Below are 72,089 nucleotides of genomic sequence, written 5' to 3'. Positions count from 1 at the left end.
GGATTTTCTGGCTTTATTAGACAGTAGAAAACCTACACCTTGTCGATATTTCTTATCATTACGTCCCGAAAGTAGAAGGGTAACATTTCCATGTTTCTCTTCACCAGTGACTGAAAGATGGGTTTTGGCGAAACCGATAACGTCCCAGCTGTACCGTTTTATCTCTCTTAGGAGTAGGTCTATTTTTCCTTGTTTAGCGAGGAATCTAGTGTTGAGAGTACCTATTGACATAGTTATTTTTTGATAAAAAATAGCCTCCAGGGTTGGAGTTGTCAACGTAGATATAGTCGCGTGATTCACGGTTGTCAAGTCGTTGGCTGCCCCGGACGCGATATCTTAACGCATTATCGTCGGTTACCCCGGACGCGGTAGCACTGGTTCTCATATTTGTTTTCCTATTCCTATTCATATTCATCATTAAAATTAAAGAAGGGGTTTCTTGGCTGGCTTCGGGACAGCGGTAAGCTACTCCTCTCTGTCCCTAGCAGGGGCCGACTATCTATTACCGATAGTGCGCCCTTTTGGTGTCCTGCAACACCAGCAATTTAACCCATTGCTGGGGAAATATTTGTGACTGACGGGACTTATCCATATGCCGATGGGCCCTGACCAGTGCACATTAGAGGGGTCATCCTCCTCCTCCGTCTGAATTTAAGGCCCCCAGACGAGGGTGCTCCAGCAATGTTTCAAGACCCCCAGAAACTGTTAAAGTGCTTCAAACAGCACAAAATCTCACTATCAGCCAAGAGCCTAGCCGACTATTCCTGCACACAGAGCACAGAAATTGATATCTATCATCTTATATTTGAGCTTCTTGAGTCGAAAGATCTACTGAAAGATATTTGAGAATATCTAATAAATAAGAGACAACCAAGCCAGTAGCTCTGTAGCCCACAGAGTGAAGCAAAAGGAAAAGGGCTAAATAGTATCAACTGAAAAGCCCGCCTGCTGTGAAATAGAAGAAGGAGAAGAAGAGGTAAGGACGAGGTGAGAACTATCAAAGTGCTGAGAGTGCTTAGCAACCCATTTTTACCCTGCTTTTAAACTTAGTGATGTGCCAACTTTTGATTTATATTGCTTGCTTATTTTATTATTGACTGAGGGCTCCCCCCTCCTCTGCGGGTAGCAGAGTTTTTTTATTTATTTTACATTTTACTTATTTTTGGATTTTAGTTTTTTGTTTTACCTGATTATTTTTAACCCATTGGGTTTTTTTGTTTTTTTTTTTGTGATGACTGACAGGAACAGTTAGGCTAGTAGTCCTGTCACCCCTGACCCAAATAATTCTATTGTTAGGATTTTGGCTTTAGGTGTTGAAGGTCCAAATGAAACCACTAGGTTGTTGACTTTAGGTAGTAGAACAGTCATTGCCAAAAAACTTTTTGAACATCTTCATAATCATGAGTGCAGGGGCCATTATGGTTCAATGTTAGAAAGACTTGGACCAGATAGCTCCATTATAATAATAGCTGCAAACCAATCAGTAGCTACAGTTATACTTTCAATGTCAGATTTTGCAGTAAATGGTTGTAAAGTAAATTTTGTGCTTGGTTCTAGTTCTAATCCTGCTTTACTAAGAAATAGAAAAGGAATTGTATTTATCTCATCGGAAGAGATCACTCATCTGGATGACTTTGTCAAGGAGGTCCAAGTTGACAATAGAATAGAACATGTGACATTAACCCTTAAAAACCCAAGCCCATCTGTGATCTCCCGGATATGCACCTTCAATTGGAATGTTCAGTTCCCTCTGAAAATCTCTATTTGGGACGCAGGGAATAAGTTCAGCAGTTTATACCCTAGCCAATACAGCGCTTCAATTGCCAAGGTTTTGGCCATATGGCTTCTAATTGCCACAGAGGCAGAAAATACCTACTATGTAGTGGACAACACACTCATAATGAATGCCCCCAATTTAAAACAATTAAGCAAGATCAGGTACTCAAGTGCCCTAACTGCAGTGGTAACCATGCTGCTAATGCTAGAGAAGAGAATGCCCAGTATTCATGGAGAAGAAAGCAATTGTAACCCATTCCTTCACTAATAATGCCCCCATGATGACTGCTGCCGAGGTCCTGAAGAAGGGACTTCCAACACAAACCAAACATGTCCCTATGGCCCATAAAGACTCCTTCCCTCCTTTGACACCTAACCACCATCCAGTTGAGGATCTGAGCAAGAAATATATCACCATGTTTGAAGGTGTTACAAAGCAGATCTCTTATCTGGCTGAGACAATAACATCACTTTGCAAACTAATATCTCAGATGATGCCAGCTAATCTTCAAAAGGCAGTCCTTAGCCTGTCCAACATTGCTGAAAACCTAAACAGAGTTGAATCAAGCCCTACAACCAGTAACAACCCACCCCAAACCAGCAGCCCAATGGCTCCTGAATGAAAACGTAAAGGAAAAGAGGCTATACCTAGCCCAGAAGGTAGTAGTAATAAGCTACAAAGACCCAGGTTAGCCCCCTCACACACAAATGACTAGCTCCCTTTCAGTGTTCCAACTAATTATCCAGGGATTCAACCAAGCCAAAAGAAAAGAACTCCAAAATATTTTAGTCAGGCATACTCCTGATATTTTCCTACTTTAAGGAACTTCCTTAGAATAGGAGAATACTGTCCATGATTTCATAGGGTACAGTATTGCCCGTTGGGACAGAGTCCACAAAACAGGTGGTGTCCTACTGTCTCTTGTGAAAAATTACCTAGCTTTTAGAATACATGACCCCAGTCCACAAGGGGAAATGGAGGTAGGTATAATTGACATAAAACTACTGGGAAGCAATAAGTGGATTAGTATTGCTAACTGTTATGCCCCAAAGACAAATAAATTCTCCCTGAGTCAATTCAAACTGATTGTGAATGTATGTGGCCCTGTGAAAATAATTAGTGGTGACTTTATCCTGCACCACAGAATGTGGGTTATTGTATCAACAGAAGATTCAATTGCCACCCCTCTAACCAATTACATGCTGAAACCCATAAATAAGTTGTCCCTTGTCACCCCCAAAGACCTAAATACACGGCTTAACCCTCAGACAGGCAAGTACTCATCCATTGACCTCACTTTCACACCATCAGATATTATAAATAGTGTAGAAATTCAGAAACCCTGTGACTTTGATTCTGACCACGAGGTTCTATCATTAACACTAGAGATCAACCCCGTAATGTCAAGGTTCCAACCAGTGAAATTCTGGAAATTCCAAGACAAACTCTGGAATTCCTGGAAACACAACTTAGACCAAAAGGCTTCAGAAATTAAGACAAGTGACGAGTCAGTGGAATCATTATCTAATAAGATTACTTCAGCTATAATAGCTTCTTCAGGAATAATATTTGGTTACATACAACCTCATCCCAAGAGACAAAATTCCACTCCTGGATGGAACAATAAATGCCAGAAAGCATACATAGAGAAGAAAAAAGCAAAAAATAACTTCTCTAGATACCCCTCAATTGAGAATAAAATAGTTTTCAAGCAAAAGACAGCAGAATTCAAAAAGACGCTGAAGACTGAGACACAAGATGGATGGAGAAGGCTCATTGAAAACAAATTTGGCCACAATACCCCCGTTCGAGAGCTATGGAGAAATTTTTAGGTTTTTTCAGGCAAAAAAAGAAGAACATCCATCCCTGCAGAAATACAGATGGGAAGGACTACAGAATTTTCAACCAATGGGAAGCTTAATCTCTTCTTAGAAAAGTTTCTGAAGGTAGATACACCATCACAGCTCACACACCATCAACTCAGTCTCAAAAACGGTACTGTTCCATTTTCTCACTGCAGCTTTCAGGAAGTTAAAGACACCATTTCAAAGCTCCAGCCTGGTGCAACTGGCCCTGATGGAATTCACAATTTAATGTTGAAAAATTTGCCAGATACATTTGTTGAGCTACTGACAGAGTTATTCAATAGATCTGTCATAGAGTCATCAATACCATCTGAATGGAATAAGGCAACAGTGATCCCACTTTTCAAGGCAGGAAAAGACCCTAAGCTGGTTGATTCATACTGCCCCATATCACTCACCTCTTGAGTTGCAAAACTAATTGAGAGGGTAATAAAACAAAAAATTTTAACCCCATTATCAGACCATATCCAGATTTAACAGCTCGGATGTCTCCCTGCAAGGAGCACCACAGATTCCTTGGTTAGACTAGAGCATCTGATCAAACAAAGCTTCAAAAAAGGAAAAGCAGTACATGTGATATTTTTAGACATGGAATCAGCATTTGATAGAGTAGATGTGAGGCAACTAATCAGAAAGCTATCTGTAATGGGCTTACCAGACCTACTGGTAAATTGGATCCACCAATTTTTGATGGGCAGGGAGGTCCAGACCTCCCTGGGGGGCTCCTCAGAGTTGAAGAAGAAAGCCTTTGACATTGGACACCCTCAAGGGGCTGTTCTAAGTCCACTTCTCTTCTCAGTTTATTGTCATGATACAAGCCTGGAAAATGTTCTTGGAGCAGAGATCTTTCTGTATGCTGATGATATTGATGTTCCAGTTGTGGGAAGAGACCCTGTATGCTTACAGTCAGCCTCTCAAAAAGCTGTAGATATGCTATCAATTTGGGCAAAAAGTAATAATATGGTCTTCTCAAGCCATAAGTCAGTTAGTGTGTCTTTCCACAAAATGCATAACCTGGACACTTTCAAACCACTGGTGAAACTGAATGGACATGGGATTGTGGTTGCAGAACATGCACACTTCCTGGGAATTGTATTTGACCAAAAACTGACATGGAAACCCCATCTGGATGAGCTGATTGGCAGTCTCAAACAAAGACAAAACTTCATTAATGCTCTCTGTCTTGGAAGAAGAGGAGCCCCCACAGTATTTGCTTCAACTATTGTCAAGTCAGTGGTGATATCCAAGATAGACTATGGATCATTTATATATGGATCTGCCAAGAAATGTCTCCTCAAGAAACTTGACACTACCCTCCATGCAATCTTACAAAGAGCCCTTGGTTGCCTAAAATCAACTTCTATTGCAGCTATGCACTGTGAAGTGGGGATCCAGTCCTTTCACTCCAGAAGAAAATATCCCCTTGCAAGATATTTTGCAAAGAAGATAAGACTCAAGAACCACATTATATACAAAGGAATCATTAGCCAACACAACCCTGATGTCCGCTACAAACCAACAGAGATGCCCACTTTTCAGAGATTCCTTTGCCTTCCTGGCATGGAAGAGTTCATAGAGAATGGCAGGCTGACTGTTAATTTGGATGATGATTCTCCCAGCGCCTCCAAAGGAATTGGGGAATTGATTATTCCTAAGATCAGCATTGAAAAAAAGGATGAGTTCCCCCAAGCAGTTATGCAAATTCTATTCCTGGGAAAGATGGTAGAATATCAGGACTACATCCAGGTTTACAAAGATGGCTCAAAAACAGAATCAAAATGCAACTGTGCAATTGTTAAACCCTTTCAGAGCGTGTTTCTTCGCTACCCCTTACCCCCCAATCTAACTGTCTTCTCTGTAGAGCTTATTGCAGTCAAGTTTTCTCTTCAAGCCATATAAAGCCAAACAGAGACCATACATCAGAAGTATATTGTCTGCACTGATTCACTGTCAGCTCTGGACTACCTTTCACACCACCAACACCAAGCAAGAAATGTTGCCATGGAGATTGAAAATCTGACTACACAACTTGCAAGAAAGGGTATATCAATCCTATTTATATGGGTCCCAGCACACTGTGGTATAAAAAGAAATGAATTAGCAGACCAGGCAGCAAAAGAAGCCTCCCATCTGGGTCTGATCACTCAAACCCCTATTACCAGTCCTGAATTCCTGTCTTCAATCAGTTCAAAAATTTTGGAAGAAGAAGAGGCTTGGCTCCGTTCTGTCGATACCCAGCTCCTGGGTCTTTATAATTACAAGCAGTCATCAAAAGAAATGTACCTCTCATCTCGCATCCTTTCAACTTGTCTCTCTCGTCTTAGATGTGGTCATGCAAGGACTAAATCAACACTTTTCCATTGGAAGATGACCCATTCCCCCAACTGCGACACATGTGGAGTGTACAGAAACATACGTCACATCATCTTCAACTGTAGAAAATATGAAAAGGAGAGGGAAATACTAAGGAATTGCTTTGAGAGGTCATTTAAGGCATTCACAATGCGTTCTGTTCTGGGACATTACACGTTACACGTCTCCTCCTTGGGCACAAACCTTTTAGGTAGATTTGTTAAGACTACTGGTTTGATTCATTCCCTTAAAGTGTTTTTTTTTTTTTTTTTTTTTTTTTTTTTACACCCTTATTTTTGAGTCATCATTATTTTTGAGGCTCATTTTAGAGTCATCACACTTAGTATATTTTTTCCTTTTTATCTATGTTTTATCAGTTTTTTTTATAGTTGGCGTATGTGACAGGAATGATGTATATTTGCATTATTTATTTAATTGTGTCATAATTGTATTTTAATTGTTTTATGACAAAGCAGTGCTGAATTACTTTGATTCTCGTTTTTCAATGCAGGCATTTGCTGCAGGTGAATGACCCCCTATCAATAACGCAAAAAGTAATACCTGACAGGGCTCAATGAATATCGACGGAAGTCGCACCCAAGTAAGCTAGTAATTATAAAAGGCACAGAATAATTAAATGATACGAACGCATATGACGGATTGGTTGAACGCGACAAACCCCAAACAACCACAACAGCAGAAGAAGAAGAGAACACTACTGGATTCTTTTTTTCTGGTAGGAGTCTATTTTTGTTTTGTTTCACTGATTGTTTAGATAGGCTAGGCCTAGCTAAGAAATAGGCTATGGATTTCTTAAGAATCAGAATTTCATCCTGAATCCAAACTTAATACTTGTTTCTGTCATATTCACTTAAACCCATCAGTAATATTCTGCTTTAGCTACTATTGGCTATCTTGGAAAGGGGCTAGTTAGGAAAATGAAACTTGCAGGGATGGGTCTACAGGCTAAAGTATGTCCTGGGAAGGTATTTTGAAATGGTAAATATTTACCAAATCATATTATTGAGTGAGGAATAAAGTGAATAGGCCTAGGCCTACACCATTCAATGCCTTTTTATGCTGATTACAAATATAATAATCATTTCTATCAGAAATGAATTTCAGCCCCTTCCCCCATCCCCCCTAACCTAACCCCCACCACCCTAGGTGCAAATATATATCCTAAATTGACATATAGGGGGGAGACTAAAATTCATTTTTGATAGAAATGATTGTTATATTTGTAATCAGCATAAAAAGGCATCAAATGGTATATTCACTTTAGTTACTCAATAATATGATTTGGTAAATATTTACCTTTGAAGTACCTTCAAAAGTAGCTAAAGTAGAATTTTACTGGTAAAATTCTAGTTTATCTACTTTTTGCTATATTGGAGAGGGGTTACATTAGGGAAATGAAACTTTCAGTAATGAATCCAAGGCTGAAAACATACTCTGGGAAGGTATTGCAAAGCTTGCATGTTAACCCTCTTCTGATTTCCAAGTCTTAGAAATTTGCCTGCTTGACAGGTAAATATTGTTTTGTCAAAATTGAAATTTTGACAAAACAATATTTCTGAGCCAATGGGGCCCCAAAAGGTGTCTTATCATCTTATTTATGGTTTTTATACTATGATGTAAAGTCTAAAACTAGTTAAAAAAAAGCCAATTAGACATAAAAAAATAGGATAAATTTATACATATTCATACATCTTAACTAGGAAGAAAATGAATACATCACTTGATGCATTTTTTAGTGCTCTTTCAAAACTCAATAATTGTTGCTGGAGCAAATTCCTTTTTGAGCCCTTAATGGGCCTCAAAACAGCCCATCATAGGCCTATCCAAGGATACCCGCTATATGGCTAATATGGGAGTAAAGTTAATTTGTGATGCAAATGAATGTTATATTTAGATTCAAGGTGCATTTCTGTGTATATATTTGCACATTAGGAAGGTGAGGGTATATACTCTCTAAATATATAGGTTCTAAGAAATTCATAAATTTCTTAGAAAAACAAAGAAAGAAGTGAAGATAAAGGTTCTTCCCCTGCAAAATATCTTAACTATGATATTCTGCCTATTATGGAGTAAACATTGTTTTGTTAACACATTTACTTATGTCCAGCTGGGCTCCTAGGCTTATAATACTGGTTAGCTGGTTGGCTAATTTTAAGATTTCTATATATATATATATATATATATATATATATATATATATATATATATATATATATATATATATATATATATATATATATATATATATATATATATATATATATATATATATATATATATATATATATATATATATATATTGTCAAATTAGCCATCTGGTGATATCTTGCCTAACCAAAAGTTTTGAAATGTTAAAAAGACTGTCTGTGAGAAAATATTGTATTTTGTTTGCAGCTGACTCAGGAATGGATTATTTCCATAAGTTTTAATAGATAAATGTTATTTAGTATTAATTAAAAAAAAAATTTCCAAAAAATAAGTTTTTCAAAGAAAAGCAAAGGTCATTTTAAACTTAAGCTCAGGAGATACAAATACCTGTTAAAATTCAAACTCAAAACAACCAGAAATTACTATTAAAGAATAAATGAAACCCAAAACAAACAGAAATTAAATACACATTAATAGCAAAAAACATACAACAATTAATGTATTAAATGACTAAATAAAACTTAAAATGAGTAATGATTAAATTGAACATCCAAATCAAGCTTAAAAAAAAAACAAATATTTTGCTATTAAAGTATAAATCAAACTTAAAACAAACAGAAATTAAATAACAATCAATGCAAACAAACATACAATATATATTAATGTAAATGAATAAATAAATCTTCAAACGAGTGAAACTTAAATTGAATATGCAAATCAGGTTTGAATCAAATAAAAATAACTACAAACAAGAGTTTGGTTATTGCCTCACTGCAGAAGCCTAAAACCTACTGCGTCATTGGCACTTTACTGAAAGCAAATTATATTACAAATGTTCAAAAAATTAATATCAACCTTAATAAAAATTAATAAAAACCTTATACGCCCCCATGGCATAACTTGAAACCCTTGCCCTGAGGTTTGTGGGGGAGTGTCCTCCTCAAAAATATATTTTCTATCTGGAAATCAACTATGCTGAGCAAAATGGCTCTCTCAAAATTTTGATTGGATGCATTTGGGGGAATAATGGGTGGGGGGGGGGCTAGTTGCCCTTCAATCACTTTTGACTATTAAAAAGGGCGCTAGCTTTTTGAATTTCCAATCAAATGAGCCTTTTTTGAAGTTTCTATGACAACGCCTTCTATAAAAACCTTATATGCCCCCAGGGTATAAATTAAAACCCTTCCCCTGAGGGTTATGGGGGAGTGTCCTTGTCAAGAACATATTCTATGTGTTTGGGGAAATGAATCCTTAAATTACAACTCTTGCCCTGAGGTCTCTGGGGGAGTTGTCATCCTCAAAGACCTAATTTCCAGAACTTAAAACTACATCTAATAAAGTGGCTGTCTCAAAATTTTGATTGGATGTGTTTGGGGAAAAGGTGGGCGTGAGAAGGGGATTAGTTGCCCTCAAATCACTTTTGACTATTAAAAAGGGCACTAGCCCTTTAATTTCCAATTGAATGAGCCTGTTTTGAAGTTTCTACAACAATGCCTTCTATAATAACCTTATATGCCCCCAGGGCATAACTTAAACCCTTGCCCTGAGGGTTTTGGGGGAGTGTCCTCCTCAAAAATATATTTTCTATCTGGAAATCAACTATGCTGAACAAAATGGCTATCTCAAAATTTTGATTTGATGTGTTTGGGGGAATAATGGGTGTGGGGGGGGGCTAGTTGCCCTCCAATCACTTTTGACTATTAAAAAGTATCAAATCAGCCTTTTTTGAAGTTTCTATGACAATGCCTTCTATAAAAACCTTATATGCCCCCAGGGTATAACTTAAAACCCTTGCCCTGAGGGTTGTGGGGGAATGTCCTCCTTAAAAACATATTTTCTATCTGGAAAACAACTACGCTGAACAAAATGGCGGGGGGGAGGGGGGCTAGTTACACTCCAATCACTTTCGACTATTAAAAAGGGCACTAGCCCTTTAATTTTCAATCGAATGAGCCTGTTTTGAAGTTTCTACAACAACGCCTTCTATAAAAACCTTATATGCCCCCAAGGCATAACTTAAAACCCTTGCCCTGAGGGTTGTTGGGGAGTGTCCTCCTCAAAAATATATTTTCTATCTGGAAACCAACTACGCTGAACAAAATGGCTATCTCAAAATTTTGATTGGATGTATTTGGGGGAATGAAGGGCGTGGGGAGGGGCTAGTTGCCTCCAATCATTTTCAACTATTAAAAAGGGCACTAGAACTCTCGATTTTCAATCGTTTGAGCCCCCTTTGAAGTTTCTACGACGACCCCTTCCACATGAAGTGCCTCTGGGGAAAAAAAAAATAATAATAATAATAAAACATTGGAGCCAGATGGCCTTTACTATAGGGAATGCTACAGCGTTGCCTCTGAAACAAATTTGCAGGAAAAGAAACTGAAAATCCTAAAAAAAAAACTTCACTGGAAAACAAAAAAAAAATACTTTACTAGAATCACTATTGATGAAAACCCTGGACAGGAAACTTACAGCCCCCACCTTGAACAACAAAGAAAATTATTTTTTTCCATGGGTAGCATTGATGTGTCTTGTTCTTCTTCTTTTTTTCTAATAACTGGGCACTGAAAGATCATAGAGAGTTGTTTAAGGGCTCATTTAAAAGCTTTCCCCTAGCATGAAAATATAGTGGCAGCACTGTAATGTAGCCACTGTCAATGTAGGCATGATGTATTATTTATTTATTATTATTTTTGTTTTGACTAGGGCACTTCTTATAGAAAGAAATGTTGTGGAAGCTTAAAAAAGGAGCTCATTTGATTGGAAATTGAGAGGGCTAGTGCCCTTTTTAACAGTCAAAAGTGACTGGAGGGCAACCAGCATCAATACCCCATGCCAATCATTCCCCCAAACCTATTCAAACAAAATTTTGAGCTAACCATTTTGTTCAGCATAGTTTAAAGGTCTGGAAATTATGACTTTGAGGATGACACCTCCCCCCCCCCCTACAACCCTCAGGGCAAGGATTGTAAGTTATGCCCTATGGGCATATAAGGTTTTTATAGAAAGGGTGGCTGTACAAACCTTGGAGGGGGCTAATTGGATTGGTAATCAGAAGTTGTAGTGGTCTTTTAACAGTCAAAAGTAATTGGAGGTCAACCAGCCCCCCCACCCCTATTCCAATCATTTCTGCAAACACATCCAATCAAAATTTTGAGATATTCATTTTGTTCAGCATAGTTGAAAGGTCCAGAAATTATGTCTTTGAGGATTTAATCCCCCCCCCCCATAGACATCAGTGCAAGGGTTGTAAGTTACACCCTGGGGGCATATAAGGTTTTTATAGAAAGGGTGGTCATATAAACTTTGGCTGGTAATCATGCGTTATAGTGCTCTTTTTAAGAGTCAAAGTGATCAGAGGGTAGATATATCTCCCCCCCCCCCCTCACACACACACACACATTTTGTTCTCCCGAAAAACATCTGATAGAAATTCTAAGATGGTCATTTGTTATTGTAGAAACTTCAAAAGGGTTCATTTGGTTGCAAATTGAAAGGGCTAGTGCCCTCTTTAATAGTCAAAAGTGATTGGAGGGCAACCATCACCCCCCCCCAAGCCCATCATTTCCCCAAACACTTACAAACAAAATTTTGAGATAGCTATTTTGTTTGAGATAGTTTAAAAGTCCAAAAATTATGTCCTTGAGGATGAGACCCCCACCCAGACCCCCCAGGGCAAGGCTTGGAAGTTGTTCTCCAGGGAAATATAATGTTTCTATGGAAAGTGTGGTTGTATAAACTTTGAAGGGGGCTGATTGGATTGGAAATTCGAAGTTTAAATGTCCTTTTAAGAGTCAAATTTATTAGAGGGCAGCTATACCCCCCCCACGTCATATTTTCTCCAAATACATCCAATAGAAGTTTTGAGACAGCCATTTGTTCAAAAATAGTCCAAAGATCACATAACAGGTGGAGTTAACACAACCCCCCAGAGTCTGGGCATAAGAGTTGTAAGTTATGCTTATGGAGGGGGTGGTCTGATTAACCTTAGAGGAGGCTCATTTGATTGGAAATGTTTAATTCTAGCTCTATTTTAAGAGTCAAACATGATGGAGGAAAATAACCCCCCTCCCTGACATCCTCTTTTCCCCAAACACATTCAATCAAAATTGCAAGACAGCCATTTTGTAACCAATAGTCCAAAGGGCATATAACAATGTCTTCAATAATCAAATATAAGGAATATTTAGGCAGACATTGAATGAATTTAAAGTAACAATGGGCATGTTGACTTTCAAAAAGGTGACAAAGCATTATCTCAAGAACAACTTATATTATTAAGTTAGGCCTTATAAGTAAGTTGTGGGGGATTTTGAACTAGCCTGAAGGCACTATGTGTATACTTTTAATACTATCATTACAGTTACTGTAGCTAATAATGCTAAGAGTACTAAGGTGAAACTTCTAGGAAGCATTTAGGGGGAGTTCCAATTAAATGAAAAAACTGTATGCATGCAGGTTTTCAAAAGGACATATAAGCAATATGATAGGCAGCACCACTCTATAATAGCTAGACAATTAGACATATCATTGAAACATTTAAAGGATCTAATTCAAAACAAAATGAAAAGTTCTAGTGTCCTTTTTAAGAGTAAAAAGAGATTGGAGGACATTCAGCCCATCTCTCGAGGCAATTCATTTTCTAAACACATCCAGTCGAATTTTTGAGACAACCATTTTGTTCATCATACTAGAATGGTCCAATAACTATGTCTTTAGCAACTATGTGTATGTCTTATTGGGCATGCCAACCCCCATCCCCAATTATGCAATTGGCCCGTTATGCTATAAAACTAAATCAAAGGACATTGAGTTTACAGTTGCCAATAAGACACTCCATCAATATATTGAGAACAACTGGGGGTATTAAGTTGCAGCTTTTGGGGCTACTGCTATTACTACATCCCTTACAACTTAAATAAATAAATAGAGTGTAAGTGTATTGAGGTTGTCAAAGAGCATAGATAGAATCTTTCAGGAATGATATTAAGTTTTATTTTTCAGGTCAACTTGAGAAGGTATAAAATTAAATAAAAAAAACTATCTGTGTCAGGATTAAAAAAAATTGAAAAAGTTTCTCCCAAGATACAAATAGCAAGCCCAACTATGGATTCTTATAGAAAAAAAAAACAAAAGATATAAAAGTTTTTTTTTCATTAAAAAAAACTATGTCAATAAAAAACAAACAGAAATTAATTTTAAAAAACTTTTGCCATAAAACAAGTTTTTAAAATAAAATTAAAGAGCTCTTTTAAGCCAAAAATGGGTAAAAATAAAATCAAGTAATCTTCCAAGTGTAAAACTACCACAAATCACTATCAGTACATGAATGAAACTCAAGTCATACAGAAATTAGAATAAATAGCCAATTCAAAATCAAAATGAGCACAAATTTACACTAGTAGGTCTGATAACAACTATTAGTAGGTCCATGCCTTCTGAAGACAAGAATATAATTTGTGCTTTAGTGAAAACAAAATATGTTTTAAATATTTTCACTTTTTTTTACTTAAATAAATAAAAAAATTTAAGACTGTAAGGAATAAATATATTCTTTTATATAATTTTTTTTCAGTAAAGCCTGAATTATGTTCTGAGAAGTCAAGGGGGTTGTCAGCCCTACTACTGTTAATTTTTCTTGTTTTGAGTTTGACTTTGTTAATTATTCTAATTTCTGTTTGTTTTGAGTTTAATTTATTTACTGATAGTGATAAGTGGTAGTTTTACACTTGGAAGATTGTTTGACTTTATTTTTGCCCATTTTTGGCTGAATGGAACTCTTTACTTTTCTTTGAAAACCTTTTTTTGTGGAAGAAGTTTTTTAAATTAATAAAAATATACGGCAGTGTGATCCAGCCAGGGGGGGGTGGACCCCCTCCCCCCCCCCCCCCATCAATGGTACCCAGGCATGGCTGCGCCACATATTACATTTGGCCTAGTCTTGCCATGCATTAAGCTGTGTACCAACAGTTAGCCTAAAAGTGCAGGGTTCATGTACTTTAAGTGTGGGTTAGGGCCTGATTCCCTCTGGAAGGCGCCAGGTTTTTTTTGGGAGGGGGGCGAGGCTGTCCCCCTTCCCCCCCCCAATAATGGGGAGAAAAATCATTATATATCTAATGCCCCTTGACTATCCAGATATGAACCCCTCTTTCCCCCCCCCCCTCAAATAAAAACGCTGGAGAATTGCCCCTGGAAGTGGCCTTGTGGTAAAAATGAAGGTTTGACCAATATGCCTATGTAGACCTCAACATAAACAATTAAGGTATGAGATTAATCAGTCAAGGTCAAGCATTCATGCAGTTAACACCTCTTATTTTCTGAGAGGATTATCTGTTGAAAAAAACGGTTTTTGGTTATATTGACTGTCAGGCTGTGTGATTGAACTATTTGGAGTATTTTATTTGGATTGAATTATTTCATTTGGATAATTAGAAGGCGTTTATTGGAAAGTGGGGGGACTTAAAAAAGCCCCCTTTGCGGGTAAGTCTTTGTTTTGCGACTCTACATTGAGATTTGATTACACTTGGACCTATGATGGCTGAAAGTGAAAAAATTATTTTGAATCCATTACTGAATTGTGTTACAAAAGCACTTACAGATGGAACAAAATTGGAACGTATTGTAAAAGCGTGTGTTGCTTTCTATACACATGAAGATGTTATAAAGGCAAAGCAAATCCTTCATACTGAGTTGAATATTACGAGTTGTCTTGTGACCTATTCTAAAGATGAAGACAATATCATTGAAATGTGCAAACTTCTAGTAGCAGTTGCAAAAAATAATGTCAGCATGCCAAAATTTGACATTTTTAAAACCCTGCTTGGTTCTGGTCATCAGAGATGCAGTGAATGCAACAGTTAATGCCAAAGTAAATGAAGTCTCATGGAAGCTTGATAGTTTTTTAGCTACCCAGTCCGCTCCAGCCATCAGTATATTCACATGCAGTCATAATGCACCTGAAACGTCCAAGCCCAAAGATCCTTCCTGTTCTGTTGTCTTCAAAAATCCCCCCAAGGAACTCAATGGCCCATATGACTGGAAAGCTTTCATAGACAGTTTCTGTGAAAATCCAAATGGCATTAGCGAACTTCGCAAATCTGCAAACAAATGGAAGCTTGTGGTCAGGTTGAAAGCTGCAGCAGCGAAAATTGTTGAGAAAGCAAAATCTTCCAAGCCCAATCTCAAAATTGCTGTTTGAAAACCCCTGCACATAGCTGTGCTTTGAAATGTCCCAGAGGATATAAACTGTGAAGGACTAAAAAATCTAATCCCAAATAGTACAAAGACTGAACAATGCAGAAAATCCCATTCTTTAAAAGTGTATTTTGACACTATCAGTGAGCTCCAACAATTTCTGAGTGTTTTGGTGATTATCAGCTAAGAGCGTCAACCTGCTGATCCGTTTAAGTCTTGCCAAGACAATGCTATAACTGTCACAAAATCGGTCACCTCGCTTCCCAGTGTACGGCTGAACCTTTATGCTCTAGATGTGCCTCAAATGAACATCATTCTATGCAAGAGGAACCATGCAGACAGCTGACATTCTGCGTTGAAGGCAAAATCGGCAGTCACGTATGTTACAGTATAAAATGTCCCTCTAACAGTAATCCACAAAAGAAATGACATCTGAAGCTTCTGCAGTTAAATGTTTATTGTGGAACATTAATCGCTTGTTTGCGAATAAAAATCTGATCTTAGATGTTGTATTTGAGCAAAATGAAGTTGTCTGCTTACGAGAACATTTTGTAAAAAGCTGCAGTAAAAGTATTCTTAGTTTTAATAGTTCAGTATTGGTTTATTCAGTTTCAGTGAAGCAGCTAAGTGGAAACGGGCAACCCTCTGGTGGTATTGCCACTTCTCTTTGTTCAACTCTAAGATCTAGTCAATGATATTTTTCTAGCGATTCATGTTGAGGGCTGTGTTTTTATTAATGTATATTTGCCTACAAATTACCATGATGAGCGTTTGGAACCTGCTTTTACTTATTTTAGTGATAAACTCGGCCAGTGTATTAACTGTATTAGATCCTTAAGCCTTCAATGCATATTAGTTGGTGACTTCAATTGCAATTTGAATGAACTGCTCTTATCTAGGTCTTTATGTTCTATGTTGTTGCTTAGTATGTTTGGAGACCAGTTTGATCTCAAGTGCAAAGATTTAAATTTTACACACGTACACACCTCAATGTCTACATCAGATCTTAATCACGTCGTTGCGTCCGCAAATCTCAGGATTTCGCTTGTCAAGGTTGTGTTTGATTTTCAGCTATCTGATCTCTTACCAATACAGTTCTCAGCCGAGATTCTTCGCCACTGCTCAGATACACAAACGCAAACAACTTCGAAAACACCTCCTAGGTCTCGCCATGATTGGCGTAAAATTAACCCTGTTTTATTTCAAGAAGAAGCCGCCAGAGTCCTTAGTAAGATCCGTGTCCCTTTCCATCTTCTCTCTAGATTAACTGCTCTTTCAAAGGAGGAAACACAACTATCAGTCGATATTTTTTGCGCAGAAATTGGCCATGCCCTTTGCTGTGCTGAAAAAGATGCCGTCGTTTCTCCAAGTAGACCCCGTCATCCTACCCTTCCTGGCTGGTCTGAAAATCCAGATTTAGTTGATACCCATTCTAAGTCTAAATTTTGGCTTCAACTTTGGATTTCTTGTGGATGGCCCTATTTGGGGTAGTCAATTCAATCCGCCTGCTCACAAAAAGAAAGTTCGCAAAGGAGCTAAAAGCTCACAGAAAAAAGATGATTGGTATTGAATCTACAAGGGCCAAAATTAATCCTTCTCTCCTTTGGCGTTTTCTGTCCTCTAAAAGCGATGAGTCTTTGTCCGCATCTGCTATCCCTGATTTTGAATGGTACACATACTATGGGTCAGAATTTTTGCCTCAAAATTCTCAAAAACAAAAGATATGAAGCTGAGTTGGATGACTTCTTAAATAGTTGTCCTCAGGGTGATTATGTTGTAAAAGAGGGAGCTGTGTGCAAGGCCATCTCTCGCCTAAAACCTAAACAATCTTTCGGGATTGACGAGATTACCGCACTCCCTCTAAAAAGTGATTGGCCCGCTCTCATTAGTCACGTAACTCTCCTGATGCAGATTATCCTCATTCAGGGTATTGTCCCAACCACTTTCTCAATTGGAGATCTTACGCCAGTTCCTAAAAAAGGAAAAATTACTATGCAGTGCTCTTCTTTCCATCCAATCACAATTGCTACTTCTCTTTGCAAGTTATTTGAACTTTAATTCGTAGATGAGTTTGAGAAACTGTGTTGCAGTCCACCAAGACAATTCGGTTTCCAACGCGGTATTGGTTGTGCTGATGCGCTCCATGTCGTTGCATATGCACTCCTGGATGCACACAAATTAGGAGAAAGTCTAGCGATTGGTGGCTTAGACCTGCAGAGAGCGTTTGATTCATTGATTCATGCGCTTATGTTGCTAAAATCAGCTAAAAGAGGAGTGAACTCAAATATCATTCAGGCTTTCCGTGATCTTTACTCTCGCCTTCGTGTGCGACTCAAGCTCCCTCCCGATAAAGGCCTTCCGCCAGCTCCACAGTCAGCTTTGATACCAGACCGTAAAGGTGCCCGTCAGAGGGCAGTTTTATCCCCCAATTTCTTCAACAACTACATTATTGAGCCTCAAGACAGCTGTCCTTCATCATACATTCTCAGTTCCATTGACATCTCCCTAATATGTTATGCTGATGACACGCTGGATCTCAGCCGGACACTAGGTGATTGCTTAGTAAAACCAGTTGATAAAATAGTATATCTAGGGCTGCCAATAGGTACCTCATTACAGCATACCCGCTCCCTCCTGATCTCACATCTTGAATGGCGAATTTCCAGCTCCTATGCTTTGATCGTTAAATCCACTATGAGATTTAACCGTCCATAACTGGCTAGTATTTACAATGCTACCGCTCTGCCACATATATTATATGTGACCCCTTTCTGGAAATTATTGGCCAACCGTGAAAAGTCTCAAATCCGCTCTTTATTTTTCCGTTTTGCCAAGTACCAAATAAAATTGCCACCATGGACAAAAAATAGTTTTCTGATTTGGCGCTACAACCTAGCGGACCCAAATCTAGCTGTTGAGATACTTCTTAGCCGGCAAAAAACAAAACCAGCAATTCTAAAGCACGAGTGAGCAAGTTTGCTTGTTTAATTTTCCCTCGTGTTTCTTTTTTTTTTAGAAGTTGTTATCCTTGTTGCTATTGTCGAAGAAGTTGTTGTTTCTGTTGTAGTTTTTGAGTATGTTATCTTTCTGTTTCCTCTTTTTGTACTATTTTGTATACTATTTAAGAATTTGTTGCTTTTGTTATTATTTTTTAGTATGTTTTCTTTTTGTTTCCTCTTTTTGCATTATTGTATACTCTGTCATTGTACATTTATTGTATATGACGGGTTTTCAATATATTAATAGTATTATTATTATGAAAAGATAAGTGTATTATGGTCAAACAGTTCGTGGTAACAAACTGTAAGTAAGGAGCAACCCGGCTCAATGGTAACCGAAATTCTAGAAAACGGTATTTTGATACAAATAGATACACCAAAACAATCAGATTTTAATTCTGATTTCAAATATATAAGTTTCATCAAGTTTAGTTCTACCCATCAAAAGTTACGCGAGAAAATTTGGCTGATTTTTGAAAAAAGGGGGAAAGACCCCCCTAAAAGTTATAGAACCTTAATGAAAATCTCACCATCAGATTCAGCGTATCAGAGAACCCTACTGTAGAGGTTTCAAGCTCCTATCTTCAAAAATGTGGAATTTTGCATTTTTGCCAGAAGAAAGATCACGGGTGTCTGTTTATTTTTATTTTTTTTTCAGGGTTGATCGCATCGTCCCAGTGGTCCCAGAATATCGTGGGAAGGCTCATTGGAATGAAACCCAAAAGTTCTAGCGCCCTTATTAAATGACCAAAAAAAATGGAGGGAAACTAGGCCAACTTCCTCGCCCATTTTTTCCCAAAGTCACTTGATCAAAATTTTGAGATAGCCATTTTGTTCAGCATTGTCAAAATTATTATAATTATGTCTTTTAGGATGACTTAATCCCCCGAAGTTCCCGGAGGGAGGGCTGAAAGTTATGAACTTTACCCAATGTTAACATATAGTATTGGTTATTGGGAAGTATACAGACGTTTTCAGGGGAGATTTTTCCTGGTAGTGGGGGGGGGGGTGGGTGGGTCGGGGGTTACGTGGGAGGATCTGTCCATGAAGGAAGTTTTCATGGGGGAAGGGACATTGCTATGAAGGGGACGCTAGACTTCCTAGCATTATTTAAAAAAAGATCAGAAATTAAATATAAAAAAAACAAGTTTTTCAACTGCAACAGCAGCAACATCAAAACTTTAAACGAATAGAAAATATTACATATATGATTGGGTTCACCCCCTAGTCATTACCTCGCTCTTTAAGCCAAAGATTTTTTAGTTCTTTCATAAGAGCTATTTATTCTAATTAACGGCCTTTGTGATTAAGCGGTCGTTTTTTAAGAATTTGAACAAATTTCGAACTTTAGCTTAAAGAGCAAGGTATTAAATTTGGGGTGAGCCCTCTAATAAACGTTTTAAAAATATATGAATATATAAGGTTGTTATGTAAGTTAATTCGTAAGTTACGTATATTTATTACTAATAAAAACGTTGGTTATTAAATTAAACAAATTCTGAGAAAGCCATTCAACCAAATAAAAGTAAATTAATATGCAAATTTTGTTTTAATTATTCAAGTACGGTGAGCCAAGATCAAAACCTGCATTTTTTCAAAAACTTTCAAAAATTAAATAAAAAAAACAAGTTTTTTTTAACCGAAAGTAAGGAGCGACATTAAAACTTGAAACAAGCAGAAATTATTCCGTATATGAAAGAGGCTGTCCCCTCCTCAACGCCTCGCTCTTTACGCTTAAGTTTGACTTTCTCACAACTCTATTTTTTTTTTAAACAATGAAAAACTTTAGCGTAAAGAGCGAGGCGTTGAGGAGGGGACAGCCTCTTTCATATACGGAATACTTTCTGTTTGTTTTAAGTTTTAATGTCGGTCCTTACTTTCAGTTAAAAAAAACTTGTTTTTTTTTATTTAATTACTTACATGTTAAATAGGTTCCATTAGACAATTGGTATAATACTCAATGAATGCCAATGAATTACTCCTGTAAAAATACAATAATGAATGAACCCTTTGTTCTATTCATATTCTACTATATTTTTTTAACTTACATGATTAACTTACAGGATCCTCAGTGCCTTTGGGAAACATCTCTGTTATGGCGCTCTCTAGATGACTGTCAGTTGGCTTGTCAAGTCTTGTTTCTCTAATACTTGCTATTTGAAATTCTGCAATTTAAACAGTGGGTAAGGGTCTCCCCAGAATGTATGGCCAGCGGAGCCTCAGCCCAACATCAACTTCGGAGGAGTGTGCACAGATGGTAGTGTTAACAGTTTTAAGTCACTAAAGTCAGATGTTTAAGAGTCGTGTGCGTACATGTATTTTTTCCAAAATTGGTTGAGTCTATTTTTGAATTCGCTTAGGGTGTCTGCTTTCACAACACTTTCTGGGAGACTGTTCCAGTCGTCTACAACTCTTACACTCCTGAAATTGGCTCTTGATTTATTTAGGGCATGGGGCTTGAACACTTTTACCGAGTGACCTCGTGTTGTCTGGGTTTTTGGGAGTTGAAAGTAATTTTCGAAGCTGAGTTTTTCCAACTTGTTTTTCATTTTGTACATCTGGATTTGGTCTTCTTTTTCTTCTGTACTCGAGTGTTGGAAGTTTCAGTTTCTGTAACCTCTCTTCATAACTCATCTCTTTGAAGCCTAGAAGAATCTTGGTGGCTCGTCTTTCAACCTTTTCTATCTTAACTGAGTCTGTTTTATAGTGAGGCCCCCATATGACATTACCATACTCAATAGTAGGTCTTACTAACCGTTTGTATAGCTTTACAAAGGTCTGCTAGTCGAGATGCTGGAAGCTCTGCCTAATGAGAACAGTGAGTTGAAAGGCCTTCAAAGCTATTTTATTTTTGTGGTTATGAAACTTAAGCTGAGAGTCAATAATATTTTCGAGGTCTCTCTCTGATTCCACTGTCTCTAATGGTACCCTTGCACCTGTTCTACTTTTTATAGTTAACTGTGGGACTGTTTCTTTTCTCTTGCCAATCTGTATGACTTTTGTTTTGCTTGTGTTGAAGTTTAGCCCAAGGTTTTTCAGGTTTTCTGTCAGTTTGTTGACGTCTTCTTGAATGATGACTTCATCCATTTCTGATGCCATTTTTCTGTAGAGTGCAGTGTCATCTGCAAAAGTCTTGGTAGAGCTTGAAATACCACTGTTAATTTTGTTGATAAATAGTATGAACAGGAGGGGCCCAAGAACACTACCTTGAATGACTTCACTCGTCACTCTGGCTGGTTCAGAAAAGGTCTCACCAATCCTGGCTCTTTGCATTTTGTTTTTCCAGAAAGACTCAACCCAGTTTAGTAGTTGTCATTGGAAACCGAAATCCTGTAGTTGGTCGTCGAGATGTGGATGGGAGATGCTCTCAAATACTTTTTCAACATCAAAGAATACTACCAGGATACTATGGCCTTCTTCCAGAGCTTGAGTCCATTCATTCAGCGTGTCTAATAGTTGTGTGGTACAACTTTTGTTTGGAAGCAACCCCTACTGATCTGGGTTTATCAGTTTGTTCTCTAGTGACGTGAGACATACTGGTCTGTAATTTTCTGCATTTGCCCTTTCCCCTTTCTTATGGATGGGCACAACAATCGCTTCATGCCAGATTTATGGCAGCTCCCCTTCGTCTATAGATGTCTGGAAAATCTCCAGCAGTGGCTCAACAATGTACTCAGCACATTCCTTTACCCATACTGCCTCAATTCGATCTGGGCCTTTTGACTTGTCTGTCTGAAAATTTCTTAAGTTGGTTTATTACTTCCTCTTTTGTGAGTGTAATTTCAGTGGTTACTCTTTTCTTTGTGACATCTGGATCATCTTGTTTTGGTTTAAAAACTAAGCTGAAAAAGGAGTTGAGGGCATTTTCCTTTTCTGGAAGTGTTGTGGCCGTCGATCCTTCTCTGTTGACCAGGGTTAGTATTTGTCTCCTCGATATGAGTCTGGAGTTGATGTGTTTCCAGAACTTTTTAGGGGCTGTTTTTGCTTCACTTGCTATCTTATGCTCATGTTCTCTTTCAGCGTATCTTGTTGCATCGCGGAGTTTGTTTCTGGTTCTGTTGTACTGCATCTTAGCGCTTTGTGTGTCCAAGTTTAGAGATTCCAGTTTTCTGATTTTCTTAAATTTTCGACTCTTAATGTTCATCAGCCGCTTAAACTGAGGGTTAATATGTGGTAGTGTTAGCGGCTGACAACTTTTCTTTGTTTTGATTCAGCTTTTGGCACTACGAATCATGATGTCTCGAAATAGTTCAAACTTCTGGTCACAGGTCTTTCCCATATGCAAGAAAGTCCAATCCACTTGGCTAACTGATTCTTTGTTTCTTTGATTTGTTGAGCTTTCTGAATTCCTTTCTGTTGTGGTACTGTGGTTTTGTTTGATTCAGGTTCGGCTGGACAAGTAGAGTGATGTGGTTGCTTTTTTCTAGTAGTGGGAGTGAGCTTAGTTGATGTACTGTCTCAGGACTGCAGGTTAGCACTAAGTCCAGAGTGTTTTCCTTTGCGTTTTGACAGAATCTGGTTAGTCCGTTTACCAACTGAGTCAGACAATGGTCCTTGAGCATATTGACCAAGGGTGATCAAGTGTTTGGTTTTCATCCCATTTGATTTCTGGGAAATTGAAGTCACCTAGTATGTACATCGGGTGTTCCATGTCTTTGAGCTTAGTGAGAGCTGTGTTAAGAGGTGTAGGGATTCTGTTTTTTCTTCAACTGTTTGCGATGGTGACCTATAGAAACAACCAAAAACTACATTGGACACCTTTATGAAGAGTGTCTAGTCCAATCTTGGCGCTATCTGCTCCTGGAGAGATTTGCTGGTATTCACACCCAGTTTTGACATAGATGATGCACCCTCTGCCGCACTCCTGTAGGTTTGATGCTGCAACTTCATAGTAGGAGATCTGTATTTCTGAATCCTGGATAGCTATTTTTAGCTTTGGACAGACGTCGGTTATACAGATCACGTTTGGTTTCCCATCATGAACGAGGAGCTTCAGTTCACCTGTTTTTTTTAACAGTTGGTCAGCATTAGTATACAGGATACACAACTCCTTGAGCTTTTCGTCAGATTTCCAGATCTTCTTTCTGGGAAAGCTGTCACATTTCTTATTGGTCAGCACTTTGGTAGCAGGGTCTTTGGACCCTTTGTCATTGAAGATGTGGTCAGTTACAGCATGATAAGTCTTTTGTTTTTTGGTGGTTCTGCTGTTTTGAGAGTTTTAGGATTCCTTGTGTTTTCAGTTGGTGTCTGATTACTGTTCTCAGAGGTTCTTAGTCGTCGAGGTACGTCCTTTCGGAAGAAGATCTGAAGGGTTTGCCTATTCTTATATGGTTTTTGGACTATATCCATCTTCAGTTGTACTTTTGATTCAGGCAGTTGAATCAGTAAGGGTCGTCCTCTAGACCTAGCGTTTACTTCATATCTGCTCTTGTTATCGAGCCTTGTGACTTTTACAAAAGCAGGCAACGGTAATTCAAGCTCATTTTCTATTCTTTTCAAACCCTTAGAAAGCTCATACGTAATTTACTTCTCTGGCAAGTTTTTCACAATGATTTTTGTTTTCCGTCGCTCTGTTTTCTTTAGGCAAAAGGCCTTTTCTTTCACAATTTTTCTCACTTCGTCTGTGCTGACAACTGGCTGTGAGTAATTTTGTTGGATGTTTTCAAGCTTTGAATTGAGGTCTAAGAGGGAAAAATTAGGGAAAATGTTAACAAAGGTAAATTCTGTTATAGTTTCATTGGAAGGAAGCAGTTCTGAGTTTGATAAGAAGATGCTTATCAAATTTCTAAATGGAATGCTAGTTTGTTTTTGCTAGCTTTCATGGTTTTGTATCAAATTTCAGCTTGATTTCTAATGTAATTTTTACTTTTGGTTTCCACTTGGTTTTTCTCCAGAAATGTGTTGAATGTTTTGGCAACATTGCCTATCTCATTGCATATCTCCATTCCCAAAGAACAATAATGTCCTCATTGTATTAAAAGAATGCTATCTTCAGTTGCATCTAGCTTCCTCATAGTCATCAAGCATCCCCAATATGGAAGTTGTCTATGATTTATGTGTTGACTTTACTCTCCACTGATCCATCACTTGACAGAATGGAGCCAGGGTATGTTAAGTCCTGCATGCCTGCTGCATGGTTTTGGTTTGCTTCAAATGCAGGAGGGGCTCATTCAGATAATTGTGGATCAATAAACATGATTTTCGTTTTGCTCTAGCTAATGTTGAGCCCAATTCTGGTATGTTCTTTTTTCATGACTTTCAGTGCTGAACCAAGTTCTTTGAGGGCGTTTGTTGTGATTGCCAAGTCATTGATGTTGCTCAAATTGTCTGTCACCAAATTTTAGTCTGGTAATTGTCCTCATAATAACATAGTCAATAATGCAATTAAATAGCTTGGGAGCACATCCCTGCTGAACTCCTGTTCAAATGCTGAATGGCTGGCTGCATTTCCTGTTGACTTGGACACAGCTTGACATTTCTTTGTACTGTCCCTGAAAGAGAGAGTAATACTTCTGGTTGTTCTGAGTATGAGCCACAGCAACTTCTTATCTACAGAGTCAAAAGTAGCTTTGAAATTGATGAAACCTATGTATGCCTTAGGTCTTAATTCTCATGTGTTTTCTATCACTTGGTGCAGAATAAACATCCATTCACTTGTGGAGCAGCCAGGCATGAATCCTGCTTGTTCACTTCTTCAGTTTCTTCAAAGTATACAGGAGAACTTGTTGAGAAAAGTCATTGCAAACAGCTTGAAAGGTAAGGATATCAACATTATGCCTCTATGGTTAGAGCATTGGCCCCTGGATCCTTCTGTTTCCATAATGGCATAGTTATTCCAGCCCACCATACCTTTGGAATGATCTCTGTGTGCCATTTATTCTGAATAGTGTTTGGAGCCACAGCTGCAAGGCAGGACCCCTATACTTCAGGAGTTTGGCAGCTATTCCACAGCAACTGGGGTGCAGTTATTTTTCAGTCTCTTCATGAATTTATTTATTTTTTCAAGGGAAAAAGACTCTTCACCATAGCTGCCAAGTAGAATCATAGGTGCAAGCAATGTACCTCTTATCAGATCTGAGTCAGGAGATGGGACAGCAAAAGGAGGGTGGAGAAGTGATCTTTCTACCTCTCAAGCTGGGCTGTTTTATCTGGTAAGGGAGACCCATTGGGAGTAACTCTGGGGCCAACTGAGGTGTGTTTCTTGGAAGTAACTTCACAGAGGTAACTTCAGCTTGCATTATACTGACATATTACCACTGAGGCGAGCTTGATGGCGTTGTTCTGTGGCTCTCAGGGTGTGTATGACAGCCATTGGGCTTTGTGTGCCTGTCTTCAATCAACAGAGGACTTGGCTGCTTTCAAGACATTGTACTTTGAACTTTTTCCATGCTTCCTCAGAATCAGCAATGGACTTCTGGCATTCAAATTTATTTGTGATTTTCATAGCATACGTACTTTTCCCTGATACTATGATCTTGCAAGTTCTGGAGATTGAAGCAGGCAACTGTAGCTCCTGACTCACATTAATGGGATGCATTAATGGGATGTAACCACAAGTCTGGGGTCAGTATGGCCTAGTTTGGCTCCTCTATACCTTTGGCATCTGGTGATAGAGGATCTCCATCTCTGACTTACAATGATATGGTTTATTGTTTTCCTGGCCTTTTGATTGTTGCTGGAGCAAGAATGTTTGTGTTTCCTCTTTCCTTGGAAGAATGTGTTAGTGATAGTGAGGTTATTTACTGTACAGAGCCGCAGGAGGCAGGTTCTGTTTTCCTTGACAGTGTCTGGAGTTGTTCCTCCAGCCATGCCATACACCAGCTGGATCTGAGACAGTGATGTTCAAGTTGCTCAGAAGTGTGAGGATGTCATGTGATGGTATCCTTGGCAATAATGCTGACAGCTGAGAGTAAAACTTGTCTTTCATAGATTCATTTGTATCATAAGTCAGGGCATAAGATAGCTTCTAGCTGCAATTTAAGGTAATTATACTCCAATTTTCATGCTTGTGTTGAAGTCATGCTGCCATTATCCTGTCTGAGATTTTCTGGAATATAAGACACTTCTTTGTATCTGCAGTCATGACAAGCCGGCTATTGAAATATGATTACTCTACAACTCCCGAGTAAGCAGAACTTTTGCTCCAGGGAAGCTTACTACTACTACTACTACTAACAACTCACTGCAGCACCAAGCCGCCTGAGGCCAACACAGCTACGCACGTTCCTCCTCCGCCCCAATCTATTCAAAGCCTCTCTTTTTACACCCGCCCACGAAGTTCCCATTTACTTTAAATCTTTCTTTATGACGTCCTCCCACCCCAGACGGGGACGACCTGCTTTCTGTTTAGCCCTAGATGGTTGGCCGAAAAGAACAACCTTTGGCAATCTTGTCATCCTTCATCCGCGCAACGTGCCCTAACCACCTCAACCTTTCTTTCATTATAGCCCTAGAGAGCGGTATTGGACCACATTTTTCGTATAGCCTATTGTTTGAAATACGGTCAGTCAGCCGGGTACCCAGAACAATCCTTAAGCAATTTCTCTGGAAAACATCTAGCAAATCTTCATCCGCTTTTCGGAGCGTCCATGCTTCAGAGCCATATTTGACCAGTGTCATCACTGTAGCTTCTAATATTCTAATCTTGGTTTGCAGACTTATCTTCCTATTCTTCCAGACTTTTTTTAACTGTGAAGAATCAGATTGAGCCTTGGCTATTTTACATTTTAAACCTTCCTTATTCCCGTTGTCTCTGCTAATGATGCTACCAATGCAAATTACGCCGTCAACATAATCAATCTTTTCATTACATGATATCAACCTTTCATCTTAACTTATTCCTAGCCTTAGTAACTTAGTCTTCCTAACATTAATTTTCAAACCAATTCTAGCACCCTGAACTCGCAAAACCTCTAAAACTTAGCAGGGAAGTTTAGCATCAAGACATTCCATTTGGCAATTCTAAACCCACCTTGGTCAGAACTTGGTCCATGGACAGAGCATCCTGAGGCAGTGTCTGATCTTTTCATGGCAGTAATTTTCAGAGGAAGGGTTGCTGGCCCTACAAATCCTAGGTCTGTAGATTTGTGGTCCACTAGGGTCAACTCAAACCACCCTCATAGGATTGAGGTAGCCCTTAGCCGTATGCTTAGTTTGGATTGGTCAATTCCTAACCAGCAGGACATGGAGGCGTGACTTGAGCGACCAATGCAATGCCCAAGTGAGAGAATTATGGACAAACATAGAGAGCTTTCCAGTAACACAATAATGAAATCCAAATCTTAAAAACACCAGCGATAGTTCCTTTTAATGCTCATATTGAAAAAGAAAATGTATGTAAAGTTAGTATGTCAACATAGGGAAAGTTTGAACTTATCTATTAAAGATCTATAAGATTGAATGTCCTTTGAAAACATTAATGTTGATTTAAATTTTGCCAGGTTGACAGATATTGGCAGCTTTTACAGTCTTAATACAGTAAATCATTATATTTACCAGAATGTCCTCCATAAGAGCAACAAGAATTGATGTACAGCAAAATCTTTCCAGTACTTTTGGTGATGATCCTGTTGTAGAGAATATCAATCTAGGGGCAATCAAACTACAAGATCCCTATGCTAAAGACATTGTTGCCACAGCCACAATGGTTGCTGTGTATAAGTTTGATGTGTCGTCAAATAATTGGGTAAGTTTTTTAGTTGATAAATCACATTCCATAATAATTGATAAAACAAGAACAGCCTTTTCTAAAAAAAATTAAAGAGGAAGTTTGTCAAGGTTATTTTACTAGCATTAACTTAGTAAAGGGCGATGTGTCTCCCTTGTATTATTTTTTTTTTATTTCAATTCATACTGAAGTTGTGGTTGTAGAAACTTGGGATTGGGCTCATTTGATTGAAAACCGAAATTTCTAGTGCTTCTAAGGGCTGAAAGTGACTATAGGGAACTAATCCCTTTCTCTGCCTTTTTTTTACCTCATATGCCTATGTAACCTCACATAACATGAGATCAAAATATGCAGATAGTAATTTTTCTCAGTATGATCGAAATGCGTAATAAATTGGCATTCAGAGATGGCATGACCATGCAGCCCCAGGGGCAAGGGTTCTAAATTATGCAAATTTACTGCTGCTCTCAGGTAGTTTTTATAAGAAAAGGGTGGGAATGTTCGAGGGCCAAGGGACTTCAAACACAGAAGAAAAAAATTTTGGTCTGCCCAAAAAAAGGGGCCTAAAAAGGACCAAAAAACTTTTCTGTTCAGTTAGAACATTACATCTATAAGCTTTAAGGCCCAGGAAACGATTGAGAGCTCGTCTCTGAGGTCTCAATGCATAAGAAACGATTGGAAAAATTATTTTTGTTAACCCAACTGTGGGGCTCAAGAAGGGCAAAGAAAGCTTGTTTTTTTTCTGAACAGCTTAAAACTTTCACCCGTAAGTTCCTGGGCCAATGGGAACCCAGTGGATGAAAAAATCTAATTGTTCAAAATATAAAAAAACCTAATTATTGAACATAAATTTTGCGTGTAAACTATGTAAGCTAGAATGGCATGATGCACCGAATGCAAAATATGCAAGATTTGCATGCAAATTATCCTCAGGTGTTTTGTATGAGATAGCAGACATGTTTTCACATAATTTTTAAATCCTTACAAGTAGGGAAGAAGTGAAGGTGTGATTTTGAATTTGCACTCTACTGAAAAAATATAAATGTTTTTACTATAACTTTAATAAATCAAATAATATTTACATTTTGATTACTAAATTTCAGTATATGTATATTTAACTGACAATGCACATTCATTTGTATTTCTGCAATAAAGTGCAAATATTGTTCTGGCCTTGGGAAGGCATAGGTGTGTTGCGCCCGATTTATGTTAATTTCTGCTCGTTTTCAATTTGACTCGGTTATTTATTGTAATTTCTGTTCGTTTTGGGTTTCATTTATTTATCGATGCTGATTTGTTGTAGTTTCACGCTTGGTAGATTATTTGATTTTATTTTTGCTCATTTATTGTTAAATGAAGTTCTTTACTTTTCGTTGAAAAACTTATTTTGCGGAAGAAGTTTTTATAATTAATTTCTGTTCGTTTTATTTTGACATAGTCTTTTCACGAGAAAATAAAATAATACTTCAAATCATTTCGTTTTTTAAAGACTTTATGGTTTGGTTAGCTATTTGTGCGCTACGGCGGAGATTTCATTAAATTTTAACAACATACACCCTTTTAAAAATCTGGACACAAATAGTACTGTTTAATTTCCAATCAAATGAGCCCTTTTGAAGTTTCTACAACAAAAATTTCGGTAAAAATTTTATATGCCCCCAGGGCATAACTTACTACCCTTGCCCTGAGTGCTGGGGAGGAGGGTTCATTCTCAAAGACCTAATTTCCAGAACTTTTTACTACTTTGAACAAAATGGCTATCTGAAAATTTTGAGTGGATGTGTTTGGAGGAGCGGTGGGCGTGAGAGGGGGGTTAGTTACCCTCCAATCACTTTCGACTATTAAAAAGGGCACTAACCCTCTCAATTTCGAATTGAATGACTTTTCGAACTTACAGCCTTACAGCCTCAATTTCGAAATCAATTTCGAACTTACAGCCTTTGCCCTTGGGGCTCTGGGGGGTTTGTCATCCTTAAATACATAATTTCCAGAGCTTTCAAACTGCGTTGAACAAAATGGCTATCTCTAAACTTTGATTGAATGTTTTTGGGGAAATGGTGGGCGTTAGAAGGGGGGTTAGTTACTCTCCACTCACTTTCGACTATTCAAAAGGGCAATTTCAATTTCCAATCAAATGAGCCCTTTTTGAAATTTCTGTAACAATCTTCTATATAAACTTTATATGCCCCCAGGGCATAACTTACAACCCTTGCACTGATGGCCGTGAGGGGGATGTCATTCTCAAAGGCCAAATTTCAAGACTTATAGACTACGACGAACAAAATGTCTGTTTCAAAATTTAGATTGGATGTGTTTGAAGAAATGGTGTGCGTGAGAGGGGCGTTAGTTGCTCTCCAATCACTTTCAACTATTAAAAAATGTACTAGCCCTTTCAATTTCTAATTGAATGGGCCCTTTTGAAGTTTCTACACTTTCAATAAGAACCTTATATGCCCCCAGGACATGACTTACAACCCTTGCCCTGAGGGGGGGTTACAACCCTTGCCCAGTGGGGGGGTTGTCGTCCTTAAAGACTTTATTTCCAAAACTTTCAACTACGTTGAATAAAATGGCTATCTAAAATATTTATTGGATGTGTTTGGAGAAAAGATGGGCATGAGAGGGGGGTTAGCTTCCCTGAAATGCCTTTTGAGTATTAAAAAAGGCACTAGCCCTTTAAATTTAAAGTAAGAAGGGTCCTTCTTCTAGTTTCTACGATAAAGATTTGAATAAAAACCGCATTTGATCGCAGGGCATAACTTATAACCCTTGCCTTGAAGACTGTAGGGGGAGTGTCCTGCTCAAAGTTATAATTTCCTGAACTTTGAACTGCGTGGAACAAAATGCTATCTCAAAATCTTTATTGGATATGTTTGGGAAAATGGTGGGCGTAGAAGGGGTGTTAGTTGCTTTCCAATCGCTTTCGACTATTAGAACGGGCACTAGCCATTTCAATTTCCAATTGAATGAGCCCTTTTTGAAGTTTCTATGCCAACGCGTTATATAAAAACCTTATATGCCCCCTGGGAATAATTTACAACCCTTGCCCTGAGGGCTGTGGGGGGGGGGGGGGGGTTGCCATCCTCAAAGACTAATTTCCAGAACGTAAAACTACATTGACTAAAATTTCTATCTCAAAGTTTTGATTAGATGTGTTTGGGGAAAAGGTGGGCGTGAGAGGCGGGTTAGTTGCCCTCTAATCACTTTTGACTATTAAAAAGGGCACTAGCCCTTTGAATTTCCATTCGAATGAGCCTTTTCTGAAGTTACTACGACAACGCCTTCTCTAGAAAACCGTATATGCCCCCAGGGCATAACTTACAACCCATGCCCTAAGGGCTGTAGGGGACTGTCCTCCAAAACATAATTTATATCTGGAAATCAACTACGCTGAACAAAATGGTTATCTCAAAGTTTTGATTGGATGTGTTTCGGGAAATAGTGGTTGTGGAAGGGCTGTTAGTCGCCATCCAATCACTTTCGACTATTAAAAAGGGCACAAGCCACTCCAATTTCCAATTGAATGAGCGCTTTTCGAATTTTCTACGAAAACTTCTTCAATACGAAGTGCCCTGCTTTAAAGGTTAAAATTAATAAATAATGCATTGTGCCAACATCATTCTTATATGCCCCCAGGGCATAACTTAAAACCCTTGCCCTGAGGGGTGTCGGGGAGTGTCCTCTTCTTTACTTAGTCCCCGTTTCTTGTCTCGTTCTCGATTGTCCCCGTTCTTTACACAGGCAGAGCGATTGCGCTTCCTATGATTTATACAACAATTTTCTATATAAACCTTGTATGCCCCCAGGGCATAACTTACAACCCTTGCACTGAGGGCTCTGAGGGCGTTGTCATCCTAAAAGACCTAATTTCCAGAACGTTCATCTACATTGAACAAAATGGATATCTCAAAATTTTGATTGGATGTGTTTTGGAAAATGGTGGGCGTGAGAGTCGCTATCCAATCACTTTCAATTATTAAAAAAGGCACTAGCACTTTCAATTTCCATTGGCTCATTGAATGAGCCCTTTTGAAGTTTCTACGACAACGCTTTCAATAAAAAACTTTACATGCCCCCAGGGCATAACTTACAACCCTTGCACTGAGGGCTTTAAGGGGGTTATCATCCTAAAAGACATAATTTCCAGAACTTTCAACTACGTTGAACAAAATGGATATCTCAAAATTTATATTGGATGTGATATGAAAATGGTGGGCGTGAGAGGGGCGTTAGTTGCTATCCAATCACTTTCAACTATTAAAAAAGGCACTAGCCCTTTTAATTTTCAATTGAATGAGCCCTTTTGAAGTTTCTACGACAACGCTTTCAATAAAAGCTTTATATGCCCCCAGGGCATAACATAACACCCTTGCCCTGAGGGCTGTGGGGGTAGGGGTGGTCATCCTTAAAGAGCTAATTTCCAATAGTTTCAATTACGTTGAATAAAATGGCTATCTAAAAATTTTGATTGGATGTGTTTGGGGAAAAGGTGGGCGTGAGAGGGGGGTTTGTTGCCCTCAAATCACTTTCGACTATTAAAAGGGTGCTAGCTCTTCGAATTTCAAATTGAATGAGCCCTTTTTTTAAATTTCTGCGACAAAGATTTCAATAAAAACCTTATATGCCCCCAGGGCATAACTTATAATCCTTGCCCTGAGGTTTGTGGGGAAGTGTCCTCCTCAAAAATATATTTTCTGTCTAGAAATCAACTACGATGAACAAAATGACCACCACAAAGTTTTTAATGAATATATTTGGGGGAATGATGGGCATGGGGGGGGGGGCTAATTTCCCTCCAATCACTTTCGACTATTAAAAAGGGCACTAGTCCTTTGAACTTCCAATCGAATGTTGTTTTTTTTAAGTTTCTTCTACAATGCCTTCTTTAAAAACCTTATATGCCCCCAGGGCATAACTTAAAAGCCTTGCCTTGAGGGCTGTGGGGGAGTTTCTTCCTCAAAAACATATTTTCTGTCTGGAACTCAACTACGTTAAACAAAATGGCTATCTCAAAGTTTTGATTGGATGTGTTTGGGAAAATGGTGGGCGTGAGAGGGGCGTTAGTTGCTATCCAATCACTTTCAACTATTAAAAAAGGCACTAGCCCTTTTAATTTCCAATTGAATGAGCCCTTTTGAAGTTTTTACGACAACGCTTTCAATAAGAACTTTATATGCCCCCAGGGCATAACTTACAACCCTTTTTTTACTAGCATTATATCTTCGTTCAGGATGCGATACTTGAGGCAGGCTTTATTGAGGCAGCCCTTTTTTTAAATTTCTGCGACAAAGATTTCAATAAAAACCTTATATGCCCCCAGGGCATAACTTATAATCCTTGCCCTGAGGTTTGTGGGGAAGTGTCCTCCTCAAAAATATATTTTCTATCTGGAAATCAACTACGCTTAACAAAATGGCTATCTCAAAATTTTTATTGGAAATGTTTGGGGGAATGATTGGCGTGGGGGGGGGGGGGGGCTAGTTGCCCTCCAATCACTTTCGACTATTAAAAAGGGCACTAGTCCTTTGAACTTCCAATCGAATGAGTTTTTTTTTAAGTTTCTACTACAATGCCTTCTTTAAAAACCTTATATGCCCCCAGGGCATAACTTAAAAGCCTTGCCTTGAGGGCTCTGGGGGAGTGTCCTCCCCAAAAACATATTTTCTGTGTGGAAATCAACTACGCTGAACAAAATGGCTATCTCAAAATTTTGATTGGATGTGTTTGGGGGAAGGATGGGCATGGGGGGGGGCTCGTTGCCCTCTAGTCACTTTCGACTATTAAAAAGGGTACTAGCCCTTAGAATTTACAACGGAGTGAACCTTTTTTGAAGTTTCTACGACAACGCCTTCTATAAAAACGTTATATGCCCCCAGGGTATAACTTAAAACTCTTGCCTTGAGGGTTGTGGGGGAGTTTCCTCATCAAAAAAATATTTTCTATCTGGAAATCAACTAAACTGAACAACGTGGGTGTCACAAATTCGTTCGTGGAGGCATCTGGGGAAATAATGGGCGTGGGGGGGCTAGTTGCCCTCTAATCACTTTTGACTATTAGAAACGGCACTAGCCCTTCGAATTTCCAATCGAACGAACCTGCTTTGAAGTTTCTGCGACAACGTCTTCTATAACAACCTTTTATGTCCCCAGGGTATAACTTAAAACCCTTGCCCTGAGGGTTGTGGGGGGAGTGTCCTCCCCAAAAACATATTTTCTATCTGGAAATCAACTACTCTGAACAAAATGGTTATCTTAAAATTTTGGACATGGGGGGCTATGATGGACGTGGGGGGGCTAGTTGCCCACCAATCACTTTCGACTATTAAAAAGGGTACTAGAACTCTCAATTTCCAATCTAATGATCCCTTTTTGAAGTTTCTACGACGACCCCTTCCATATAAATTGCCCTGCTCTAAAGGAAAAAAAACAATAAATGATACTTTGTGCCAACATCGTTCTTATATGCCCTCAGGGCATAACTTAAAACCCTTGCCCTGAGGGTTGTAGGAGAGTGCCCTCCTCAAAAACATATTTTCTATCTGGAAATCAACTCCGCTGAACAAAATGGCTATCTCATAATTTTGATTGGATGTGTTTGGGGGAATGATGGGCGTGGGGGGGGCTAGTTGCCCTCCAATCACTTTCGACTATTAAAAAGACCATTAGCCACTTCAATTCCCAATCGAATGAGCCCTTTTCGAAGTTTCTATGACAACTCCGTCGATACAAAGTGCCAGGGTATGGAGAACAAAGAACACATTGTGCCCACGTCGTTCTTTACTTAGGCAGCGCTAGCGCGCTGCCTATGATGAACCAAGCATAGAAATACTTCAGCATGAACTCTGACAGACACAGACATTTGATTTTTGACTGCATTTCAATATACTTTTATTAATAGTCCAGCTAAAAATTCTTTGGAAGAAAGTGGTATGGAAATCAAAAGCCATATTGAAAATTTAGGCTTCGTGCTATGTTTTGTTTTAAGTGGTTCATATTGGAGTTGGTTCCTATGTTACTAATGAGTGACTTCATAACCCTTTAATGTCAACTTTGGTGGAAATCAAGCACTAACTGTGAAATATGCACCTATGATCTTTGGGTTTATGACGCTTGTTTCATCATTTACAGCTATGCCCTGAATGACTCCTGAACAATCACGACACAAAAAGGTGCAAAATGTCTAAAATTGCGATGCCCGGGAAGGGGGAGGGCAGGACTGGTTCTTGCTTTAGGTTCCTAAATTACACAGGAATAATTCTCAGATTTTTCGATTCAGACATGTTTTCAAAAATGCTGCGTGAAAATACAAATATTGTGTTTCTATCATTTTGGACTATTCTCAGAATGACCCATGAACAATTTCACAAAAGAAGGAAGATATGTCTATGTTTAAGAATTTAGTTGGAGATGGTTTGGGCCCTAAGGATTCTTTAATTATGTTGACCAAAATTTTTGGAAAATCCTGTTTTCCAGAATAAAAAATTCATGAACAATCACGAACAAAAAAGGCTCAATAATGTCTCTAGAGCTCGATTTCAAGTCCTAAAATTTTATTCCCTTTATCCTTCATGGATGAAGATCTATTTTTTCCAATAGATTTTTACTATTATTCTAATAGTATACTATAACTAAGAGTAAATATAACTGGTTCTGATTCCAAACGGCTCCTGCTAAAATAGCTAGTGTCACTGTTTAAGCCGATTGAAGAACTGACTATCCGAGTTGATAGATAGATTTATTGAAGAAATATAGTAACAGTAAATTTAAACAATAAAAGTACACACGTAATCACATCCCCCCCCCCTGCATGTTCTGTGGCCCGAAATGTGGGGGAAAAGAAACAAAGAATAAGAAGACACAGACACTTACACTACAAACAGAAAATGACAGAGGTGCTGTTCCGTTTTGAAGAGACGTCGTGTCATCTGTACTTGTCCCCCCATCAATCATGGATTTTACGAACTCTCTTCAGTTATGGTAAAAGAGCTTCCTATGCAATAGATCAGTTCGAAAACTAGCCAATTTATTTAAAGTGGCCATAAATCCTTGTCCTTGATTCTTGTTTCCGACTGGGCCTACAATGCAGATGAAGCTGAACAAAGCTTTACCCTTTTTCAGGCCACTTTTGAATCCTTGAGGGAACGTTACGGAGATAAGAATAATATAGCTCATGAAAATGATTGTGTGCTATGGCTGGTACAATGGCCTCACTTTTTCTGTGTCAAGAGGTTGAAACCCATGCCATCCGATCAGGCACACACGCCTGAATTTTTGCAGGGGGGGGGGAATAATAAAAAACAAGATTTATTTGATAACTTGAACAAGAAATGCCCATAAATGTTTGAAACTTAAGACTTAGAGGGGCTGGGGCCACGAGGCCCTGCTCATGTATTTGTCCCTTCATTCGACGATGAAATCTTAAAGTATTCAAGCAAAGAGCCATCTGGTGACGACATAAAATCGTTGGCCTACTGGAAAGAAAAGGCAGAAGAATACCCTATTTTTGCATCTTTAGGAAAAAAACACTTAAACATCCTGACCTAACCGGACGGCGTTGAGAGGGTCTTCAGTGTTGTAAAAAGAGATTTTGATTCTGCAAAGAATAAGATTGACGCCAATGAACCTCCCAATTCTTTTATTCTAGAAGGGCATCTTTTGACATGTTTGCTACATTTTTTTAGTTTAGTTTTGAAACTTCTAATTGTAATTCATTTATAACCGAAAGATGATTGCTTGAAAAAAAAAATACGATTACCAGTAGATGAATTGTATGTGCTTGAAACCGCCTAGTTTAATCACAGAATTTGCGTATTCAAGTAATTTCTCAATTTTGTCCCGTGTTTTAAAAGTTAGGGTCATCAGATTATTGTTGAACATCATTGTTGGAGGTGTGAGAAATAAAATAGGTGTAACCAACTCGACGTTAAATCGAGAAGAAAAGATATCACCCTCCTTGCCTATAAGATGATTTTCCCCTCCCTCATTTCGATTAGCACTCCCGGCCAAAGACAGAGAATCAGTAGACTGGTATCTGCCCCTCACGTAGATGCGCTGCGCTGTGCTACGTGGTTAAGGTTTACGTTACGGTTTAGGTTAAAACCATATGTTAAGGTTTTTTTAGGTTTTTTAAGTGTCTTTGCCTACCAACCCTGAAAAGGCTATATCTCCTAATGTGGAAACATTAACGTATAGTACTGCCAAGATAAACCATCCTTTTTCCTAGCTCAAGTCCCTTTAATGGACTCGCCCTTTTTTCTTAGCTAAATGTTCAAGAATAAGGTAAGTAATATCAAGACTTTTTTTTAATTCAACTGAGTCTCTAATAAAAGTAGAAGTAGCAGCTACAACAATGGTAATGAAAAACGAGGTCAGCCAATCTATGTTTCGCCATCCAGCTTACAATACCTGACCAATAACAGCCAAACTTAGAATGAATTAAGAACAAATTATGATAATTCCAACTTTGGAATCATCTAAATACAGATATATTCTTCCGTAATTGGTTCTCTGGTATAAGTGATAATGCGGTTGAAGTCTTAAATTCTGTTTTACTGAAACCCCCTGCTGTATAAATGTTCATTAAATTTTCTTATTAAGATTTTTGTCGGTTTTAAGAATCCACATTGTTTATGATATTTTGAAAGTTCTCTTATTTTATAGGGAAAGCCAGAAGTACAAGGATCATTTTTTATATATTCAAGGTTAGTTCTTTCACTGTTTTAGTTAGTTTTTTTATTTGTTATAGACTGTAGTGTTGTAAATGGTAAAATTGGTCATGATAAAACAGGGTATTTTACGTATTTTATCGTATTTTTATGGAACCTTGTAAAATTGGTATTTTCCCTATTTTACTTAATTTGTGTATTTTACCGGCATTTTACATATTTTACTGACATATTATTTGGAACCGTGTAGTTTTCATCATGCAAAACTACTCAAAGGCTGGAGAAACAAACTTGGATATAATATTGTCATTGTGATTTTCACTGGATTTATAGCAGGGCTAAAGAAAGCGATATAATTGTTAGTTGCACTGATTAATTTCGTTGTGAAGTGTTTATGGACTAGACTAAATATTTGGGACAAAAATATTTAAATGCCGTTAGTTCAAATAGCCTACACGAAGAGATTTTTTTTACAATATGCCAAAACGAAGCCGCGTTGTTGAGCTATACAAACATTTTGTGTATTTAAATGCTCGAAGAAATGACTTTTTTTTGGTCTGATAAAACCAAGAAAATATTAAACATATTCTTTGGTTTATGGCAAAATATTTTACCAATTTTTACAGCTCTTCTCAATATGGCACGATCGCACAGAAATAGAAATTTTATTGAAAAGGTTTGTGTTACCCAATGTACAGACGTAGCTTCTTTTTTTCTTTTTTTTGAGGGGAATAAGCTTACCAGAAGAGCAAAACAGATGAGATACGTAAAAAAAACTGAGTAGTGGTTAGGTTCACAAGACTTATAAATAGTGGGCTTTCAGGCATATCGCTTCTTCTGCTGATGTTTTGGGGCACTTCTCTCGAAATAAATTTCGGCAGACTTGCCTGGTCCATAGAATCCCCCTCCTGGAGAGAAACTGTGACCTAAATATATACTACCAAGTGATAAAAGCTTATAAAATATGCTTACGCCTCTCAGGTATAACCATCCTTGGTCATGTGTAGAAAGTAAATGTAATCGTGATCATACATGGACACAAAGAAGTTAAATTCCACTTGAATTGTCCCCCCCCCCGCCTTAGAAGCTTCAGGGAAATTGCGTGAAACAGGGAATAAGATTTTTTTAACCTTGAACAGTAAATTTGCAACCATTGGTGTATGAAATTTTGCTTATTTTAAATTATTTTCTATATGGATAAGTATTAATATTATTAAATAAAAAGACAGAAGATGAAAAACCCTGTACTGCTTGAAATACCTCCAAAATTCTATGCTGTCAAATTAAGTGAAATCTAGCCAACCCTGCTAATAAGAAATGTGAATGCTAAATGTGAATATTAACCCTATGTATACTTTTTAAGTATCTACTGAAACAGTGTGGATTTTACTTGATTAAGGTATAGGCCAAATCTCTGACTATATTTGTGTTATATGTACCCCATGCCCGTTCTTGACCCCACACACTCTTCACTGTGTATTTTGATTTTTGAGATTGTTTCTTATTTTTTCTTCTTTTTTTTTGTTGCAGTGGCTGCTATTAGATATCATGTCTAAAACAAATGGTTTTTCCTCATACTTATTTCAAAATTTTGTTGGGAGTTCAGACAAATTGCTTTATTGTGTCATTATCCTTAACTTTCATTTACCGAGGCGTACATACATCGTGGAAGACAGGGGGAAGGGTCCAAAAATGACTACTACGGTGAAAAAACACGATTCAGTACCTCTACCTCAAAAACTGCCTAACGCAGTTTTAGCAACTGTCAGAATGTCCCGGATGGAAACCATGCTATTAAACTGCATATTGATTTTTAAAAACTAGTTTTCTCTTATTTAAATTCCTTCCTCCAAAAATTCGTTGGAAGTTTAAAACCGTATTTTCGCTCTCCTGTAAAATAATGAGGATGTAGATGTGTGCTTTCCTTTTAGGCACCTCAATACAGGGCCATAAACTTTGGGTTTCACCTTTGATATTTTTTCAATATTAAAAGCTTAACCGGCCTGAATTACTCTTTTTTCTATTTATTTAGAAAGACAGTGTAGTGTTTCCTTAATTTGAAATTTCATGATATATAGGATATCGCTCCATCTAGGCTGTATTAATGCTGCTGTTATTAATACAAAATTGTTCTTGTTTCAGGTTAGCCGAGCCAAAACATTGTATGTTTATATTAAATAGACTGGAACCAAAGAACTGGGTTGAACCCATTGTCAAGGATCTTGAACTTAAACTAGAGGCTCCGTTTATTCTAACAAGGACTAAAAGAGGTTCTCTTTTTCACCTTATTCTGCTACTTTAGTGATATTATTTGAAAATACGGTTGTTATGGCTATGGGGAATATATATATATATATATATATATATATATATATATATATATATATATATTTTTGTGTGTGTGTCTGTCTGGTTTTAGGTATAGAACTCTCCCACCCCTTGAGATTTTTATATAATTCAACCTGGTATTAACTTTGTTGTGAAAGACATAACATTTGAAAAAAAAATCGACGTTTGAATTCATTTATTCAGTACTTCATCGCGTCATGTAGTTATATAGAATTTTTCGACTGTGTTTGTTGATTTATGAGATCAGTTTTTCAATTGATCCCCCGCGGAAAACTCTCCTGCCAAGGAAAAATCTCCTGGAAAACTCCCAAATAGAGCTGAGGGGTCCCTAATTTCATCATCGCGAAAAGTACTACGAGGCCCTTGGGGAGGGGTGATTTTATGCCCAAATCTTCGCTATAGTGTACATTATACAACCTATTAAAGCTTTTTGGCGATCGGCTGAACGCTGTAGCAATGCATAAAAAACTAAAAGACGATTTTGATGTTATGTATACAGATTGAAATATATATATATATATATATATATATATATATATATATATATATATATATATATATATATATATATATATATATATATATATACATTGAGTGGTATACATTTTTTTTTCAAAATATATATATATATATATATATATATATATATATATATATATATGAAAGTATATACTGTTACGACTATACACAGTTGCTTAATATCTATGGAGTCTCTTTGATAGTATTATGGGAAAAGAGTGTTTTCTATTGTGCCCCTGTCTGGTATCCTAAGGCAGTAATGCGTTTACAGGAGCAAGGGTTGGCGACTTATCTTGACTTAACTCTCTTTCCTTCAGGTATAGCATAGTGAAGAGAGTGACTTATTTCTTGTCCAACTCTATTCGTCTATGAGTCATATTTTAGTGCCGTAAAAATTGATATCAACCACTTTCATGTACTTGGAGAAGGTGTTATATTATAGTCTGTTTGGTCGGCCACTTTTCGCTTCCAGCTGACTTCCGAAAAATTGAAAGACATGCATTACCTTTATGGGTAAATAAATGCTACTTGAAGTCGTTTATCTACCGCGTGATGTCCTTTGTTATCTAGTAAGCTCAGTTCTTTCAGCGTTAAGTTCAATTTTATTTGAAAAAAAAACTACAAGTAATATACTAAAATTTACACTCTTGTTTAAAATTAATATATACCATAGTGCTATCTCCTAATAACAATATTGCGTTTTAATTGCTAATTGCAACCTTCTTATCTCGAATTAACGTCTCCACGTATTTGCAATTGGCTATGGCCTTAAGGAAACTGATAGTTGTAAAATTATCGAAATTCTTGTAAAAAATATGAAATATCATGCCAAAGATGAGGTTTATACTTCAAAAATGCTATGCAAAATATTTATTCATTATAAAAAGATAATCCATAGTTTGCCAAGTTGTTATGTTTTTTAAATTGTTGCCTCCTTTTTCCGAAACTCAGGGGTGGATTCTGGGGGGACACTGGGGCACGTAATTCCTATGGATCTACCTTGAGTTCCAGAAAGCTAATTAGTCTGAGCGTTTTGCAATATCCACACAGCACTTTTTACAGGAAACAAGTAATTGTTGTCTCCTTTGGGGCATCTTTTGATAACTTATTTTTCAGCGGAAGTTTATGGACTCTGGTTTTATGAACAATTAGAATGCAGAAATACTTTTTACAAGTTAGAGAGTCTAATCAAAGATCAGAGCAAATCAGAGGAAGAGGACATTGCAGATAAATTCCGTCAGTCCGAAAAATCAGAACCAAAAGATGTTTTGAGTCTTTTAATAAAAGCCAAAGAAGAAAAGACAAAAGTGAGTATATTTAATGTTTCTTTTCAACATTTAATGTGAGCTTCATTCAACCTTATATGAGTTAGGAAGGAGGAGTGTGTAGCGCTTAAATATCTCCCCTGCCCTTCAAAATATGGTTAAACTATCCAATGTTATCATCATGTGTCTATTTTCTCTAATTCTTCTCTGTCTATTTTTCTCTATCTTGAGGCTGCCTCTTGATCGTAATACAGAATACAAAAAAAACAATAGTTCTCAACTAGCGAATCCTACAACAAGATTGTAAAATCTGTATTGGAAAATACTTGGCTTTTATTTATTATGGTATTTGTGGTGCGGAGCAACCCTACGGATTCCGCAGCTGTTTTTTCTTCTCGCATTATCAGCTATATGTAGTATGTTGCTCTTTGGGCGCAGCTCCAGCTTTTTTACTGGGGGAGGGGGGGGGGCAAGAGGGGTTAACATCTGGAGAGTCAAGGGGCACGGGCTATATAATGATTGTTCTCAAAATTATTGCGGGGCAAGTGCCTCCCCCCCCCCCAAGCGACACCCCTGTGTAGCTCTGAAGTGGTAAGAGATGGAAACTCGAAATATTTCTTTGGTACGGAAATAGTGAAATTGGATGGAAAAGTTCCAGTGAAGCTTTTAACATTCCCAGTAGTTTTCCAGAAAAGACTAAAAACTATTTGTTTTCCTGTTACAAATGTTGACAAAACAAAACTCCTAGCTGAGAAAGTAATCGTTTTCTCATCAATTTTGTGTCTTACTCCTGCAGGGATTTAAATTATGTCTCTGAGAACCGGGCAACAAAACTTGTATCTTTTCTTGTTTTCTCGGAAATAATACCGGAAAGATCGATTTCGAATGCTAAATTCCGTTTTTTTTTCGGTTGTTTCCTGACATTTTCTATTTGATATCCTTTTGCACTTAAGTCGTGCGACACTATGAAAAGTACACAAAATGACATGAACTCTTTGGTATTAAAAATTGCGTTATTCACTTAGAAAGAATTTTCGAAATTTTCATTACGTGTCAATTTTTTATATATATATATATGTTAGGAGGTACCTTTTTATAGACAAGGTAGAGTTTTTTTCTAACTTGGATAGATAGGTCTTTATCTTCCAACAACTAGAGCTTACTTTGATTTTCCGTAGATAAAATACGTTTATGAGTTTCTATTTGAAGTCATTTTAGGTGAATTCTCTACATCGTTTGCTATATAAAATTTTCTAGCTTTGAGGCTTTACTGTTTAGAAACCAAATGACTTTGAATGCTGATAGAACTTTGGTAGTCACTTGTAACGGCAGATCCAGATTTTTTTTTGGGGGGGGGGGGTACAAAAATTTTAAAAAACGAATCAAAAATTTGTTCATATAAGTTTTTGTTATGTTTTTACGAGTCATGCAAAAATTTCGGGCGGTTAAAACCCAGTAAACCCCCTCCCCTTGGATACGGCCTCGGTCACTAAGCTTGTCGGGTTTTAAGAAAAGAGTGGATTCTGTTCCAAATAGCTTTAATTTTGCTCATTGCCGTTATTTAATAGGTTCGTTAAATAGCAATTTGTTTCGAAGGGTCCAAACCCATCATAAAAGAGTTTTAGTCTCCTAGGGTCTTTTTGGTTGCACTGTTGGTACTTTAAGGGACTTTATCAAAAGAGATATTATTTTCCTTGGCTATTTTTGGCTGCACCGTTGGTATAATTCTGTATTACTATTTTCTGTTGTTTTAAAACTAGATATATTATAAATATGCACCCTAGAATTTATTTATGTACTTTTTCCCGCAAGACTAGAATTTTATAAGATACAGACCATGTTCTGAAGGATTTCGCCTGCTAACCTCTTCGCAGCTACATCATACACATGATTTCACAGCGGTTCATACGCGGTCTGACTAAAAATAAAAAAAAGGTTTTTCAACTGAAAGTAAGGAGCAACATTAAAACTTAAAACGAACTGAAATAATTACGTATATGAAGGTTGTTGCCTCCTCCTCAACTCCTTGCTCTTTATGCGTTTTACGCTTGCAACTGTAATATAATAAAAAGTACTCAAGTCGGCTCCATAATATTGCCCAATTTATCAGTTTGTATCTGTTATCAATTTGAAAACAGGAAAATTTTTGTGCCGCGTGTAAGTTTTGTATTTCGAGCAAACCGGAAGAACGGGATTGGCTATGCATTCCTATAGCAAATGAAGCTTGGCAAAAAAAAAGATCGAGGACGACCTGCTTTTCGTTCATATCTAGACGGTTGTCTAGGGCTAAATAACTGATGCACGCAATAATATAATAATATAAGTGATGCCAAGTTACATTTGGTAACAAACCCCGATGTACAAAAAATTGTGTCCTCTATGTGCCTTTTAGGGCAAAGTTAAAATCTTACATCATCGGTCAAATATAAAGAAAAGTAGATAAAAAATTGAATTGTGGCGGATAAAAACTTATGATTTATATATTAACTTAGGTTATAAAACTTATGAACAAAAATGGTCTTGAGCCAGATAGAAACAGAAGGGAGAAAATGATTCAAACATAAAAAATTAATAGTGTAAATACTAACAGTTGCTTTCCTTGCAACACGTGGGATTGAACCGGGATATATTGAAAATCAGAAATCCCAGCCTCATCCACAACGCTGTCACAAGGTACGTAGATATGTGATTTTTCTAAGAGACTGTTCACAAAGTTTTCATTGAAAAATCATAATTGTTGCTTTTGTTTTTTCTGTGGTGGGGGGGGGGGTGAGGGGGCTTTATAACAATGACTTTAAATATATAAGAGATTCCGTAACTGACATATGGGCAATGTGAATGTATTGCTTGATTCCTTTCTTACGCTTCTCTTCGACAACCCGAGAAAAAATTTATGTATTTCTCATAGAATTTTAGTAAATAATACTAGAAATCCTGATTTCGATGCAAAAGTTCTGATTTTTTGTCAAAAAATGTTTATTTTTGATTATTCGAATTTGATTATTACATTTTTGACGTGTATTGTTCTGAAAATTAAGCATGAAGAAATGCATTCTTCTATATTCAAAAATGAATTGTGCGCTATGAAATAATTTCTAAAGTTGTCATCATGCATTACGTATGGTAGAAAATTTCCCAGTGCTGATCTTCCAAGAACTGGAGCTTATTTTGCTTTTCCATAAATATAATCTCTTCTGTGACTTTTTTTTATTTTCGAAGTTTAATTTTTTAGAAATCAAATAAATATGAATGCTGATAGATGTTTATATTATTTTTTCGACAAACTAGACAAAATTTCCATATCGTAAATCCTGATTGGAAACAGAAAGTCTGATTTTAATTTTTTCAAAAAAAATTTATTGTGATGTTTATTATTTTTGGGATGTTTAAAGCCATCATAAGTAAGCAAGAAAACATGCACCCTATTATTTCCCAAAATGATCTGTACACTAAGAAATATAAGTGTAAACAATGAACCGTTTCACGGACGTTTCTCAACCGCAGTATATAGTACAAGTATCTTAATACAGGTTAAAACAAAAGCAATACGAATGCAGAGTATGCAATTATTTCGTACTCACGGAACTTATTTTCAGAAGTTGTCTAATTAAACGTTGAACTTACAAATAAAACCAACAATAAACGTAACCCATCTGCAAACGTGACATGCACATTTATTTCCTGTTAGATTTAGTTGTATGTGTTTAATCATGCAACTGTTATCCGTGGGTCACAGATGCTGCGACAGTCCACGGGTCCTTGGCACCGGATGGCTTCCTCCTATAATGGCTCCTGCTTTTCCTCTGGAGAATGAGAACTTGATTTTTATTTCAATCTGAACGTAAACTTCAGTAATGGAAATTGTAAGAAATGTGCCTTATCAGGACAATGGCCGTGGGTATACTTCTATTATCTAGCGAAACAAAATAATATAGCCTAAACCTGAAATACTATAATTTTAATTATTTAATATTTTTCACTAGAGAACTATATGCTTAAAATAATTGAAAAACAAAACCATTCTCTCATTTTCATTCTTCAACTTTCAATTTAGAAAAATGTGAACAAATAAATAGTTTCTTGTTTAGCTATCGTATAGACTATCGTACAAATCGTATAGACTATGGAATCCCTACATTCCCGCTATGTTTTCCTCCTTTAAAGAAAATTATGATTTGAAAGCATAAGCTGTGATACCATCTTTAGCGCTGGACTAAGTAAATCCTAACTTGCATTGTATAGTATTATGACCAGGTTTTTGTTAGTAAATAAAATCCCTCGCAAGTGCCCTTTCCTTTTGATGAGGCGCCGCCTTTCGACAGTGCTAACACTATCTCAGAAACTGCTAGCTATCTCTACTGCATCATGTAAGCCATATGTATTAGACCGCAATACGTAACCTAAACTAACCTAACCAAAATACCAACTAAATATTTAATTAAAATATAGCTACAGTGTAGTTTCCCACCAAGCCGAAGCTAATATTGTCTGGTATAAAGACCATGAAAATCGGTTATTGTCTCATGTTCGCGATACAAGATCCTTGAGTGTGATGGCTATAAGACAAAAGTACCCAGTTTTTTTTCGAAACACGTCCGGTATTCTGGGACATGATTCGCTCTTTGCTAGATTGCAGCTATCGCTGCAATCTGGAATAAAATAGAAATTAAGTCATTCAACTACAAATTGTAATGCTTAAAAATTGTATTATATAAAACCTTGAAGAAGAAATGTCGGGTCAAAGATTGTATTATATAAAACCTTGAAGAAGAAACACCATCTAATAGTTTTGATTCATTTTATACCCTTATTAAATCACCAAAAATTGACTTCTACTCAGTTCCCTTTATTCTTTGGTTTACAAGAACCTTTCCAATTTTTCTTCTTATTTAGTGATAGTAATTGCAGTGATCATATGGTTGGGGCTTTACTTAGTTTTGCAACGACTACTTGACCTACCAAGGTTAGAACAAAACTGAACATCGGAATATTGAACTTAATGCATCCACGTTCAAATGTACGATAAATTAAGATTAAGGAATTAAGGAAATTGCAATATGAATAAATGTGTAACAAACAAAAGTAAACGCTGACAAACTTTTTTTTTCAAGCCCTTACAAATTTATGCCTTAAAATTTTAGATTTAACCCAAGTTAGGATGCAGCTGGACTTCAGAATAGTTTAAGAACATTCCCGACTCGTATCAGACAATCTAAAAGAATTAAAGGATTTTTCGTTGCTGTTAGCAAAAAAAGAAAACGCACTAGAATCAGACTAAACAATGCATATTTGTCCTCCCATGAATATTGATTAACAGTTAAATGTGGGTAAAGGTTGTATGCATGGGCGTTCTGAGGCTCATTTTATTGGGGGGGGGGGCGATCTTCGTCAATTTTACCGAATTGCTACCTGATCTATGCCAAATTTTCTGTAGAAATCAAGAATTTTGCTAAATTTCGGCCAAAATTTTCGCCTTCGGTCAAAATTTTACCGAATGCCAAAAACGTTGGGGGAGCGGCACGCCCCTCGCCCCCCCCCCCCCACCTAGGGACGCCCCTGACTTGTATATAGAATAAAGTAAACGCAATATGAATAAGTACGCAACAAACAAAAGGAATTGTTGTCGAATACTCTTTTCCCAAGCCCTCGCGAATTGAATGACTTACATTTTTCAGGTTCAACCAGAGTTAGGAAGCAACTGGATTTCAGAATAGTTTAAGAACATTCCGAAATCATAACAGCAATGTCTCTTATGTTGTCTCTAAATTATAAATGTCTCTTAACACTTAAGCATATGCTGTTCTAGGGAGTAAAGTCTCAAGCAAGTACCCCCATTTCGACCACCAGGCCTATACCAATAATCAATAGCTCAAATAATGGTAGTTTAAGTGTTGATGATTTGTTTGGCCGAAGTTTGGATAGGAAAGAAATTATTAAAGATGTCGGGAAAGAAGAGAGAGGTAGGTAAACCTAAGTCCTTTTTCCTCTCAAGTTATCTTGCACAAGCGTTGTAATAGCTAAATCATTGAAAAATTGTTTATTATGGTCGCTACCTAGTTAAAAAGCATGGCAAATTGATTTTTTCACTTGAAACTAGGGATGAAATGATTACTTGGAATCGTGACGTGTTTGGGACTTTACCCGAGAAAGTCTTACTCTTGACTGAAAGTTTAGTAGATGTCTCCCTTCAATTGTCTGAACAAATCTCTCTCTTGGAGTCTTTCGAACAAAAGTCTTGAAAACGTGTAAAAATAGGGTGCTTTGGCTGGATATTCCTCTTTTAAACACCATATTTTATGTGTACCAGTAAAACATAAAAGACATGCATGGTACTGTAAACTAGCAGCAAGTATGTTGTTGTATGTTGTAGTATGTTGATGATTCCACGAAACCAAACGATTTTTTCTCATTTTTCTCTAGGTTCTGTAGTAATAAGAAAAGAAAATAAACTTTAAAGTACCAAGGACACCTAAAATGAAAACTAATTCATTAAATTGGTCAAGTGCAAACTTACACAGCCATATACGTCTTAAATTAATGTGAAAAACCGATAATTCATTTTTTAAGGAGAAGGATATCTCGTTCACATAACATATTCCAATGCGAAAGGTTGTGCCATTGTCAAAAATAAAGAACGTGTGCTAAAAAAGCAGAAGAACAGTAGAAAATGACCCAAAAAATAAAAAATGAGCATATTGCCTCAGAAAGTGTTGTTTTCTCGTATGTTCTAGTAAAACAAAAATCGGAACCTAGTTCAGCAAAGCTCTTTTCTTTGAAAAATACTTTTAAGGAATGCTTCTTGAAAAGAGCTTGGCTAGACTAGACCTAGTCTTGATGTTACTAGGATTTTTGGCATTCCAGGATCTTTTAACCATGAAGCAGTGTAAAGGTAAACATTAATGATTCTAAAAGAAAGTATCAATATGTAGGCTACCCTATTGGTAGTTTTACAGACCTAATGACTTCCACTGATAGCCTACCTTATGTAGGCTAAGGTAAGACACCTAGTAGGCTGTGTGATTTGCTTGAATATTTTGATATAAATCTACCTCATAGTTACTATATAATAGTAGCATATACCTTTTATGCTTTTTTTATATTAGAAATACAAATTACTTGGGTGAGCACAGTTTGACTAGGCCTATTAAAGTCATTGGTTCTTTATACTCTAAGCAACAAATATTGTCATTTACTCTTATATACAAAGCACTATAAAATCAAAACAATAGGCAATATTGTGTTTCCTTTGAACATGGAGAAGTATATGATGTCTTTTCTATGACTTTTATAGCATCAAATTATTATAAAGAAAAATGAATTAAGCTATACAGAATACTTTTTGGTATTCTTATTTAATATATAATCCACTAAAATCTCAAACCAAATATATACCATTATCCAACTGATGCATAGAGAAAACAACAAAGTCATACAGATGGCTTTTCATAGTTCCAATTGCAGTTCAGGCAACTTGGTGGTCACATATCAATGCTAAAACTTAGTCAATCTACCTGAAAATTTATGTGGCAAGGAAAATTAGGCTTTGGATGCTTCTTCATCAGCAAGTTCCGTGGACACTGTCTGTTATGAGTCAACCCAAAAATCTTAGTCATCTCTATTGTAATTCAAGTAGACTTTCCAAGTAGGCTTGTCCGCCTAGAGTCTAAGGCATTTTGACCAAGTTTTAGGATCAACATGACCACTAAGTCACCTGGACTTGCAGTCCTCAGTCAGAAAACCCAATCTATAAGCCAAGACAGTTACACTAAAACAGAATTAATTGAAAATTGGTTCACTGAAAAGTTGCCTTGCCTTGTGTGCAAACAAGTGGCATAGGGTCTACCTGCCTAAAGTCTTAGACAGGCAACCCAGTTTATAAGCTCAGACAGTTACACTAACACAAAATTCATTCAAAATTGGTTGACCCAAAAAGTTGCCTGGATTTGCAGGTGAACAGGTGATATAAGGTCTGCCTGCCTATAGTCTCAGGCAAGGGCAGCTGAGTTTTAGGACTAACATATGAACATCAAATTGCCTGGACTCACAGGCAAACCAGCAACAATAATAATAATCGACTGAATTTTCAGAACTTATATCCTATAGGCCTTCCAAAAATCATGGGTATTTATTAGTGAAAAGGATGTCACAGTGTTACACTAAAGCAATGCAGGAAAAAAAGGTACTGTTCTAATATCTGGGGAACATGCAAGAAGTGAAGTTTGGTTAATGCTAGTGAAATAAAACAAAATAGGATAAAAATATAATAGTTTAGAAACAAATTTTGGCTGTATATTTGCACATTAGGAGGGTGGGGGTAAAGCATAGCATATAATAAATACATAACCTAAACTAACCTAGGTACCTTTTTTCCTCCTAAACCCCAAAAAACTAAAGCTTGAATATAGTTCCTGGAGTGACCCTTGTTTATAGAGCATAAGATAGGAAATTACTGGGTAGTGTTATCTGTTCTTGGCTTTTCTCAAGTTGCATTCTTGCATGTTGCCCATATATTACAACAGTACCAAAAAAAAATTAGTGGAACAAAACAGGAATTATATTAAGAACAAAATTAGAGAGTCATGGCTTCTCTGAATGACAAATGTTGATTAAATAAAGCAATACTATTAGATCATTATCTGTCATTGTTATTATGTAATATATACTATTGTATTATGAATCATATACAATATATTATTGTATTGTTTGTACTTGCCATTGTACACTGTTTATTCTAATTCAGCATTAGGCCACATAATTTTGGGGTGTCAATTATGTGAGGGGGAGCAGTTGCCTCAGTTAGACTTTGAAAAATACCTTCTTATTTCTATTTTGCTACTTTTTATTTTATCATGGCTAACTGGTTATTTTTGCCCCATTTACATTTTGAGGATTGGAATCACTGACATAATTACCAGATACAAATCATCAGCACAACTGGGTTTTATTTTTTTTAGTGCTGAGCCTGAATAAAAGACTCTTACTTATTTACTTAATAATAAATAAATTATTTTGGTTATTAGACTTTGAAGTTTATACCACGAGCCTTTGCTTTACGCCTCCCCCCCCCTAATATGGAAATATATAGCCTAAGTCAGCTTCAATCGTTAGTCAGCTACATATGACCTATTTTTCTCATTAGCCAGTTATTTAAAGAAGCAAATTTTTGAGCATAGGGTTACTAGGATTCAATGAGCTGTTCTGAGCGTTCTAGCCCCTTCAGGGCTCAAAAATAATAGTCCCTGTCAAGTGATTATTTAATTATAAAAGAACTTGAAAAATACTCATTATTTTGAATTGTGCTGAAACGCTACATTTTGTTGAAAACTGCAGTCTAGGCTATGTACCAAAAATATGGTGTTTATTTATAATTCAGTGTATATTTTTCACCATTATGGAGGGAGGGAGGGGGGGGTCTTGATAAATTTAGCTATATATGGATTTGCAATGGAGTTCTGACTATACGTATGTCTTATTTTTTAGGCCAGACCATCTTAATATTAAATTAGGCTAATCAGAAAACTTTGAATATAGCTCTGAACTTGGAAGCTTAATTTTTTTATAATGCCCTTTGCCTATCACATTTAAAACAGTTCAAATGGGTGACTTTGATATTGATTGTTTTTTTTGTGCTCTTTTGGATTCTTAAAAAGATATCTTGTATTAAAAACAGGTACTATCAAGGTACTCTCACTTAAATCTAATAGCTCCCTATCCCCCCCCCTCTCTGGATACTATCTTGATAGGATACCGTCTGTGCTTTAAATAACAAAAATATTTAACTTATTGGCACCCCTTCTTTAAAAAAAATCGAGGTATTATGATTTAAATATTATAGCTCACTACTCCCCCCCTCTCTGGATACCACCTTGATAAAATACCGTTTCTGCTTTAAATTAGAAAAAAAAATTTGGGGATCCCTGCTTTCAATAAAAAAAAATTCGAGATATTATCATTTAAATGTAATACTTCCCCCCCCCCTCTGGATACCACATTGATAGGATACTGTCTCAGCTTTCATTAGAAAAATAAGTTACTTAATAATTAACTATGTCACTATATGTTTCAAACAAACACGCAAAATAACGGTAAAAAGCTTTGTGTTCCTTGAAAAAAATTATGTGTATGAATAAGGTGATACAAAGGCAAATACAAAAATGTATAAATTACTCAGACATACCTGAAATTACTGGAAAACTGAGTCACAGATTTGCCATGGCATTCAATAAGATCCAAAGAATACAATTAAAAGGGAGCACACACAAAAGCCAAATTAGGCCAGTAGCCTATGAGAAATCGCAAAATACCCAAGACAATGAACAAGTCCTAATGGGGAGCCCTGGGTCTATCAAAATATTTCAATGGTTTCCTAGAGAATTTGGTATAATTCTCTTCTATGTACATTTTAAATGAAAAAAATAATTAGCCTTTTGGCATCCCTGCTTTTAATAAAAAAAATGAGGTATTATCATTTAAATATAATAGTCCCCTATCCCGTCTCCTATAGGCAATAATTTACAATTTATTTTTGAATCATATTTTTTAGGTAACTTCCAGTTCAATCTTTAATTCCCAAACCTTGTACATAGCTTAGTCTATAGCTAAATTTGTCACAATAGAAGGTTTTTTTGGGGGGATTCAACTTGAAAATAAAATTCTTGACTACAAACGATGTAAGAAATAGCGATTGGGAAACTGCATTCGAAATGATTTGAACTCATTTCATAAAGACGATCCTGTTTTTTGTCAACAAACGAGGAACTGTTTATATTGCAATATTTGCAATTGCATCTGTCTCTTTTTTATGCAAAGTAACAAAAGAGACGAAAATTAATGAACCAGAGAGTAGTGAAGAATTATGGTATACAAAGTAATATTTGGCAGGGAAAATCACTGGTGATAAATCGCTAGGGATGGCACCGTGATTGCGTGGTTTTCGGGGATTCGGGGAACCAAATTTTTTTTCGGGGTGAAGCATAGATTTTCGGGGAAATAACCGAAAATTCGGGGATAGTGCAAGCCCTGCTTGATTTCTAATCAGGAAAATCGAAATACTAAACCACACAAGAAGGAAAAGCTCCGAATTTGCGGTTGACGCAATAAAGAATTGCTGAACGCCGCCGCCTCTGTCGGCGGCGGCGCGCCGGTGGCGTTACGGCACTTCGGTGGCGCCAGGCCTCTCGTCAGCGGCGTTTGGTCGATCCGCCGGCGCGGCGTCGGGGTCTAGCTGGAACAAGTATCCTGAAATGGTATCTTGCATACCATCTAGCGCTTGGTCATCATCAAAATATTTTCTGACACATCAGAATAGTCACTTTCTGAACTTGAGGTCATATTTTTTCACAAAGTGTATTTTCACTAATATATATATAACAATCAACAGATTTTGTAAATTTAAATTTTCACAAATGAAAAACAGTGTCTGATTCGTAGGAAATAGTTTTCTCTAATATTATTCAGCTCCGAAGTTTATCGTTGTTTTATTATTGACAACACTGTTTTGCGAATATATTCAAACTAAAAATGCTAATAGCAGCTAAACAAAAACTCGTAGGAAACCCGGATTTTCAGGTATGAATAGACCTAAAATAGATTAAGAGGGCTAAATATGTTTTCATTTTGGTGTCCTTGGTACTTTAAATGTTTCTTAGTACCGAAGTACGTGTTATTTAGGAAGCAAGGTGTTTCGTAGACCAAGTGACGCAATAATCAGTAACCCAAAAATGGTAGTTTTAGTATTGATTTCTTGAAGGGGGCTAATTTGAGCATTATTACGCCAGTGTCATAACTTACATAAGATATATTTACTTGGGCTCATAATGTAGTTGGTATCACATTCAATTTACGCGCACAAAATCCCCGGTTCGATGCCAGATAGAATTACATCTTGGTTTTTGTGGTAGAAATTATGCAATTCTTTTTTTAGGCTAATACTTTTCTTAAGGGGGGGGGGCTAATTTTCAAGAAGAAAGTAGATCTAACCGGCACATCTCTTGACAATGCTTCGTTAATTTTAAAGGGGTTTGCGCCTTAGATTTTTATTGATTGGGCGTTTCTACAGACGTAAACTCCTGACGAAAAATACCTGACTAGCACAAAAGTTTAATTTCCTGGTAAGAACACCTCAAAGTTGTTTTGAAAGTTGAAAATGTAAATTAAGATACGATTTTCATTATCTACTTATTTCTTATTTTAAAAACTTCCTTAATAAATGACAATAACAGTTTTCTCTATTTTTTTTAAATAATTGGGGCAATCAAACCTAAAAAATAATGGCTCTAAACCAATCGATAACTCTCTTAATTTGTAATGACGTAGTGCCTGTCTATATATATGGAACAAATGGAAGGTGCAGTCTTACAGTGGATGAAGTCAAAAAAAAGTTCTTAGATATAGTAGGCTCACAAAGTTTAGCAAAAAAAATCTCACTTTCGAGCATGCAGGATCATAAGATAGTTGAAATTCTTGTAGAACTAGTTTGCTTGATTACTGTTCAAATTGATTGGAGCACAGACATATATTCCCACATAAGTAGTATAACCAGTATAAGTTCAATAGCATACATTTCAGTCGAGCAGCATTGCATTGCATTGCATTGCAATAGCGGTGGATTGCAGTCGAACAGCAAAACACTCTAACTTTCTATCCCTGCACATGTTTTGGCACCAATTTCAGTAAGTTGGAGCTTTGAGCTTTATGCAGAGTATGCCGAGTTGTCCAGATTTATCTTAGTTTGGCAAATGCATTACCGTATAAGCAACATATTTAATAATTTCTTGGCTTCTGTCAGATTTTATGAGGCTTCCAAGATGTTCAAGCTGCTATATTTAAGTTGTTGCGTATGACTCGTCTTTTGGCTGCTGATTGACAATCCAACTCGGCCGGCTGTGTTTAAGTGTTTATGATATTCTGGTGTAAGTATTATGTTTGATGAGGAAGGAGCGCAGTGGAACCAGCAAAACCACCATCAAAGACTTATTCAAGGAGCAAAACCACCATCAAAGACTTATTCAAGGATCACCATCAAGGAGCAAAATCACCATGAAAGACTTATTCAACTATATTCTCCAATATATCCCAAATATTCTGTTGAAATTCTTTTTAAAACAAGATTTTTAGTTAATTGTCTCTATTCCTTTTCAGTACATCTACCTTAGATTAAGAAAATAAAGCAAAGTATATAAATTTGTTGTTTGCCTTTAGGATTGAAGGAACCTGGTTAGCTGCCAAGAGTTATAAGAGTAATCTTTTTATTGTTGAATTCTAATTTCAGGAGAGAAGATTGAAGAAAGGTGCCAAATAAACCTACTTCAGCGGTTGCTTTCATCTTCATCTGACTTCGAAAGTCAATTTAGACAAGAAACGAAGTCCGTAGATGCTTTAGAAAAAGATTTGAAGCAAGTTCTCAAAATCGGAAATAGCCCAAGAGGATCCATTAATAACTTAAAAAACCTGGAATTGATTGAACCGGCCCCCGTTTCTATTCCGGGAATATTTGTAAGTTTCTGCAAATGGTTAATTTTTATATCAAATTTCGGCGTTGTCTAATGGGTTGACTAATAGGTGCAAGAATAAAATAAGGTAATTCAGTCCTCTCATTTAATTTTGCATTCTTTGTGTATTTTTTTTTTCGCCACTAATTAAAGCTGACTTTGCTAAATTAAAATAAAGAATTAAAGAATTTAAATAAAGAATTATGTCTCCTTTAAAGTGATTCGTAGAGCCTTATCAGGAAGGAAGAAACGGCCATTTTACACAATTTATAAGTTAGTTTTAGAGTATGCTTTTCAATCGATTCAATTATATTAGAAAGTACATCGGAAGGACCATATTGCCGCACAAGACAGGTAAATTTTAGGAGTGGTATCATTAAAAGATACATAATAAGGGGAGAATGGTCTTGAGGAGGGAGAGTGGGGAAGCCTTGAGGAGGAGGGAGAGTGGGAGAGGAAGGGTGTTAGTCCTGTATAACATTACTAGATATGACAATCCTGAAAAGTTTATTCTAGTCATGGTCATCTCAAGTGGTGTAGGCAGGGCCGTATCCAGGTTAGGGAGGGGGGGGCTACTGAATTTGAACTCCCTCAAAATTTGTTTCCGACGAGTAAAAAAGGTAACAAGAATGCATACAATTTTTTTCATGCATCTTTTATTTTCTTTCGTAAACCGCCTCCCCAAACAAAAATCCTGGATACGCCCTTGGGTGTAGGACAAAGGAAGATTTAAGAAAACTAATACTAAAGAAGGTAGAACGTGGTGTTTTATGGAGTGACTTATTTTGTTATTTTAATGCGAAACAGACACCAACACGTGTTGCCTAGGAAGAAGGAAAGGAACGAATGTAAAAAAATCATTTTGTTACCAAAAGTAATAGAAAATCAAGGTTACTTCTACACAATTACCATGCTATTTGAGGCATTTGTCATATCTAAGGATAAAGCTTTATAATACCCTCTTCAGAAAATGTTACCACCAATGATTTGAAATGAGCTGTGATGATTTCTTTGAGCTCCTTGTCAGCTTTGAAATGCTGTTCCCCAAAAGACTTTGCTGACGAGACCTCTGTTCAATATGATACGCATGAAAAGAAACGGTGATCACAACAAAGGATGTGCACAAATTTCTTAAACAACACCCCCCCCCCCCCTACAAAAAGAAACAAAAATCAAACAAACGTTAAACAGCCTGATTCTTCTTGTTGAATTGTACAATTCTAGCGGGAAACTATTCAAAGCAGAAGAAAATACATGCTGGCTTCTGGTTTTGCTCTGCTCAATGACAATGCCCGTCTTCAAAGTCTTCGTTTTCACCTTACGGCTTAATCATCAATTGAAGTCAGACAATTCCAAACATTCGCCATATAATTCCAACCATGTCAGAACACTTTCATTTTCCCCTGAATTGAAAAAAGGGCTTAAGGGCAGTACCTCTAAACAGACGAGCAGTCTGAAGAACTGCCACAGCGTCTCATGTCATTGACGGTGATATTTAATATTACTAAGGCGTTTCGGGGAAAGAGGTGTTTCGGGGAAATCATTGCTTACGATTTTAAATTAATTTTGTTTAACCTCCAAAACATATTCAATAGTTTAAAAGTGTTACTATTTCACATAACAAAAAAAAATCATTGATAAGTGTCACGTTTAGTATAATCTTCCTGAAAATTCTTGTTAGGATGTTAGTATTTTATCTTTGTTTATTTTGCACTTAGGGTTAATGGTATATTTATTGATAGCCTTGAATATCCGAAAACGGTCTTGATTCTTCGAAAATTATGTTAAATTAACCAATTTGTTAACTATATTTATTGTTCTTTTTCAAGTTTGGGAACATCCCTTGTTTTGTTTATTAATTGTAAACTAAGATCTATTCAAAGTCGGTTAGCAACTATCTAAAACTGGGATCTTTTATGCCTCCTCTGTGATCCTCCTTCCTCCAATAATACCCTTTATATCATTCTTAGTGACATTTATGATTTGGATTGCTGATTTTTTTTTTTCTCTCTTATTTTAATCTGTTCTATTTTTAGCCTCTTGAAAAATGTGGTCACCCACCATTGGTCGATCTTCAAGGTACGCCATTACTTTCCCCGGGAGAATTTAGACCCAAGGGGACACGGACTCCCCCACATTCCCCATTAGGGAGAGAAGTAACGGATCTGTGCGACCTGCTGACCCCGCAAGCAATGGTAAATTTTGAAAGTTGTAAACTTATGTGCTTACTTGAATTGTTTTAGTATCTACTTAAAATCCTCGATAAACATTCGCTACATAATTGGTGCAATCTTTGGATGCCGAACTTTTCAAGGCCTGAGATCTCAAATAACGGATAAAATTATTTTGCGTGCGGTTGGACTATGATATGAAAAGTTTGGTCTCCAAGATTCTTTCTTTTTTTTGTACCCATAATGCAAAGATTTTTTTTTTTTTAACATGGATTCCACCTGAAAGCAAAACACTCAAAAATTACTTTGTCAATACGGTCTAATGTGTACCCTGCTAAAACTGCTGTGGCCTTTTCCTCGAGTCTTGGATATTAGATATACCCTATCGGAGCTATATTAATTATAGCTCCTTGTCTGATAAAAATGCAAGGCTATCGCAGGAGTTTAGATTGGCTGGATTATTTCAAACACTGTTATGCGACGGTTTTTCTTTATCACTCTGAGATCTGTAACCCAGTCCCTTAAACTCGACACACTCGATTGGTAGGTCTTCGATTTATTTTCCGTTTTCAAGATATCTAGAAGTTTTCTGGTGTAAGAAAAAGGTATGATATATTTAGTTAATTATTTTTCCATCACTCGTCTGAGAAGAAACAAGGCGGATTCTACGATGTAGTCTACCCCCCTCCCCCCCCCAAGTTAAAAGGAAATTGGTTTAATTTATTAGAATTTTGTAAAAATAAATTGATGGGCATCACCCCCACCCACGCCGTCTCCTCATAAATGAAAAGAGGAATTGTGCCGTCTTTCATTACTAAATTTAAATATTTGGTTAGGTTCCGTCTTCCGTCACAGTTTAATAGTTCTTTTGAGATGTGGTTCGTTCTATCTTTGTCTAAGAAGAAGACTAGTCGTTCAGCTGGGACAAAAATGGAGAACTAAAACTAAGGAATCAGTTCCTTACTAGGTACACTAGTAACTTTGACCTCTATTGAGGTAAAAAAAAGAAGATAGCCGTTGTTTTTGCATCTACCCTAGATTCACTAAACTGATTAAAAGGAAGAGGCGCACAAGAATCCTTTGCAGCACCTGATCTGGTGGTCGCCCATATTTGCTCAGGATTATTCTGATGGCTCTTAAAATGGCTAAAATAATATCCTTCTGTAGCTTTGCATAAAGGTTTACTCAAAGTACAATTAAAATTCTTATAAACTTATAAATTTAGTTCCCTAATAAAGGATGTTTAGTAAAGTTTACATCTCTTTTTAACTAAATTTATTGACGATTATCCTTTTTTTTTCGCCGTTGATAAGCATCTTAAAAACCCCCTACCCACCTTGACTCACTGCTATCCGTCATTATTTAAAAAGAAAAAAATATAATTTAAAAAAATACTAGTCTATTACACTGAAATAAATTCCAAACTCCCACCCCATTGGGGCGCATGCTTTTCATTTGGCCCTTGATGGATGACCAACAAACGTAACAACTAACGTTAAACGTTAACCAAACGTATGGGATAAATAAATTCGCGAAACTCAGATTAAAGTTAAACTCTGGGGAACTCGAAGGTTTGTTTTAGAGACAAAAATACTGCGCAGACACTTATTACTACTGGAAAAGTTTGGTCGTAATCCGTCTTTAAGCGCTTTAACTAATGTAGTTTCAAATCATTATCTTAAGGCATCTTTCAGTCACAGCTAAAAGAACTGCTCTGGTGGTTCAGATTCCAGGCGTAAAAAAGGTATGACGGTCGTAGGATAACACATGAAGTCTGTTTAAAAGCCTGTAGTGGTTGTATCCGCTTATATAGGCTATCAAGGGCGTCAATAGCCTTATATAGGCTATTGATGGTTTAAATTACTTCGTCTAAAGAGCTTTGATAGGTCTTGTATAGCATTAAGGGAAACTTTTCTTTTAGACAAGTAACACCAAAGACTGTACGTTGCTTTCGCCAGCTGCTCGTGGCGGATTTGAAATACGTTCTGTCCATGTTGATCCTGTTCAACCAGAAAACCCGGAATTTGGACAATCAGAGTCACAAAGGCTAACAAAGCAGCAACTTAGTGATTGTCTCGTCCATCTCATCAAGGTAATTTGAAATATGTCATCGCGGTGATAGCACTAGTATTTAATTTCAGGATTTTAATTTAAAATTTTTAGATCCCTCAAAATTTATATATATTCAATATACCAAACTAAATGACAGCTCTAGTTTATCGACCACCCTTGGAGTAATTTACTTGTCCACGAAGGGGGGGAGGGCTAAATAATCTAATGTAAAAAAATAATAACTAATCCACATTAAATTTTTCGTAACCGGCACCACTAACCAGAGATCTAAACACATTTATCAAATTTGCAATTATAATGATCCCCCAGGGGCTCGGCCTTATTTACCTATCCCAAGAAAAAACGGGCTAATAGTCACGCTTGCTAAGAAGTATAACTTTAATAACATTCTTAACATGAATAATATCTCCAGCATTTATATTTTTTTGTATTTTGGTCAAGATGCTCCTCCTATTCTAATCCTCCTTGAAGTACAGATAACGTCGATTGGGCTCAGACAACCAATAATAATAATAATGTTTTATTTATGCTCTCTATGCATACATGATGTACAGTGGTTGTATAAATTAAAAGAAAACTGAAGACTGTTTATGAAGAGAAAACTGTTTAGTAGGAAATAAATGAAAAGAAAACTGAAAAATACAAACTTTATACATGTAATGAAAAGGAAGACGACAAGTAGCTCATAATACTCAGTAACTCATGAATGTATAATAAATAGCTTATGATAGCTCATTGCTGCATAACACTAAAAACATTCATAAAATATAACGCATAAACACTCATAATACATAACGCATAAATAGCTGTTTTATTAAAGCAATGGCGACAAAACTATTTTTCTGTTAAACGAGACAATTAAAGGGAAAATTTAATCTATTTTCTCTAGATCGTCTAAGAAATCGGTCGTATTGTTGACCCATATTAAGAGCGATTTCAAATGCTCCGAATTTTGTATAATATATTTATTTTTGAAACATAGTGGAATTCCAAGAAAATATTCACAAAACCGGAAAAAGTACACGCGGATACGCTTTTTATCACTTTTACTTAAAAACTTCAAAAATGGAACAATGAGAAATACATGAGGTGCAAACATAGAAATATAAATTATAGCAAGTGTTTGTTTATCAGACCGACCTTTCACCCTGACTAGCAGGTCATAAGTTTTCCTAAGTTTTCCCGTACAGACGATAACACCAACTCCCGCGTAGCTTTCATTGTCGGACCAAAAGGCAAGCCAAGGTAGTATTAACCTCTATAGAACACTCAGACAACCAATGTGGTATTAACCTCTATAGAACACTCATTGTCCAAAAATCTCAGGTGTACTAAGTCAGGCTTAAGCTCTTCAATCTATAATTACGACTTTCAGTCCTCTGCTGAGATTAGTACCCCAGTAGGACCTTTAGGAAATTTTAGAAACTGTCGATTGTATGGGTGTTGTATGGGTGTTGCAATCTCAAACTTGAACCTTGAAATTGCTTATAATTGGGAACATATGTGGAGAGGAAACGGAATTATGCTTCATTGTATTTTTCTTGACTCCAGTAAGGAGGTATACCAGGTTGATATTCATATCCATCGTTTGGTCAAAATAATTAGGTTGGCCCATGTCCAAAGCTAAAACGATTGGTTAACACTATATCGGAAGGCATTGAATTAATAGCAGGTTTAAATGTAAAGATATCTCAAATTATTCAAACAATAATTAATGCGACAATATTTTACCCACCTCGATGTCTCACACTCTTCTGAATTTAGAAATGAGGTTGTTTTTATATAGTTATTAGGATGACTGTACTATTTTAAAAGGGGGGCTAAAACGAAGATGCGTTTTAGAACAATGAAAGGCGCTGTTTCCGTATATTAGGGTGCACCGAATCGCAACCGTGTAGAACCTATCGATATTTGCCTATAAGGCCAAAATTGGCCTACAGAGACGTCATAGCACCGCCTATTTTCTAAAGCTCTGAAACTAAAAGTGAACTATAGCAAATAGTAGAGTCTCAAAGATGAGCAATGTTTTGTAGTATTTTTTTATGCTAAGCCCACTGTAGCATAAGTTGGGGGTCTCTAACTTCAAATAATATTATATTTTTCAAGTATTTCTTGCAATTTTTGCTTTGTTTCTCAAAATTTTAGGGAGGAAATATTTATGGTCTGCACCTTTATTATGAAAGTAAAGAGTAACATTATACCCCAAAAAGAGTAGAATTTATTCCGTGTAGGAGGGTTGCTATCCCCTCCTCGCCCGCCCCCTCTCCTCCCCCCCCCCCCCGCTTGCGGTCGTAGATACTTTGGAGGATGCTCAACCGATCGGAAATAGATAGTTATGGTCCATTTTTTAAAATTGGAAAGTGATTCGAGACCAACCACCCCCTGTCATAGAATCTTTATTGATATCTTGTCCTTTTGTAAACCCTTAGGTCATCTGATCCACATTTTGAGGTAGCCATTTTGTACTTTCTCCGTGGCTGCTTAGTTTTGTATGAGGGAAATTTTGCGGGGGAATACGCTTAGCACCACTTCAACTAGGGAAAGATCATCGGCGTAATTCCATCCTTTGTCTAACCCGGCAGCTATTTCGTTAATCATGAGGAGGAAGCATAATGGACCAATCACTTTACCGGTTTTCGAGTAACAACCCAATTATAACCCCCCCCCCCCCCTCCAATGTCAAAATTCTATTATAGTTTTGTATTAAGAAAATTTGCTGTATCAGAGAACAAAACAATGTTTAATCCTGCTTACCAAAACAAAACTCACAATTGGGTTTGCTCTCCTGCCTTGGTTAGATGAAATGTAAAAAGGTAAAGAATACGGCATTGGACTTTACAGTCCCTACCGGCCACGCTGATCTCCATTTCATGACCCTTTATCCAGGAAGAACAAGGGGGGCTGGGGTCAGCCATCCTGGGCTTTTACACACCCTTCCTGTTTACCTCCCCTGGGTTTCTTCAGGTACTCATCTAGAGCTGGGTTGACTCTGGCTAAGCTTATGGAGTCCCGCCACTGACCCCCGTTCCAAACCAAATAACCAGCGACACCAGGACTCGAGCCTCCGTCCTCAGACACAAAGGATTCACTTACCAGTACCTTTTTCAGGTACTGGTTTTTTTTTAGAGCACAGTTATACCGCATATTTGGAGTGGGGAGGGGCTACCGTCCCTCCCCCGTGCTAAATAATCTTATTTAGTAGATTGACTCAAACAATACACGATGGCTAAGAATAGATATTTCACTCCATTCTAGAATTAGATGAAAGTAAAATCACAGTTATACCGTACATTGGAGGGAGGGGGGGATCCCAGTCCTCGGCACCCGCTCTTTATAGAATTGCCACAAAAAACCTACTCTTTTGATATATTTATTGTCATCAAAATTCCTTTTTCGTCTTACGGTTAATATTAGCAATAGTGGTTCCTTACATTTGAGGAACTATTTGATATTATAAGGAAGATTCAACAAAAAGTTAATATATTAAAACAATAGGAACTGAAAACACTGAATAGCATACGGATCTTTTAGGGCTAACTTTTAAAACTGCAGGGACAGAAAAATGGTCTTTATTCCATTCTTAAATGTAAAAATTCAGATCATTGAGGAAACAATAGGAAACAATATAATTCCTAGGCTGACTGTCCAAAAGCTATACAACTTTCCCTGGACAAAAAAAAATAACTTACTAAAAAATAACTAAAAATAACATATGTAAACTTACTGGAGGAGAGGGGGAACTGGTTCCACAGTAACGTAAAATAAGCATGTTATATGAAAAAAAAACATCAAACAATTACGAAGAATCATAAAAATCGGGTCATTTGGGAGAGGCTGGAAAACTATCTTTGAGTGCGCACTTGGTCCTAGTTTTCCTGATTCTTTTTTTTTTTAAAAGACCAAAGAAGTCAAATCTTATGACAATAGGGCAATGTCCTGTGTTTTCAGTAAAGGAAACATTTCTTACAATATGTGAGCAAACTTTTATTACTTTCATCCTAATCTTTATCTTCCGTAATTTCCGTTCGTCAAGTTTGATCCGGGCTATTTAGTACTTGAAAAAAAAAAGTAATTTTGTCTTGTAATTTGAGTAATATTAAACATTCACACATTGAAACAAGTTCATAGGATACGATTTACTGACTCGGATTGCCCCTATTTCCATTATCGTCTTTCTTCAGTTGTACAAAGCTTTAGATAATAATTTTACTATTCCGTTGTTCGCAGTATTTACTGCATAACGGGTTTTGGAATAAATTAATAAAAGGCCAAACAACTGGTCTTTTAAAGGATTTTGGAAAAAACTTTTAAGATAGCCATTTGGTCCAGAAAGACCTCCAGGGTAGATATCACCCCCACATTCTTGGTGCAAATGAACTTAAAAATGAAAATTAAACGTCGTTCACAGATAGAACTTAGTAAAAAAAAAAGGCAGCCATGTTTGGTCTTGGTTGTCCGATCAGACAGGAGCTTTAGAAATCGTTATCTAGCCCAAGATTTCTAGAATTTCCTCTGGAAACAACGCACGTGCCTGAGTAAACCAAAAGATGCTATGTTGGGGAAAGGGAGTTGGACGATAGGACAATGGGACTTGAAATTTTGTGTTGGGGAAAGGGGCTAAACTATCTTTTGTCTATTATTCCCCAAATTGTTTTTGCACTGTTAGCACTTATGAGGCTACTTTGTGTTGGGGAAAGGGGCTAAACTATCTTTTGTCTATTATTCCCCAAATTGTTTTTGCACTGTTAGCACTTATGAGGCTAACATTCTGTGCACACTGTGCGTTGCCAGCTGATCAAAATGACACATCTGCAATAGCTCGGGGACGGATTGGGAAATCAGATTGAAACTCTTCAGGAATTGGGGGGGGGGAGCAAGTGTGCATTGGATTGTGTGGGTAGAGCCATATCAAAAGATACTATATGCATCCAGGCTATCAAAACGTCATATCTGCAATCTCTCGGGAGATACTCGAGGGCTGGAGTTCAAACTTCTAAGTTATTTTTTTTTGGGGGGGGGAGCATGTAAACCTTAAGTTTTAGCTTTGGGAACGGGAAAGTGAAAGGCTAAGCACATTTTGTCGCAAATCAGTAAAGAATAATGTGCCTAACACTTTTGGCACTTTACGTTCCTTTGGGACGTGAATCCTGGTTAGCAAAATAGGGTGTCTGTAATATCTCAAAAACAGTTTGGGGATTAAGTTGAAACCTCAAGGGGGTATTGGGGGGACGGATTAAGTGGATCCTAAATTTTTACTTGGGAAAGAGACAGAGGTAAGTCTAAAGACAGTATGATTATGTAGGCTATTAGAATAAAATATCTGCATTGTCCCGGAACGGCTTGGGGGATATTGCTGAAAGTCTCAGAATGGGGGATTGGGTGCAAGGGGTCTTTAACCTTTGTGAGGGTAGAGTGGTTAAGAATATGATGTCTCTGATCCAACTAAACGTTTTTGCAAGTAAGTTCCTATTGGCATCAGAAGCCTATTCGCGTTTAATCAGGAAGGTAAATGAAAAGGCACTATGGGGGAATAGGTTGTTAAAATAGCGTGTGCGCGATATCTTAGGGGTAGGTATTATGTTGACACTTTCAAGGACTGTAGTAGGGGAGGGATAATTGGATCTCGAATTTTGACTTGGGAGGGAGCTATAAAAGTTTTCCTCCAATCCACTCAAATGTTTTTGCACTTTAAGCCCTATATAATAAGGTATCCACAATTTGCTGGGAACGTCATGAAACTTTTGGGGGGGGGGGCAAGTGGAATTAGAATCTTGGCTTGTGGAGGAGAAAAAGTACTAAAAGTTTTGGTATCTAGTCTGTTTGAAGTTTTTATATTATCAGCCTCTATTAGATTAGAATATATTCCCGGTGAAGTATAGATGTAGACAGAAAGTAGCTTGGGGGAACGATTTTAAATGTCCATGGGGTGCTGGGGACCGAGGACCTCAGTTTTTAACTTGGGAAAGGGCCAGAGGAGAACCGAAAGAAAACAGGTTATCAAAAAGGCATATCTGCAATATGCCAGAAACGACTTGTGAAGATTGAGCTGAAACTTTTCGAGGGCTGGGGGAAGAGGGGAGGAGGCAAGGGACTTTGTCTTTTGTTCTTAGAGGGAGGAGACGTTAGGGTCAAAAATATGTGTCTCTGAACTGCCTAAAATTTTTGGCAAAATTAACCCCATGGGAAAATCTGAATGTATTCACGGTAAAATAAAGGGGTAAATCATAAAACAGTATATTCAAACGATTTATCAAATAGCGAAGCTGTAATATCTTTTTCAACTTCAGTTCCTCTTCAATCTTCTTCAACTAATAATATCAACTTCCAAGGAGTGTGTGAGGAGTGCATAGAGATATGTTGGTTTGCCCGAAAACGGGCCTTTCTTTAAAGCTTGAAACTCATATTCATAAGCTTTTGGACCAAAGGGACCCTTATACTCAGAAAGAAACCATTGAAAAACTGGTTTCATCCGAAAATGTCTTACTCATTTGCTTTTTATCTGATCAGTTTGGACTCACAAGACCATTGTTCAGATCGTTCCAGACTAGAAGACGTGCAAAAATGTTTCTTTAAATTTTGCTCCCTTAAATCCCTATAAAGAAAATAAATTTGAAACTAAGCTTGATTCTTTCGGTTCCTTATCCCTGAAATTGGACGCAAAACATTTTTCGCTTCTGATAGGCTTATAACTTAAAAGATACGTAGAAGGGCCAGGTAGACTCTAATGAAAACCAAAATATTTTAAGGATTGACCATATCGATGTGTGAAACCTGATAGTGGACCAATGAATTCCTCTCTCTCAGATTGACTTAGAATTATAGGGTTTGTAGATAGAGGCGACGAAGGGGGAGTGGTAGGGGAGGTTGCAAATTTAGGGTTCAAATTTTCAGGTAGTAGCCCTCGTCATATATTTAATAATCCCTAAATCGAAGGCCAAACGAATGTAAGAGGAAGAGATTTTTTTTTGTATGGATTATATCGTTTCTTGAAATCTCGGAATAGTTTTACGATTGTCGTAAAACTTTCAAGGTAAGTAGACTGGACAATATTTGGAAGAAAAATCTTTGGAAAAAATTTCTCCAAAACTTTTCCAATATTTGGAAAAAATGGTGATAATGAATTTTGGAAGAAAAATCTGACTATACCCATTCTTAATGTGAAAAATCCGTTTTTTTTTATCTACGATTCAAAATTCCAGGCTATGGAGACACACCTCAATTAAAACTTCTGAACAGAGAGAACCTCAACTAATGCAAGAAACTAAGGAAGCACATCTGGTTGAATGAATATGTGGTGTCTTTTTTTTCTGCTTTTTAACATGATAAAACATAACTTTCTTTTAATAAATGATGGTTAGGATGGGCTTATTCCTTCAGAAGATCAAAATTACGCAGATTCTCCTTTCGTATGAATAATCACTTCCTATCAACCCGAACATGTATTAAAAAAAAGATATTAATAAGTATTTGTATACTTGAGTGAATATTCAAAGTTGACTGAATATTCAAATTATTTTATTGAATTTTCAAATTTTGTCCAAAATTTAAGTTGTAATCCAACGTTCTAAGCAAAACACAGAAAAATGACAAATATACTTAATAATGACCAATAATAAAACTATTAATTAACAACGAACTGATATTGATTTAAAAACATTCATTTAAAGAAGTTTTTTCAAAAATAGTAAAGAGCCATAAACTTAAGATGAGAAGAAATAACTACGTCCCCTTGTTCGAGGACGACTTGTTTTTCCTTTAGCCCCAGATGGATGACCAAACAGCATAATCTTTGGCAATCTGTCATCCTTCATTCGTAAACGACCACTTAAATCTTTTTTCATTATAGCCCTAGGAAGTGAGATCGAAGCATATTTTCCGTGCAGCTTGTTGGTTGACATACGATCAGTAAAAATGGGTGACTAAAACTTTACTTAGACTCTGGAAAACATTTAACAAATCTTCTTCTGCCTTCCGAGGCGGCCTCGTTTCAGAACCGCACTTGACAGATGTCATTACCGTAGCTTCCAATATTCTAGTCTTGATTCGCAGATTTATCTTCCTATTCTTCCAAACTTTTCTCCAGCATGAAAAACAGCCACTGGTCAATCTATGTCTAGAAGAGTTTTACTTTCCCATTTGATTCTGTACTCTACCCTAGTATCTGTCGGGTCCCTTAGGGTAAAGTAGATCAAATTAATTTACTGAACTAATGACTAATCCCTAATCTATAGGCCTACTGACTTTAATGTACTTATCTGGTATATCATACAAGCAAGGCCGTACCCAGGATTTTTTTCTGGGGGGGGGGGGTTACTCAAAGATTTTTTTTCGGGAGGGAGGGGGGCTACACAAAAAAAAACTCAAACGCATAAAAAATTTGTTTATATCCATTTTTGTTACGTTTATATGACTCAGACAAACATTTTGGAGGGGAGCTCAAACCCCTCCCTAACCCCCTCCCCCCTTGTTTTTCCTAACCTTGCATACAAGGTGAGGGAACCCTCACTAAAGCTTTCTATTGACTGAATCGAATGTCTATTTTTAATATATAAGAAGGTGGACTAAAGGGATCTTTTGATTCAGAACCTTCTCAACTGTTTAATCTTAAGCAATTTGCTTCGTGCAGAATACCTCTATAATTATCACACTCACTCTTATCATTGTTCATCACAATTTAACTTATTTTCAAAATGCTGTGCCACGGCTCTCTTTAACATTTTCCTCGTAATTAATTAGGGCCCCGTTCCTATCTTTAACTAAGATAAGTCCAGATTGATTACCCCCTCTCTATTTCTTGACATGTCAATACAATATCTTACTATTGTACCGTCTTGCTGCATCTTCCAGATCCTCAACAATTTTGTCATCGGACTTCATTTCACAGCTACTTAGTTGATACTTTAATGCCTTCGTCTACTTCCCTCCGATTCTCATATGATACAACACTCAAAAACATCTTGGACAACCCTCTCCTGTTTTCTACCAAGCGCAAAGAGTCTTTGCTAATATTCCCATCTGTGTTTTTAACTTTTCTCCTAGAGGCACTTTCTGCTGAAGCACGTTCTATCCTGATATATAATGTACGGATGTAGACGAGAGTTTGGTTCTTTTGTGGATGTGTTGTATTAATTTTTTCATTTTTTAAAACACTCACAAAAAGAGTATAAGTAGAATAACGGTGAAAATAAATAACACAAGAGAAAAACACATTCAGTAGAAATTAGATGTAGCGAGGGGATGAGCGCGCGTAAGCCACACCTGAAGGTTATCTGCCATATCTGTAACTTCGGAAGTATATCAGAAACGCCTTATTACTAACAAGCAGGTGGTTTTATGTCTAAGGATAAATATAATAAAATTTAGAATATTCTATCAGGATTATACGTACTTACATTATCATTCTTTAGAATAGGGAAAAGAACTGAAGCGTGGAAGAGAGAATGGTCGCAGTCAGTGAAATCAATTTTGACCAGAGCTCGTCTACTATATTCTTAACGATTTGCAACAATCTTTACATAATTAACCTGGATTTTTTTTTTAAACTAATTTTGGCAAAAGTTCGTTGACGCAAACTCGAAAAACTGTTAGGAATAGAGATACCAAGCTAATGGATAGAATCCTGTTTTCGTACTGGGATTATTTGTGTGTGAATTAGAGTTACTTCTTTATTTTATCAGAGTGACTTTTTTTCTTTATTTTTAGCATGACCGAGAGTTTTTCGACAAGATCTACAAGCAATACGAAAACAGGTGCAATATCAGTAAATAACTTGGAAGAATTAGCACCGAACTTAATGTTTTTTTTACGATCATTCATCAATCATCCTCTCAGTTATGTGGGAAGAAACGTTAATGGTACTTTATATTCTAACTCCTTATCGAATGACTTTTGCATATACTACGTGACAAAAATAAAGAACTTATAATTTATCAATTTGTTTTTTATTGCAACGTTAAATAACTAAGATGGAATGAATAGAAAAGATAATAAAAAAAAAAAACGATTTTATGGCAATGTTCCCGACGTCGTATAAAATGTCAAAAATACTGAGACTTAAGATTTTTTTAATACCAGAGCACTGGTAATCCTGAGCCTAGTCTACTAAATTTTGCTTCATAGCGTTAGCTGAGGATAGCAGAAGGAATAAGAATGAACAGAAGGAATCCTAAATATTCCTAAATATTAAATCCTAATATATATTAAATATTAATATATAATATATAATAAATATATAATATAATAAATATTAAATATATAATAAATATGTAATAATATATAATAATATATAATAAATATTAAATCCTAAGAATCCTAAATATTCGAAGGCAGTTTTATGCAGTAAGTTAGATTAATCGCGAATTTGCATTGAAATGAGCTTGGTGTTGCCAGTGTTGAGATCTTGTGTCTCCAGACGACCTGGCCATGTGTCATTGCGAGAGCTTAGTAAACAGGGATATTGGCTGCTTGTAGGGAACGACTAGTCCTATCCAGTCATCTAAAAGAGGGTATGCCTTAAGTTTGTTTTCACTGTAATTGGAATGGGTGAAGTACTACTCAGGCAGATGTATTCAGAGGCATCTTAAGCAGGTGACCGGGGCATCTCAGAATTTTAGGTCTTCTTCCCATTGTTGTTGATGCTTTTGCTGTGTTCCTTTTCGACTCTCGGCTTAATATTATCGTGTTCGTGGTAACGAACTGTAAGTAAGGAGTGACCCGGCTCAATAGTAACCGAAACTCTAAAAAACGAAATTTTGATACCAATAGATACATCAAAATAATCGAATTTTATGCTGATTTCAATTATGTAAGTTTCATCAAGTTTAGTCTTACCCATCAAAAGTTGTGAGCCTGAGAAAATTTGCCTTATTTTCGAAAAAAGGGGAAACATCCCCTAAAAGTCATAGAATCTTAATGAACTTAAAATAATCACAGAATCTTAATAAATCCCACTATCAGATTCAGTGTATCAGAAAACCCTACTGTAGAGGTTTCCACCTCTTTCCTGCAAAAATGTAGAATTTTGTATTTTTTTTTCCAGAAGAAAGATCAAGGATGCGTGTTGTGGATGCGTGTGCGTGTGTGAATAGCGTGAGAGGGCTCATTCTAAGAGAAACTGAAAGTCCTAGTGCCCTTTTAAGTAACCAAAAAATTGGAGGGCAACTAGGCCCCCTCCCACGCTCATTTTTTCCCTAAGTCACCCGATCAAAAGTTTGAGATAGCCATTTTGTTCAGCATAGTCGAAAAATCTAATAGCTATGTCTTTGAGGATGACATAATCCCTCACAATCCCCGGGGGAAGGGCTGCAAGTTATGAGCTTCGCCCATTGTTTACATATAGAAGTATACAGACGTTTACAGGGGGATTTTCTCCTGGTGGGAGGGCGCGGGGATGGTTACGTGGAAGGATCTTTTCATGGGGAAAGAGAATGTTCCATGAAGGGGACGCCGGATTTCCCAGCATTGTTTAAAAAACGATCAGAAATTAAAGTTAAAAAAACAGGTATTTTTTAACTGAAAGTAAGGAGCAGCATTAAAACTTAAGACGAACAGAAATTATTACGTATTTGAGGGGTTTCGCCCCATTGTCAATACTTCGCTCTTTACGCTAAAGTTTTTTTAGTACTTTCAAAAGAGCTATTTATTCTAACTAACCGACCTTTGGGATTCAGGGGTCATTCTTAAAGAACTGGAACAAATTTCGAACCTTGGCATAAAGAGCGAGGTACTGACGAGGGGGCGAACTCCCTCATATACGGAATAAATTCTGTTCGTTTTAAGGTTTAATGCTGCTCCCTACTTTCAGTTGAAAAAACTTTTTTTTTATTTTAATCTCTTTCAAGCGCTGATTCATTTCCAATGATCAGTTCTCTCAAAATGTTAAAGTCAAAGGTGCAAAAATAATGAAAACACGGACTTTGTAAATTAATTTAACTGCACATCTTAGATTCTTTTAATATACTAATTTCATAGATGTTTGAATTTCGTATTTGCAACTCCTCAAAAATTCCAAATCCCCATAGACTCTTTTTGTGACAAATCCCAGATTTTTAAGGCAAAGTTTAAAAAAGATGCGAAGTTAAACCTATATATGACACTCTATTTTAGCAAAAAATCGTGTTATTTTTGTTAACTTTTTTCCCTAAATATTTTAAATACTTTTAAACCTAAAAGCATACAAGAATCAATTCAAAAATTAGTACTTTACTGGAAACTAGGCTTTCTTGAGTTTTTAGAGAGTTAGAATCGTGTCGTAAAATTATTGATTTCATGGCTGGTTGAAGACTATTGAAAGCTTTGTGAATTATTCTTTTATTTTCTCCAGGCCACTCAAGGTTTTTCTGTTTCTATTTCTGTTCTGCTGCATCGGTATTCTACCACTACAGTGAAATATCACGAGTCAGTTCGTTTGAAACAGTTTTTTCAAAATATGATAAACCGCGGAGCGGTAATTTTTATTTGTTTTAGGTTTCAACTTCGCTCTTTGCTTCCATCAGAAAAACGTTTTTTTTTGTTTTTTTTTAAATTATTGACACAA

At 36.9% G+C, this 72,089-nt stretch overlaps 3 protein-coding genes across 3 annotated transcripts in view; 1 reads left to right on the top strand and 2 right to left on the bottom strand.

The window, feature by feature from the left end:
* Positions 1 to 231, bottom strand: part of LOC148943496 (protein CFDP2-like) — a 2,102-nt gene extending 1,871 nt beyond the window's left edge. The window contains exon 1 of the mRNA XM_089101150.1: positions 1 to 231. This exon is cut by the window's left edge and continues 902 nt beyond it. Within this exon, the coding sequence (XP_088957276.1) occupies positions 1 to 231 (231 nt within the window).
* A 20,906-nt stretch (positions 232 to 21,137) lies between these two features.
* LOC148943495 (uncharacterized) lies at positions 21,138 to 21,629 on the bottom strand. The gene has a single exon (XM_089101149.1). The coding sequence runs from the start codon at positions 21,627 to 21,629 to the stop codon at positions 21,138 to 21,140; it is 492 nt and encodes a 163-aa protein (XP_088957275.1).
* A 6,164-nt stretch (positions 21,630 to 27,793) lies between these two features.
* DCP1 (decapping mRNA 1) lies at positions 27,794 to 69,483 on the top strand. Its single transcript, XM_089100870.1, has 9 exons — positions 27,794 to 28,041; positions 37,683 to 37,723; positions 39,830 to 39,957; positions 41,672 to 41,862; positions 47,627 to 47,780; positions 55,091 to 55,314; positions 57,347 to 57,505; positions 59,403 to 59,573; positions 69,257 to 69,483. Exons 1-9 carry the CDS (start codon positions 27,856 to 27,858, stop codon positions 69,320 to 69,322), a joined length of 1,320 nt encoding a protein of 439 aa, XP_088956996.1. The 5' UTR covers positions 27,794 to 27,855; the 3' UTR covers positions 69,323 to 69,483.
* Positions 69,484 to 72,089: the final 2,606 nt, after the last annotated feature.

This window comes from Artemia sp. Qi Xiang Cuo, chromosome 15 (genome assembly GCF_049724085.1).
Source record: "Artemia sp. Qi Xiang Cuo chromosome 15, ASM4972408v1, whole genome shotgun sequence".
Lineage (NCBI taxonomy): Eukaryota > Metazoa > Arthropoda > Branchiopoda > Anostraca > Artemiidae > Artemia > Artemia sp. Qi Xiang Cuo.
This window is presented reverse-complemented; position numbering and strand designations above follow the sequence as displayed.

Bases quoted from the DNA above. Each gene is read 5' to 3' on its own strand.
- DCP1 (XM_089100870.1), top strand. From the start codon at position 27,856: ATGTCCTCCATAAGAGCAACAAGAATTGATGTACAGCAAAATCTTTCC. The intron at 41,863-47,626 runs GTGAGTATATTT...ATGCTGTTCTAG, and splicing joins CCAAAGAAGAAAAGACAAAA to GGAGTAAAGTCTCAAGCAAG. The intron at 57,506-59,402 runs GTAAATTTTGAA...CTTTTCTTTTAG, and splicing joins TGCTGACCCCGCAAGCAATG to ACAAGTAACACCAAAGACTG.
- LOC148943495 (XM_089101149.1), bottom strand. From the start codon at position 21,629: ATGCAAAGAGCCAGGATTGGTGAGACCTTTTCTGAACCAGCCAGAGTG.